The sequence below is a fragment of the Triticum dicoccoides genome, chromosome 2A, assembly GCF_002162155.2.
Source record: "Triticum dicoccoides isolate Atlit2015 ecotype Zavitan chromosome 2A, WEW_v2.0, whole genome shotgun sequence".
In the NCBI taxonomy this organism is placed as follows: Eukaryota; Viridiplantae; Streptophyta; class Magnoliopsida; order Poales; family Poaceae; genus Triticum; species Triticum dicoccoides.
The window spans coordinates 136,189,682-136,259,317 of record NC_041382.1 but is presented as its reverse complement, the minus strand read 5'-3'; the positions used below and the strand labels follow the sequence as shown (position 1 = coordinate 136,259,317).

At 47.7% G+C, this 69,636-nt stretch overlaps 1 protein-coding gene across 6 annotated transcripts; it reads right to left on the bottom strand.

Annotated features, from left to right (window-relative positions):
- Positions 1-25,464: 25,464 nt before the first annotated feature.
- LOC119353821 lies at positions 25,465-51,352 on the bottom strand. 6 transcript variants are annotated; one of them, XM_037620507.1, is made up of 9 exons: positions 51,090-51,352; positions 50,889-51,014; positions 50,558-50,618; positions 50,380-50,476; positions 50,030-50,298; positions 49,820-49,941; positions 26,941-27,233; positions 25,948-26,864; positions 25,465-25,788 (listed from the first exon to the last, which is right to left on the bottom strand). In XM_037620507.1, exons 7-9 carry the CDS (start codon positions 27,215-27,217, stop codon positions 25,729-25,731), a joined length of 1,254 nt encoding a protein of 417 aa, XP_037476404.1. In that variant the 5' UTR covers positions 27,218-27,233; positions 49,820-49,941; positions 50,030-50,298; positions 50,380-50,476; positions 50,558-50,618; positions 50,889-51,014; positions 51,090-51,352; the 3' UTR covers positions 25,465-25,728. The 6 variants fall into 6 exon arrangements, 4 of the variants coding, with proteins under 4 accessions (XP_037476404.1, XP_037476405.1, XP_037476403.1 ...); XM_037620508.1 differs by having other exon boundaries at positions 50,380-50,444; XM_037620506.1 differs by having other exon boundaries at positions 49,820-49,944; positions 50,380-50,618.
- Between the last annotated feature and the right edge of the window lie 18,284 nt (positions 51,353-69,636).

Here is a 69,636-nt window from a genome sequence, read left to right as displayed (position 1 = left end):
CGCACGCCGTTCTGATAGGAGCGAAGGCCCCGTCCCGACGGAGGTTTTTTTGACATCCTTCAAATGGACACAATTTTTTTCATACATTTGTACACTCATGGCAAGCAAGCATGTTAAGTTTCGGGACATTTCAAACCTCTAAGAATTTTCTACGATTCTCCCCGCTCTGAAACTGAAACACACTCTTCGGACGTGACACGACATGAGTGTGTGCTCGGAACATGATGAAATTTTGCATGGGGTCCTACGGTGGGCATGCCTACCCTGTCGCAAAACTTGGGGTCATTCTGAAGATGGCCAAAAAATGACCTTCCTCTATGCACGTCGTTCTGGTAGGAGCGAAGGCCCCATCCCAACGAAGGCTTTTTTCTGACATCCTTCAAATGGACCCAATTTTTCTCCATACGTTTGTACACTCATGGAAAGCAAGCATGCCAAGTTTCGGGGCATTTCGAACCTCCGAGAATTTTCTATGATTTTACTTGCTCTGAAACCGAAACACACTCCCCAGACATGACTTGACATGAGTAAACTTGCGTAGAGTGGCAAACGGTCAAAAAATAATATAGGTACTAATGATGTGATTTAAATGAGGTGTGGCAAATGTTAAAAAATAATATAGGTACTAATGATGCAATTTAAGTGAGGTGAGACAAACTTGCGTAGAGTAGCAAACAGTCAAAAATAAGATAGATACTAATGATATGATTTGAGTTTACACTGCCCCTGGCACCACTGCTGCGTTGCCCGCGCAGTCTAAAGTCCGTTTGAGATTTTACCTGCCCAGGCAGCAACGGCAGTGCCGCCCGGACAGTGTAAAGTCAAATCAAATTATTACTAACTATCTTATATGGCAGGGTGCACGAACGCTGCTATTTAAGCCGGTCGGGGCGTCCTTCAGCGGGCGAGGTGGGACTAAACAAGTGTGTCTCCCCTGTACCGTCCCACCGCCCCGCGTCATCTGGGCCGGCATGCGCCTTCGACCGCTTGCACGCGTGCCCTCCAGGTGGCCCACGCGGCCCACAGACTTCAACCCATGTCGGAGTAATGGGCCACGGGTAGGCCAATTCGAGCCCCAGAACTTTCAAGACATCAGGGCAGGCTGCGCCCCTCAAGGCCCCAGGACGAAGAGCCGCCTTCAAGAAGTCAATGGCAAGACGGCCGACTGACCACTCGCGGCCGAGTCCCAGGGACGACCGCAGGGTAAGCCGACTCCTGACTGGCGACTTCCGGAGAAGCCGGCTTTGGGGAGTCGGCCTGCGACTCCAACAAACCCCGTGACCTCATCAAGGGGGACGGGGCAGGAGAGTGGCTACAGTGAAGCCCACTCCCGCCCCTTACCAAGGGCGGGCATGGCCACAGCACGCCGTACCCCGGAAGATCTCCGTGCGGCGTGGCACTGTTGCCATGCCGGCCCTGACATCAGCACCGCCGGACCGAATCCTGCACCCACGACGGCTTGTCTGTATGGCTCAGAGGCAGCGGGTCCCACCAGTCGGCGAGACCCCCGGAGACGGCAAGAGGACCACCAGTCGGACCCGTCGGGAGTCGGCTCGGGGGAGTCGGCCGAGCCCTCCCCCGGGGCCCACGCACCATTAATCAAGATGTGATGGAGAGTGGCAATAGTGATCGCCCGCCAGGCGGCGGGGCTGTTGCCACGACCCCATGATCAAGCCCGTGTCATCAGAAGCACGTCACAGTAATCAGCAGCCGACAAGACCTGCCTGCGGCGGACGCGGCCTGTCGGCTCCGTACCAGGCCAGTAGGCAGGGCCCGCCAGTCGGCGGGCCCCAGTGGTCGGCGGGGAAGACGGAGGCCAGAGGCGCTGACGGCTGGGCCCGCGTCCCGCCGGATTACCATTGTACCCCTGGGGGTTAGGCCTATATAAACCCCCCAGGGTACCCTGCAAAGGGTTGGAACCCATTAGCTCTAGGCCAGATCATATAGAAGGGAGAGAGCTAGCCTTGCCCTCTCCTACCTCCAAGAAACAGCTCAAGGAGCAACCGTGTAAACACTTTGCCATAGTGATCATGCGGAGACCCCGCAGAGCAGCAGTAGGGGTATTATCTCCCCGGAGAGCCCTGAAGCTGGGTAAGATTCGCCGGCGTGCATGCCTTCGCCTCATGCCATTTCCAGGCACCGGCGACGTTCTACTCGCCCCCACCATGATAAGCCATCCTTTGGCATATGTCGCACCAAACCCCCGACATTTGGCGCCCACCGTGGGGCCTGGTGCACCACCGTCCGGAGACCTGTTCTGGACGGGAACCCTTGTTCTCCCTGGCGAGCGCAGCCAGCCAGACACGCCAGACGGAGTTTGCACCGACGCGCTAAGCGGCGTTGAGATCGCCTGCGCAACCAGCTGCCTGGCCGAACTTGTCGGCAAGGTTCGCCTCTCCGATGAACCTGCATCCAACGCAGGCACGGGCCGCCCCGAGAGCCTCCTCGCGGGCCTCCTCGACCAGCTCCACGTTTCCGGCGAGCCTGCCGTAGACTTAGAGTCCGTAGGCTCCACCGACCCGATGCTGGTCGACTCCGACACCGCGTCGCTCGACGCGTTCCCCACCAATGTGGTGGTCTACGACGAACCTCTCCCTCGCGCGGAGAGCAACGAAAGCACCGTCACCGAGGTGCTCATCATCAGCCATGACGAGCTCCCCGGTGGAGGAGCGCACGACTCACTCAGCGTGGCGCTACAAGACCTAACTGCGCCCATTCCGGAAGACGCTGACGCAGAGACGTTGGAGGCGCACCGCCTTCAGCTCGTTGAAGGTGCGAAGAAGCTGGCCAGCATGAGGCGCTTGTCAGAAGCCTACCAGCGGGAGATGGATCGCGCCGTTGGCTGGTCGCCGGCCTCGGCGGGGCCCAACCACCTTGGCGTGGTCCAGCAGCGCGGCATAGCCATCGCCAACCTGTTTGGGGCAAGCCGCCCTGTGTACGCTACACCAGCGGAGAACATCCGAGCCACCCAGGCAGCGGCGGATGAGCTGGACAATTTCGAGGGCGAAGAACGCCGCCTCATGATGGAGCGAGTCCAGCGGCTCCTCGACGCGGCCGCCGCGCAGAACGAGGCCAGCTGCCGCACGGAGGCGCCGCAGCGGCCAAACGATGACCTTCACCGATATCAAGGCGCGACGTCTCGGACGCCGACTGGCGGCGCCCGAGGAAGAAGAGATAAGGAGCTGGTTGTCATCCACAGTCGGACTCGCATTACCATAGAGCGAGACCGAGACGGCCGCCCGAGAGCAGTGGAACGATGGGACAACTGTCCGCCTCCCCCTCCCCGCAAGGAGAGGCGAGTCTCCCCACCGCCTATTGACCATCCGACTCTCGGCGACCGCCTTGGCCGCCGAGAGGGAGTTGGAGAGAATGACATCCGCCACCGGATCGACCGACTTCACCGATCCTTAGCGCTGGAATAAGAAGATGAGCTGGGTCCGCCTTGTTTCGAGCCCCACATTCGGGACGAGCCCTTTCCCAGAGGGTTCACGCTCCCGAGAGACACGGCCAAGTATACCGGCTCCGTGAAGCCGGAAGACTGGCTAGTCGACTACTCCACGGCTGTCAGCAGAGCAAACGGCAACAAGCGTGTCGCCGTAAAGTACGTTCTGCTCATGCTCCAGGGCACGGCCCAGACATGGCTAAACAGCCTGAAGCCCCGCAACATCAACAGCTGGGTCGACTTCACCGAAGCATTCGTCCGCAACTTCACCAACACGTACAAGCGTCCTCCCAAGCCTCGTCAGCTCTCCTTGTGCGTGCAAGGCCCCGACGAGTCGACTCGCGATTACCTCACGCGTTGGGCCAAGCTTCGGAACTCCTGTGAGGGCGTGCACGAGGTGCATGCCATCGAGTACTTCATAGTCGGGTGCAGAGAAGGCACCGTCCTCAAGCACAAGCTCCTCTGCGACGAGCCAGAAACCCTCGACGAGCTGCTGATCATAGCGGACAAGTACGCCACGGCCGACTCCTCCATGAAGGCGGAGATTCAAATCAGCACAACTGGCAAAGTGGCCCCTCAAGCTCCAAGAACTCCGGCGGCAGACACCAACCGGCGACAACAGCAGGGCGACCACAAGCGCAAGGCCCCGCAGCCGGCTTCCGGCAGCCGGCAGGTCACGACCGTTAAAGCCCAGCAGCCAGATGAGCAGCCTCCGCCCAAGCGACAGAATGGTGGCAAGCCAAACTGGTTGCCGGCCTTCTCCTATGAGCAGACCCTGGATGGACCTTGCAAGTTCCATAGCAGCGCGAAGCCGGCGAATCACACCACCCCGGAAGTGCCACTGGCTCACCAGGATCGCTAAGGGAGACGGCCTCCTGCCTCCCCCGCCTGCTGGGCAGCCGCCTCCGCCTCCGCCCCAGCAGCCGGCTGTCAGGCCAGTCGGCGCAGTACAAGACGAATACCCTGAAGAGCACGGAGCCTACGTTGTGTTTACCAGTATGGCTGATGATCGACGTAGCAGGCGGCTGCAGCGACAAGAGGTGAATGCAGTAGCGTCGGAGACGCCAGAGTTCATGCACTGGTCCGAGAAGCCCATCAGCTGGAGCAGGGCTGACCACCCAGAAGTGATGCCGAGTCCGGGCTCCTATGCCTTGGTCCTGGACGCCACCTTTGCTACGGACAGACAAGCCACGCGTTTCTCGCGAGTTTTGATAGATGAAGGCAACAACATCAATATCCTGTACAAGGACACCATAGAGAAGTTAGGAATCAAGCAAAGACAGCTTCAGAACAGCCGAACTGTGTTCCATGGCATTGTTCCTAGGCTTTCCTGCTCACCAATCGGCAAGATCCTGATGGACGTCCTCTTTGAAGACAAAGATCACTTCCGCCGAGAGTCTGTTTGGTTTGAGGTGGTGGACCTCGAGAGCCCATACCATGCGCTACTCGGCCGACCCGCCTTGGCCAAGTTCATGGCGGTCCCCCACTATGCCTACCTCAAGATGAAGATGCCCAGTTCCAGAGGAATTCTGACTGTGGCTGGCGACTACCGGAAGTCGTCTACTTGCGCGGCTGAGAGCAGTCGGCTGGCCGAGTCCCTGATAATCGCGGCCGAGAAGCGGCTCCTTGAGCGAGTTGTGGCGATGGCCGGCAAGCAGCCTGAGGTATCGCCCAACCCAAAAGAGTCGGAGGCTGAGGGTTCATTCAAACTGGCCAAAGAGACAAAGAAGATACCCTTGGATCCGGAGCACCCAGAGAGGTACGCCGTCGTAGGTGCAAACCTCGACAGCAAATAGGAAGGCGAGCTCGTCGATTTCCTCCGTGAGAATCGGGACATCTTCGCATGGTCCCCCAAAGACATGCCAGGTGTACCGACGGAATTCGCCGAGCACAAGTTACATGTCCGATCTGATGCAAAGCCGGTCAGGCAGCCCCTGCGCCGCCTATCAGAAGAGAAGAGAAGAGTTGTCGGAGAAGAGATAGCCCGACTCCTAGCAGTCGGCTTCATTATGGAAGTGTTCTTTCCAGAATGGCTAGCAAATCCGGTCCTGGTACTGAAGAAGAACAAGCAGTGGCGAATGTGTATTGACTACACGAGCCTCAACAAGGCCTGCCCCAAGGACCCATTTGCTCTACCAAGAATCGATCAGGTGATAGACTCCACAGCCGGATGCGAGTTGTTGAGTTTTTTGGATGCATACTCAGGATATCACCAGATCAAGCTTAACCCGTCTGACAGACTAAAGACCGCCTTCATCACACTGTTTGGAGCCTTCTACTACCTCACCATGACGTTCGGCTTAAGGAATGCCGGCGCCACCTTTCAACGTTGCATGCAGAAGTGCCTCCTCAAGCAGCTCGGCAGAAACGCCCACGTCTACATAGACGACGTGGTGGTGAAGACAGAAAAGCACGGAACGCTGCTGGAAGACCTCAAGGAGACCTTTGAGAACCTACGCCGATTCCAGATCAAGCTCAATCCCGAGAAGTGTGTCTTCGAAGTACCAGCCGGCCAGCTCCTTGGCTTCCTGGTCTCTAAATGCGGCATAGAATGCAACCCAGTAAAGATCAAGGCCATTGAGAGAATGGAGGTACCCAGCCGACTGCTGGATGTGCAAAGGTTCACCGGCTGCTTGGCGTCCATCAGCCAATTCATCAGTCGCCTGGGCGAGAAAGCTCTCCCCTTATACCAACTCATGAAGAAGACCACTTTTTTCGAGTGGAACCATAAGGCGGACGAAGCTTTTCTCCAGTTGAAGAAGATGCTGACTACTCCACCCGTCCTGGTGGCTCCGACCCCCAAGGAACCTATGCTCCTGTCCATCGCCGCCACCAGCCGGGTGGTCAGCACGGTCATTGTAGTAGAACGCAAGGAGGAAGGCAAGGCACTACCTATCCAGAGACCAGTATATTACCTGAGCGAAGTACTGTCGACCTCCAAGCAGAACTACCCCCACTACCAGAAGATGTGCTATGGTGTACACTTTACTGCCAAGAAATTGAAGCCTTACTTTCAAGAGCATCCAATCACGATGGTCTGCACGGCCCCGCTTGCCGAGATCATTGGTAGCTGAGATGCTTCTGGCCAAGTGGCCAAGTGGGCCATAGAGCTGGCTCCCTACACCATCCACTACCAGCCCCGCACCGCTATCAAGTCATAAGCATTGGCCGACTTTCTCGTCGACTGGGCCGAGACCCAGTACCTACCTCCAGCGCCTGATTCCACCCATTGGCGGATGCATTTTGACGGCTCCAAGATGCGCACCGGCTTGGGAGTCGGCGTCATCCTCACCTCTCCCAAAGGCAACAAGCTCAAATACGCACTGCAAATCCACTTTGCCGCCTCCAACAACGTCGCCGAGTACGAGGCGCTCATTCACGGGCTCCGGCTTGCCAAAGAACTTGGCATCCGCCGGATCTTGTGTTATGGCGACTCGGACTTAGTGGTCCAGCAGTCATCTGGCGACTGGGACGCGAAAGATGCAAACATGGCGAGTTACCGTTTCCTCATGCAGCAACTCAGCGGGTATTTCGAAGGGTGCGAGTTCCTCCATGTGCCAAGAAACGACAACGCCCAAGCAGACGCCTTGGCACGAATCGGCTCTACCCGCCAAGCAATACCATCCGGCGTCGCCCTTCAACGCCTCCTCAAGCCGTGTGTCAAGCCTTCATCAGAATCAGACTCCATTTTTGTGCCGACTCCTCCTGAAGACGTCGGAACCGACACCAGAGCCCCGGCAGTCGGTACGGGGATTTCGGCAAATGGCTCCAAAGCTACCACAGTCGAACCCGGCCCGGGGACTGCGGCAGCGGACTCAAAGACTCCAGAACTCGACCCAAGGGCTGCGCCAGCCGGCCTGGGGACTTCATTAACCCAGCAAGCGGTTGTTGACTCCAACCCGCCGCCTCCCAGCCCAACCGCCCTCGTCCAAGTCGCAGTTCTGGCAGTCAAAGAAGTAGCAGCACCCTCATGGGCCCAGCCCATCCTCAAATTCCTGGTGAGCAAAGAGCTGCCAACTGATGAGACCTCAGCTCGGCAAGTACAACGCCGGGAAGCAACCTACACCATAGTCAACAAAGAGCTGGTCAGGCGCAGCGTCACTGGTGTCTACCAACGCTGCGTAGAGCCAGAGCAAGGCCAAGCAATTCTCAAAGACATCCATCAAGGCGAGTGCGGCCCCCATGCGGCTTCAAGAGCGCTCGTCGCAAAAGCCTTTCGACACGGTTTCTTCTGGCCGACTGCCCTAGAAGAGGCCAAGCAGTTGGTCCAAAAATGCAAAGGGTGTCAGAAGTTCAGCTCCAAGCCGCACCAGCCTGCTTCTGCACTCAAGACCATCCCCATTGCCTGGCCTTTCGCAGTTTGGGGTCTAGACATGGTGGGACCATTCAAGACAGCACGAGGTGGCTTAACTCACTTACTTGTCGCAGTGGACAAGTTCACCAAGTGGATAGAAGCGAAGCCAATCAAGAAGCTGAACGGCCCGATTGCCGTGACTTTCATCGCCGATATCACAATTCGGTACGGCATACCACACAGCATCATCACCGACAACGGCACAAATTTCGCCAAGGCGCCTTGGCCCGTTTTTGCGCAACACAGGGCATCCGACTGGACCTAGCATCCGTCGCCCATCCATAGTCAAACGGCCAGGTGGAGCGAGCAAACGGCCTCATCCTGTCCGGCATCAAACCCCGGCTGATCGAGCCTCTAGAGCGCTCGGCTGGCTGCTGGCTCAACGAGCTACCAGCCGTCCTCTGGAGTCTGCGCACGACTCCAAACAAGTCAACTGGCTTCATGCCTTTCTTCCTCATCTACGGTGCCGAAGCCGTCATCCCAACGGACATAGAGTTCGACTCCCCACGAGTCACCATGTACACCGAGGAGGAAGCAGAAGAAGCACGACAAGACGGTGTCGATCTGCTGGAAGAGGGCCGGCTGTTGGCACTCAGTCGGTCCAGCATCTACCAGCAGAGCCTGCGCCGATACCACAACAGGAAGGTCAGGCCAAGATCTTTCCAAGAAGGCGACCTTGTGCTCCGGCTGATCCAGCGAACAGCTGGCCAGCACAAGCTGTCGGCGCCTTGGGAAGGCCCTTTCATCATCAGCAAAGTACTGGGCAACGACTCCTACTACCTGATTGACGCTCAAAAGCCCCGAGCACGCAAGAGGGACGACTCCGGCAAGGAGACAGAGCGGCCATGGAATGCAAATCTCCTCCGAAGATTTTACAGTTGATGTAGTATGTACCACACTACCTTTTGTATTAAAGTACCAAGACTTCGGGGCCCCCGAGACAAGCTCGAGGACTGCCCTCTTTTGTCTGTATGATAAAAATTATGCCTGCAAGTATGTTACTCCTTTTTATGCCGTCTAGCACCGGGCTCGACAAGTCGGCCCGGGGACTTGACGCCTTGCACTATGAAATGCTTCCTGCAGTTGGACAAGTAGTGTGTAAACGCCTAAACCGTCTCCTGTCAGAAGCCGCAGCTCGCAGAGCGACTGTACGGTGGGCAGAAGTAAGGTAGAATGGGCATTCGCATGAAAAATGGCTAAGGACTCAAAGCATAAAACATAGCTCAAGATGGCTTCCAGCCTTTTGCAAACCGACTCTCGAGTAGTTGGATTGCCGCCTCCTATTCAACTTGCTCAATAACTCTTAAAAACGGCTAAGTACTTGCCTTCCCAAAGTAGCCAAGCATTTGATCCAGCGGCAGTCCGCAGAGCGGCTGTCCGATTGGCAAGGCAGGCAACTAAGAGAAAGCAGCAAAGGAAAAAAGCTAAAAGAGCAATGAGCAAGAAAAGATAGAACTCGGATAAATATATTTACATAGCATAGGCCCTTGGCCGAATCTTCGAGCAGAAGTTCAAAATATACCCCGTGGGTGGAATTGTGCGAATTAACAAGTTCTTCAAAGACTGCTGAAGTAGATAAAATAAAGGTAAAGCGGCAGCTTAGGAAGCAGCTGACGCATTTGGAGGGTCGGACGATGCGGCAGCGTCAGGCGTCGGGGCGGCCGGCTGGCTAGTCTCGGTTTGATCGCCTCCGGCGGCAATCGGGTCGGTCGCACACGGCTCGTTGCTGAGGCGCGGTCGAGCTGAGGCTGGCCGTCTACTCCGTCTTCTGGTGCCTCCGTCTCGCCTCCGTCCTCCGCCTCGCCCTCCTCCTCGACGCTGGAGCCAATCACCTCCGCCGAGTCCTCGCCGTAGTCCAGGTTCATCCCAAACCACTCCGGCGGTACCTCCTCGCCGTCTTCAGATCGCTCGGGGACGAAGATGCTGGTGTCGGTGTACTCGGTGATCGCCGCAGCACGCTTGACGAGGGCGTCTTCCGTAGCTGCCATCTCCGGCTGGGCCTCCGACCGAAGCGTGGCCAGCCGGTCTAGATCCAGCCCCGGATACCACGCCTTGACGAACTCCAAGGCCCGGCGCGCTCCAGCTCGGGACGAAGAACCCTTCCAGGCCTCAAGACGACCAGCCACGACCTCTAGCCAGTCGGCCGTCAGGCTGGGGGTGCGCGGAGCCTGCATGTCCGGCCACAGGGCGGCAATCGCCTGGGCACCGTGTAACACCCCGCGACCGATGTGCCAGGTGTCCTCCAGTTTTTCGCTGTTGTTGCCTTGTCATTGCTTGCGTGTCTTGCATTCATATCATGTCATCATGTGCATTTCATTTTCATACATGTTCGTCTCATGCATCCGAGCATTTTCCTCGTTGTCTGTTTTGCTTTCCGGCGCTCCGTTCTTCTCCGGTGGTCATTTCTACCTTTCTTTCATGTGTGGGGATTAAACATTTCCGGATTGGACCGAGACTTGTCATGCGGCCTTGGTTTACTACCGGTAGACCGCCTGTCAAGTTTCGTACCGTTTGGACTTCGTTTGATGCTCCAACGGTTAACCGAGGGACCGAGAAGGCCTCGTGTGTGTTGCAGCTCAACACCCTTCCAAAATGGCCCAAAACCCACCTAAACCTGCTCCATCGTCTCGGTCGTTCGATCACAATCGCGTGGCCGAAAACCACACCTAATTTGGACTCTCCTAGCTCCCTCTACCTATAAAAGAGCACCCCTCCCCGAAATTTTGGATCATTTCGCGGATGAACCCTAGATCCACTCCTCCCCGCGCCGCCGGACATGTCCGCCCGGCGGCCGGACACGTCCAACCGCCCGCCGCAGCGAATCACGTCGCACCACCTATCCTCCGCCGCCGGCCCGCGGAGCCCAGATTGGGCCCGCGCGAGCCCACACCGCCGCCGTCGCCCGCCCGTTTCGACCCGCCGCCTCCTCGCCGGACTTGCGCCGCCTGCTCGCCAGGGCGCCTCGCCACCGCGCCCCTTCATGCTCGCCGCCGCCGGCAGCCGCCCACCGGAGCCGCGGCCCGCCGCCACCGCCTCCCACGGAGGATCCTGCAACCACCGCCGCCCGGCTCCCATGCCTGCGCCGCCTCCCGCTCACGGGCGAGCCCCTTCACCGCCTCGGGCGCCATCACCGGCGCGGCCATCCGCCGCCCCGACCGCGCTACTCCGGCGCCGCTCGGCCTCGCCACGGCCGCCTGCAACCTCCTCGTCACCGGCGTCCTCTCCGGCCACCGGATCCGGCCCTCCTCCGGCCTCCTCCTCGTCTCCGGCCTCCTTCTTCGTCTTCGGCGCAACTCCGGCCAACTCCCGCGAGATTTCGTCGGGATGAATCAGATCCACCCATCCCTCCAACCAAACGGCTCCTTCCCCATGTCCCGGATATCTCCGTCCCGCGTTGACTTTCGCGGAGGTATAATTTCACTAAGTCCCCGAAATTCCCAGATTCATATGCCCATGTTCATCATGTCGTAACTTTGCATCCGTAGCTCCGATTCATGCATATAGCATATCAAAATGTTTGTGTCAGAGAGCTCATCATTTCATCTCATTGCATCATTTTCATTTGAGTTCATCTGGATGCCTGAAATGCTGTTAGAAGAGTGCTATTTGAGATAATTGTCAGATCTGCTGCTCCAATTAGATATTTGTCATTTTTGCCATGATTATTGTGTGCATGATATGCCCATGAGCTCTACATGAGTTTTGTTATATGCTTTGTCATCTTTCCAGAGGTGCTATCCATGTATTTTTGTGATATGTGTGGTGACTAGCAAAAGCTTGCAAAGTGGTGCATTCGTTAATGCTGATTTCAGGGACTTAGAGATTCCACTAAGCCCTTGATCTGTTTATTTCAATATGCCATATGTTCATGTTGTTTCCTAGTGATCCGTGCCTCTTTTGAGGATGATCAGTAAGGATGTTTTGTTAATCTTGTAGTGATCTATTCATCCATGTTTTTGTTTGCAATTATGGAGCACCCTAGATTGAGTCAATCGAGCTCTACTTTTGTTATTTTGTGAATCTGGGCAGATTGTCTACTTGTTAGCGATTTTGCCGAGGATGTTGTAGTTGATCCGTGCATTCTATGTTGTTGTTCTTGCCATGTCTAACTTGTATAATGTGTATTCTTGATGGGTGTATGCTTAGATTGTCATGACTTGCTCTGTAGTGTGTGCATCGATCTCGTAAACATGTCTACTTGATATCTGATTTGCATGCTCCAGTTTTTCACTAAGTCTGAGAGTCTGATTATGTTTTTGCCATGTTCACATGCTTGCAATTGTATTTTCTGATCCCTTTTGGCTCAAGGTCACTAAGGGACTTTTGTTAAGCTCTTTGAGTAGCTCCATGCCATGCTTTACTTTGCCATGTTCAGGTCCTGTAGCATATAGTTTTCATGCTCCAAAGAGTGCCATCTGATCTGAAATTCCAGGCTTGTGTTAATTTCACTAAGTCTGAAACCTGTTTACCAATTGCACTTTTGTCATGCTTGTTTGAACCTGTTAATGGATAAATTAGCCGTAGCTCAGTGTTCATCTTTTGTTAAGCATCATGAGTGGATCCCTGCCATGTATTTTGTTGCCATGTTTGGGTGCTGTAGCATGTTTAACTTGTTGCATTTAGATGACCACGTGCTGTTTATCGCAGACCATTGTCATATTCGAATAGCTTGCCATTTCCAAACCGTAACTCCGATTCCGGTGATCTTTATATCGTTTTCAAGCGGAATCACCTCACCTTTCCAGTGGCACACTTGGATTTCCAAGTTGAGGCCAGGTTCATTGATTCCTTGTCAAATCATGCATATGCATCGCATACCGCATCCCGCATATCATACCATGTTCTTGTGTTGGTTGTTTACTATGTTGTGTGCTTCCTTTCCGGTGTTTGCTTCTTCGGGTTGGTTCTGGTAACGTCGCGTTTGTGAGGACCCGTTCGACTACGTCTGTTTGTCTTCTTCATGGACTCGTTCTTCTTCCTTGCGGGATTTCAGGCAAGATGATCATACCCTCGAAATCACTTCTATATTTGCTTGCTAGTTGCTCGCTCTTTTGCTATGCCTATGCTGCGATACCTACCACTTGCTTCTCATGCCTCCTATGTTGTTGAACCAAGCCTCTAACCCACCTTGTCCTAGCAAACCGTTGATTGGCTATGTTACCGCTTTGCTCAGCCCCTCTTATAGCGTTGTTAGTTGCAGGTGAAGATTGAAGTTTGTTCCTTGTTGGAACATGGAGATGTTGTTCCTTGTTGGAACATGTTTACTTGTTGGGATATCACCATATCTCTTATTTAATAAATGCACCTATATACTTGGTAAAGGGTGGGAGGCTCGGCCTTATGCCTGGTGTTTTGTTCCACTCTTGCCGCCCTAGTTTCCATCATATCGGTGTTATGTTCCTGGATTTTGCGTTCCTTACGCGGTTGGGTTATAATGGGAACCCCTTGACAGTTCGCTTTGAATAAAACTCCTCCAGCAAGGCCCAACCTTGGTTTTACCATTCGCCACCTAGCCTCTTTTTCCCTTGGGTTAGGCCAGCCCAAGGGTCATCTTTATTTTAACCCCCCCGGGCCAGTGCTTGTCTAAGTGTTGGTCCGAAATGGGCAGCCTGCGGGGCCACCTCGGGGAAACTTGAGGGCTGGTTTTACTCGTAGCTTGACCTATCCGGTGTTGCCCTGAGAACGAGATATGTGCAGCTCCCATCAGGATGTCGGCACATCGGGCGGCTTTGCTGGATTTGTTTTACCATTGGCGAGGATGTCTTGAAGAACCGGGATACCGAGTCTGATCGGAATGTCTCGGGAGGAGGTCTATTCCTTCGTTGACCATGAGAGCTTGTCATGGGCTAAGTTGGGACACCCCTGCAGGGATTTGAACTTTCGAAAGCCGTGCCCGTGGTTATGGGCAGATGGGAATTTATTAATGTCCGGTTGTAGATAACTTGAACCTTAACTCAATTAAAATGCATCAACCACGTGTGTAACCGTGATGGTCTCTTTTCGGCGGAGTCCGGGAAGTGAACAGGGTGTTGGAGTTATGCTTGATGTAGGTTGTTCTAGGATCACTTCTTGATCATACTTTTATCGACCGTGCTTTGCCTTCTCTTCTCGCTCTCTTTTGCGTATGTTTAGTCACCATATATGCTAGTCGCTTGCTGCAGCTCCACCTCATACCTTTACCCTACCCATAAGCTTAAATAGTCTTGATCGCGAGGGTGCGAGATTGCTGAGTCCCTGTGGCTCACAGATACTTCCAAAACCAGCTTGCAGGTGCCGAGGAGTCCGTGCAGATGACGCAACCAAGCTCAGGAGGAGCTCGATGAAGATCTTGTCCTTTATGTTGTTTCGTTCTAGTTGATCAGTAGTGGAGCCCAGTTGGGGACGATCGGGGACCGTGTCGCATTTGGGGTTCTTCTTTTATTTTAGTTCCGTAGTCGGACCTTGATTGTATCTGGATGATGTAATGCTTTAGTCATGTAATTGTGTGAAGTGGCGATTGTAAGCCAACTATGTATCTCTTTTCCCTTATTGTATTACATGGGTTGTTTGCGAAGATTACCTCACTTGCGACATTGCTTTCAATGCGGTTATGCCTCTAAGTCGTGCTTCGACACGTGGGAGATATAGCCGCATCGAGGGCATTATACACCGACATGCTGAAGCCGGCGCAGCATCCGGTGAGTCGGCCGAAGGCGAGCCTCGATGCTCAGGATGTGCTCGTCAAGGGTTCGGGGGGCGTCGGCGGCGATCTCTGCGCCCTCCGCCCTCCGACCTTCACGATCAGCCTTGATGGCTTGGATGGCGGCCTGCGAGTGCCCAGGAAAGAAGTCTGCCAAGATGGAAGAAACGAAGAAGCAAGTCAAAAACCAGGAGTCGGCACGACTTATAATCGGCAGCTCGAAGAAAGAAAGTAAAGAAACTCACCATCAACGATGTCTTCAATCTCATGGAAGCCGGAGGCCAGCATCGCCTAATTGTCAGACCAGGAGGAGCGCTCGCTCGCGAACTCGGCCAGAAGGGCGGTCTCCGTCTCTTCCGCCTCCCTCTGCGTCTTCACAAGCAGCTCCTTCTGCTCTGCCAATTGAGTGGCCAGCAGATCGCGCTCCGTGGCGAGCTTGCTGCACTCCTCCCCTTTGGCGCGCGATGCGGAGTTGGCTTCGCTCAGCTGCTGTTGAAGAGCAGCATTGGGTCCTGAAAAGAAGAAAGAAAGAAGGCGTTAAGTCATCAATAAAGAAGATCGCCGGGGAGATCCGGCCCGACTGCTCAGCAGTCGGCCTGAATCTCAGGGACTACAGCCCGCGGGTGCGCCAGCGCACCCCCGCAAAGAAGGAAAAGGACTTACTCCGGCTCTCCGACAAATCGGCGGTCCGCTTGCCCAGCTCTTCAACGTTACAGTTGAAGGCAGTGGCACGGAGGTTGTGGTAATCCTGCGTCAAGCATTTCAGACAAAAAATTAATACCCAGAGTTCATCAATTGGAGTTCCGGGCCGCCTGCTCAGCAGCCAGCCCGAAACTTGGGGACTACACCCAGTGGGTGCGCTGGCGCGCCCCCACAGAGAGGAACAAGGAAACAAGGACCAAAGGAAAAAACATACCCGGACGGCTGCCCGCGACGCCAGGTACGCCTTGGTGCAATTCTGGAGAGCGTCACCCTCGACACGAAGCTTCGCCTAGACGTCCAGAAGCGCCTGGTTTAGCGTCCCTGTGCCGCCTCCTCGCACCCACCCAATGGGCACGGCGCTCGTCGCTTCGGCGTCTGGGATCGCCGAGCTGGCGGTGCCGGCCTCCAGGGGGCGGGGTGCCAAAGTCGCCTTCTCCATACGGCCGACTTGGAGGAGCAACCTCACCACGGCCTCGTCTTCGGTCGGCGGTATCGGAGGGTCCGCTGGCTGCTTGCCTTGCGCTTCCTCAGACGGCGGCGGAACGATCACGTCCGGCGTAGAAGGGTCGCCGCCTTCCCTCTCCATGGCGGGGTTCTCGCCGCCGGCTTGCCCAGTCTGCCCCATGAACTCCGGAGGCGGCGGCGCAGAGTTCAACGGGGTGACGAACACCGCCGATTGGCGGCGTGCGGCCTCCTTAGCCTGCCGCTTCATCGCGGCGGCGGCTTCCGCCTCCGCCAGTTTTTTCTTGGCGGAGGCCTCCGCCCTATCGGCCTCCGCCTTCTCCAGGTGAACGGCCTCTTCTTCATTGCGCTTCTCCTGCACATTCCGCTCTGTCGCCTCCCGGAGGTCAGCAGCGGGGTCAATCCGCCGAGTGGTGGCGGACGTCTCCGCCGACCCCATGATGGAGGCGGCGGTGACCCTCTCAAGAGTGAGGGGAGCCCTGAAGCAAGGGGAGCAAGCAAAGACTCAGACAAAGCCACAAAGAAGAATAAAGCATTAAGACAGAATACTCACGCGGAGACCAATGGCGGCTTCTTCACTTCCTTACGGAAGTGGATGGCCTTCGCAGCTGCCTCGTCCCGCCGGGTCGCCGCAGCCAAACCCTTGGGCTTCTTTGGCCGACTTCCGAACAAGGTCAGCACGGCCCTGCGCTTCTTCCCGCCGCCTAGAGCACATGGCGCGGCAGAAGAGCCCGCGCTAGGCTGGCTGGCTCCTGGCCAATGGCGGGGGGCGACTTCTCCCTCGGCGTCGTCGTCAGGCCAGTCGGCGAAAGTGGCCGAAGGCCTGAAGTCGCCTGCTGCTCCTCTTCCTCCCTCGGCGTCATCCTCCAGAGCCGCCGCCCCCAGATCGGGGTCGTCGACGTCGCTCTCCACCCGGTCGGCGAGGAACTCGCGGGCCGGCCCCGAGGTGCCGGCTGGCGGGTGGAGGAGGGGATCTGACCAAAGCCGACTGGTCAAAACAAACTCGGCAAGAAAAAAGACAATCCAAAGAAAGAAAGGAAAGGTAAATCACCACAGGCGGGGGGTTGGCGCGGGAGTACGGCTCCTTGCCGAACCGCCAATCCTCCAGGAGCTTGCTGTCCGAGAGGTAGTTCACCATGAAGGCCACTTCCTCGTGAGGCATGTCCTTGGTGCACATCCGACTCGGGTCGCGGTGCCCACTCATTTGGCATATCATATGGGGGCGGCCTTAGAGCGGGAGAACTCGGCACGCCACGAAGGCGGCCAGCATGTCTGGACCAGTCAAGCCCTCCGACTGCGTCAGCACTCAGAGTCGCGCGATGGCGCCGGATCTCGTGGGCGTCAGCGACTTGGCCCGGTACGACCAGTTGGGCAGTCTCCCAGCCGGCGGGCCTGCTTTGAAAGCCGACAGGTTGACCTAGTCGCCCCTCATGGAGACGCTCTTGACATAGAAGTACGATCTCTGCCACATCTTCACCGACTTTATCAACGAGATGGAGGGGAAGGGGTTGTCGGCCCCCGACCTTCGCATGGCGATGAAAGCGCCGCATTGAGCCGACACGCCTGCAGCCTGGGTGCCGAGCTTGGAGAAGAAGAACCCCCCCCCCCCAAGCTCGAGGGTGGGGAGGACTCCGAGGAAGCCTTCGCACAAGGCCACGAAGGCGGACAGCAGCACCACTGTGTTGGGGGTGAGGTGGTGCGGCTGGAGGCCGTAGAACTCTAGGAAGGATCGGAAGAAACTGCTCGCCGGCAGCCCCAACCCGCGCAAGCAGTGCGAGCGGAAGATGACCCGCTCGCCCTCCTGCGGCGCGGGGAAAATCTCCCCCTTCGGTGCAAGACGCACCCGCACGTGATCCTCGCCGGGGAGCCAACGAGTCCGGCAGAGGAACTCGACGTGGTCGTCGTGAACTTCGGAGCCGTCCCAGGTGCCGGAGCGCACCGGGGGAGGCGCGGCGGCAGAGGAAGAGCTCATCGCGAGCTGATCGACCGCGGCATTCGTCGGAGCTTGGGCGCGCGGCGGAGCGAAGAAGAAGAAGGAGGAGGAGAGCGAGGAGCAGTGAGAAGGAAGAGAGCGAGGAGTGGTGGGAAGGAGGAGCGCGCGTGCCCCCCTCTTTCCCCTACTTATAGCCTCGTGGGCTGCGAAGCCGAGGGGGCGGTCGTGGGATTTACTGCGCCCACGGCCCCACGACCCCCACGTTCCACGACAAAGTTACTGCACGCAGTAACTCCACGAGAATTCCAACCGTCTGCCGATGCCGCGGCGGATCCGCTCTGGCGCCGAGGCGCGGTAGTGGCGGGCCCCGCCTATGGGCCTGTCCCGTCGCACGCGTAGGTTGGCAGAATGGCCCGGCCACGTGTCATCGCATGACAGGACTAGAACGGGCGGCGGCCTGGAGGCTTAGCTAGCACGCTACTTGGATCCCGCCGTGACGTTCGAAATATTGTGCGAGTCGGAATTGAGCGAGTCCGAGTTGAGCGAGTCCGACTCCTTCTAGTCGGCCCGGCAGAAGTCCATCCAAGACCATGTGTTGAGCACCCGGAAGGAGAAACTGCTGAGGCTTCTCGGCCGATTGTCCGCGGCGCCTCATCAGCTGCGGGGACTACTGTCGGAGTAATGGGCCACGGGTAGGCCAACCCGAGCCCCAGAACCATTCAAGACATCGGGGCAGGCTGCGCCCCTCAAGGCCCCAGGACGAAGAGCCGCCTTCAAGAAGTCAATGGCAAGACGGTCGACTGACCACTCGCGGCCGAGTCCCAGGGACGACCGCAGGGTAAGCCGACTCCTAACTGGCGACTTCCGGAGAAGCCGACTTTGGGGAGTCGGCTGCGACTCCAACAAACCCCGTGACCTCATCAAGGGGGACGGGGCGGGAGAGTGGCTACAGTGAAGCCCACTCCCGCCCCTTACCAAGGACGGGCATGGCCACATCACGCCGTACCCCGAAAGATCTCCGTGCGGTGTGGCACTGTTGCCATGCCGACCCTGACATCAGCACCGCCGGACTGAATCCTGCACCCACGACGGCTTGTCTGTACGGCTCAGAGGCAGCGGGTCCCACCAGTCGGTGAGACCCTCGGAGACGGCAAGAGGACCACCAGTCGGATCCGTCGGGAGTCGGCCCGGGGAAGTCGGCCGAGCCCTCCCCCAGGCCCACGCACCATTAATCAAGATGTGATGGAGAGTGGCAATAGTGATCGCTCGCCAGGCGGCGGGGCTGTTGCCACAACCCCATGATCAAGCCCGCGTCATCAGAAGCACGACACAGTAATCAGCAGCCGGCAAGACCCGCCCGCGGCGGATGCGGCCTGTCGGCTCCGTACTAGGCCAGTCGGCGGGGCCTGCCAGTCGGCGGGCCCCAGCGGTCGGCGGGGAAGACGGAGGCCAGAGGCGCTGACGGCTGGGCCCGCGTCCCGTCAGATTACCATTGTACCCCTGGGGGGTAGGCCTATATAAACCCCCCAGGGCACCCATGCAAAGGGTTGGAACCCATTAGCTCTAGGCCAAATCATATAGAAGGGAGAGAGCTAGCCTTGCCCTCTCCTACCTCCAAGAAACAACTCAAGGAGCAACCGTGTAAACACTTTGCCATAGTGATCATGCGGAGACCCCGTAGAGCAGCAGTAGGAGTATTATCTCCCCGGAGAGCCCTGAAGCTGGGTAAGATTTGCCGGCGTGCATGCCTTCGCCTCATCCCGTTTCCAGGCACCGGCGATGTTCTACTCGCCCCCACCATGATAAGCCATCCTTTGGCATATATCGCACCAAACCCCCGACAGTCCATCTCGGCGATACACGCAGCGTCGCCCGAGGCGAGCTCTAATTTTAGTCCCACCTCGCCTACCGAAGCTCGCCCGCACTGGCTTAAATAGCACGCACCGCCCTACCCGTCGTACTCCTTCTAAAAACACTGCCTCGCCTACTCTCTCTTCACCGCCTAGTTGGGCATGTGGGCCTTGCGGGGCCGAAAAGCGTTCGCTTTTGCCGTCGCTTGATCGGGATCGGGATCGGCCTAGTACGCCCTGCCCGGCTCCGGGCCGATGATCTTCTTTTTAATTTCTTTTGATTCTCTTTTGCTAATATTATATTTTTATTTTTTATTTTTTATTTGCTTTTCTAATTTTCAAATTTTATTTCTTATATAATCAATCTTTTATGTTTTTAACTTTTTTTGCATTTCAACTTTACAATTATTATTTAAAATAATACATTTTTAAATAACGGTCAAACAATTTGAACAATTTTTTAACAACATTCATTCAAGCACTCGATATTTCATTCTATTTTTGGAAATATTTTACATAACCAGAAATTAAACTTAACAAAACGACATTACAAAAATAATTAAACATAACTAAACGACATTTCGAAACTAAACTAAACTACTCGTCTTCGACGCCGCCGAAGTCTGCCTCGTCGTAGAGCCCGTCGCCATCGTCGTTGTCGTTGTTGCTGCTGCTGTCGTCGAGGGGCACCACGGGCGCCACGGGCGCAGCCGGCGCAGCCATCGAGTCCGCCACCGCGGCGTGGTAGCCGTGGAAGTCCGGCGGGTCCTCCGGGTGGACGGCGACCGGGGCGAGCTGCATGTACTCTGGACCTGAGGGGGCGGCTGCGGCACGCTCTCCGACTCCCAGACCGCCGTCAGGTAACCCGGCATGTCGTCCGGGTCGTCGGCCTCCGCCGCCAGCCGCCTGTACTCCGCTAGCAACACCGACTTTGGCTGCTACTCTGGCTCGGGCGGAGGGGCGCGGCTGGACCCGGCGCCGTTCCTCGCCATGGTGCGGCGATCGCGGTCGCCGAAGTCGACGCAGGCGCGGGTGGAGCGCTCCTCGCCGCGGCGGAAGAGAGTGTAGTCATAGCTCGTCGAGGCGAGCACGGCACCGGCGGCCGCCTGCGTGCGGTATGGTGCGATGACCTCCTCGAACATGCGCCCGTTCCAGAGATGGTGCCGCCGCGCGCGGTTGTGCTTCACAGGCTGGCGCGGGCCGGTGTAGGCGTGGAGGCGCCGCTCGTGGTCGTCGGCGAGCCGGTCCGCCCACCCGGGGTGGTTGGGGGCGTACTGCGGGTCCTTGAGCTTCTCCAGCGACATGCGCGTCCGATAGAGGCCGACGGCGCGGGCGAAGAGGTGGTTGCCGACCTCGGGCACCGGCGCCACCGGCACGCCATCGACGCTCAGCCGCCACCTCGCCGGCAGGTGCACGTCGGGCGCGGCAGGGATGGCGAAGTGGGTGAGCTCCTCCGCCTCCTCCAGCGTCAGGTTGGGGCGAGCCATCGCCGGCGAGAGGGAGAGGAAGGCGCGAGAGGCGACGCCGGCGACATAAGGAGAAGGCGAGGGGAGGCAAGAGTGATGCGAGCGACGACGGGCGTGGGCGGCTTTTTATAGGGCGTCTGGAGGGCACGGGGGTGGGTGCCGGCGATTAATGTCGGCAGGCGAGGGGGCGGCGTGCGCAGGCGGTCAAAGCGGTGGCGTGTGCACGCGAGCCGTCGGCGAGCGCTAGGCGGTCAGGCGGTGGTGTGTGAATCGACGCTGCACGCGGACCGATGCCGGCGATTGGACTTCTCACTGCGCCGTCGATGGGACTTGCCACTACGCCGGTGTAAATGGCCTTAGTGTAATCCGCACCGGATTAATGCGGGTGGGCGGCAATGGTTAGGGTTAAGTACACGTGGGCCCGCCCCTCCTTCTCACGCGGCGTACACTGCCACGTAAGGGCGTACAATGAACCGTACGGCCGCGCGCCGCGCTATGCCATGGCCACCGCACCCACCTGGATTTCCCATCCTACCCTTCTTTACGAAGGGGTATCTTTTAATCTAGGTCGTTGATGTGTCCAGAGGGTTGTACCGAAGACGAAGTGCTTATGTGTAGCAGGGCTCACCCATCCTTCGGTCCAAAAACGTCCTACCAAAAACTAAGATCTTCCGTCCCTAGTCGTATCGCCACCTTCGAAATAGTTTTTGGTAGGACGTTTAGCGGCCGCCGTCGATGTCAGTCCCAACTCCCAAATACTTAGGTCCATGACGATGACTACATCCAGGTCGGTCAGGTGGTGGAGAGCGCGATGGCGCCCACGCTGCTTAGGCGAGGTGGTGGCCTGCAAGAAGAAAGAGGCCAAGAGATAAACAACTCCGCTCCGCTTCTTATTTCCTCGGTAATGACCCAGGCATCAAAAGGGGTGCTGAGAGGTGCAAAAACATTGGTGGTTTTTCTCCAACCGAGCATCCCCTTTCCGTTAGTTGCTTAACGAAAATACAAAAGTTCACGAACATCACAAGCAAGATAAGGAGGAGGGAAAGAGAGGGAGGTGAGTTAGTGCATTGCCAGAAATCCCACTACGAGTGCTCGACCTCCAAACACCCCTTACTGGGCAAGAACCTGACAACACATCTAGTTTTGTAACCAAACAACTAAAACCAAGACTAACCAACACAACTACAAGACAAAGCACACATAGTTCACTCCCGAGGAAACATTTCCACCAAAACGCAACCACAAAGGAGCCCTTCAAACAGCCGATCACACCCCATAAGAATGTCCCAAGCCCACACAACAACTGGTGGATTCATCTACCAAGCGAGCATCGTAACTTTCTTTATCAACACCCTAAATCCAACTTGGAACACATCCTTGTTCGCGCTTTTGGGAAGACCTGCCCATTACATCATAAAAGAGCAAACAGTGAAGATAACCTCCACGGGAGATCGCATAACATGCTGCTCAAAGGTTATCTTGTCCCTAAGGGTCCAAATCCCCCAGCAAACAGCAGCCACACACATCATATTTTATTTGTGCCCCTAAAGTAGAAAAGCATAGAACCAAGTAAAAACTTTGCCACAAGTTCCTTGGGCAGCTATCAGTACCTGTAACTCTATCAATAATGCCCCAAATAGATACAGACCCCACAACCAAAAAACAGGTGTTGAGCATCTTCAAGAACATTACAAAAAGAGCACATAGGGTCACCCAACCATTTTCTCTTCTTTAGACTAGCACAACATTTCCAAACAACTTCCACATATGCATTTCAATTTAAGAGGGATGGGGTCTTTCCAGATCCAACCGTTATGAGAATCAGCCAAAGGTTTTTCCAGCAACTTCTAAGCCAAAGCCTGATAAAATTACCACTGTTAAGAAGTTTTCTACCTTCCATATAGATATGTTTAACTTTCAAAATAAATTTCCAGCACGAGAATCTGAAAAGCGAGCTTTGATCGTGGCAACCGTCTGATTACGGAAGTACTTAGCTCGAACAATTTGTTGCCACAATCCTTCCCGATTATCCAATTTCCACCACCATTTAGTAAGGAAGTTGATATTTTGTTTTTTAAGATCCAAAACACCCAGCCCACCTTTATTTTTCGAGCAACAAATCACATTCCATCTGACCATATGAATTTTCTTCTTAAGTCTCCCAGCTTGCTAAAAGAAGCTTCATGTGGGTTTGTTAAGCTTATTTAGGGTAGTCTTATTTAACAAAAACATAGACATGATCAAAGAAAGGATACCAGACAAACAAGAATTGACCAAAATAAGCCTGCCCCCAAATGAAGATGCCCCTTCGAGGCATCCACTCCCCTAATCATCTTACCCACAAGGAATTCACAGTCGATAGTTTTAAGTGCATCAAAACTAACTAGCACCCCAAGATATTTCATAGATAAAGTTGAAACAACACAACCAAAAAGCTCCGAGTAAAATCTAGCAACTCCATTATCAACACCTACCACAAAAATTTCGCTTTTCAAATAGTTGATCTTAAGCCCCGACATCGATGCTAAAAGGTAGAGTAACAGCTTAAGGTTGACAGCTTTAGCACAATCACGAGACAAAAAAAATCACCGTATCATCTGCATATTGTAGTACAACAACCCCCTTATCAATCAAACACGGCGCCATACCAACAAACAAGTCATATTTTTGAGCTCGCAATATCATTTTGGTAAAAACATTGCGCTGCCATATTAAAAAGAAAAGGAGACATAGGGGCCCCTTGACGGACCACTTTTGCACTTTGGTAGTATGGACCAATCTGATAATTAATCTTGATTGAAACAATGCCATTATTGAGAATGTGTTTAACCCACAAACACCATTTATCATTAAAACCACGAACTCTATGGACAGCAAGTAAGAAATCCCAATTGATCTTATCATGGGCCTTTTCAAAGTCTAATTTGAGCATGACCCCCTCCCATTTCTTAACATGTGCATGATGCATAATTTCATGTAAGGAAAGAGTCTCATCAACAATATTATGATTCTTAATAAAAGAATTTTTTTGTGGACTAAACAACTTATGAGCAAAAGGATCACTCCTAATATCAGGGTTTTTGGTAATCCACTTATACATGCATCTAAATAGGCAAATAGGTCTAAATTGTTGTATGGAATTTACCTCAGTCAGCTTAGGAATAAGAGTTATGACTCCATAGTTAAGCCTTTGAACATCCAGCCTCCCCTAAAAAAATCATCAAAGATATGCATAATATGACCCTTAATAAACTCCCGATAACATTGAAAAATTCAATGGGGGATGTTATCAGGTCGAGGAGCTCTATTACTATCCATTGAAAAAATAGCATGTTTTACCTCTTCCTCAGAAAAAAGGTCTAGTAAGAGTAGCATTATCACTAGTAGACATTTTTCCAGAATCATCCAGGGGCAGAACCTAACAAGTACTTATAGTACTCAGTGGCAAGCTTTAGGATATTACCACCCCATTATTATCAAGAGAGTAAATGCTTTTTTCCCCTCCTCTTCCCATTAACAACTCTAGGATAAAAAGTAGTGTCATTGTCTCCTTTTAAGAGCCATCTATCATTGAAATATTGCAACCACTGTACCTCTTCATCAGCATATAGTTCATATAATTCTGAAGGAATTTCAACTTTGCAGTTATAAGCCTCCACATCTACAGGAGTTAATTTCTCGGTCCGACCACTTTGGGTCTATTGTACGCAACATTTCTTTACATTTGTACAAGAGGCTGTTTTCAGGACTCGAACCCGTGACCTCACAAGGCAAAAATTTAGCACTGCCCCAAGGCTCCCCTTCATCCCCACCCTTTAAAACATTTTTAAAATCTCTTGAGCTTAATATTCAAAATATCTATAGTATCAGAGCTAGTAACATTTTGTCTCTATTTTTTTAATAATAGGAAGAAAATATGCATGCTTTAACCAAGAGACATCAAATCATTCTCTGGTCTTCTTCTCACTAAGCTGAGACACCCCACTCTCCAGGATCAAAGGATTCTGATCAGATAAATCTCTAGCCAATTTAGTAACATGGACCGTAGGGAAAAGGTCTTCCCAGGAAGACATAAGAACCCTTTCCATTTTTTCTAAAGTGGTACTTTGATGTTTATTGGATCAAGTGTACATTCCCCCCACCATATATCACGAAAACATTGGTGTTGCAAGAGCAAAACTGTAATGCCGGTTATGCATCTTCAGTTCTGTACTACTCTTCGATATTCTACTACCATTTTGAGTTGCACTACAGAGTGTCATTATTCTCTCTCACCATAGAACTTACATTTGTGCATCGAACAAGTGTTAGTCAGTAAATTAAGTAACTAAAAAACATTATACAAATTCATAAACATAAAACTAGATAATGTTACCACCAAACTAGCCAACTTGATAAATTATACAGTGAGCCGAGCGTGATTAGAGAGTAACATGTAGTAATTCAAGTAAGAAGTATATATCTTTTCGCAAAAAAAGGAGTATATATCATCAAAACAACAAAAAATGAATATAACCATAAATGGTTGTAAGCAGTAATAGCCATGAATTAACAAAATATCAGGTGGAATATAGAGTCTTGGAAGGATGAAAAAACATCAATTCACAGGTGTACAAATTACACTTATTCAACGACCCACGTTTGGTACCCGACTCCGAGACATTACATGTCAAAACACTATAGAGTACAAGACAACCAACTCATACTATGGTAATAATCCAACTCCTTCCACACAACTTGACAAGACAACCAAAAACATGTATGCGCTTTCAAACAAAAAAGATTATGCACTTGACACGTTAAGGCACATGCAAGGTTACATGCCTTCACCATGTAACTTTCAACTCCTTCCACGAGTTGCAGCATTTGTGGCCACACCAGAGAGAGACAGAGCCTGAGCCTGCACATGCGACTTAAAATTAAGAACTGTTCACTTGCAGGGTGGTAGTATTTTGACCTCAAGTCATAAAGTGTATTACTACCAAAGAATTACTTATTTTAGCAGCAAAACTAGAAAAACGAGCTCTATGGTAAAATTAGTTGAATTTACATTACTTACACATATATCCTGTTGTGCAGATTTGTCCGAAGAATATACCATTTTGCTTTTGCCTTTGCTTGAATGTGAATTCTCCCTCTCCGGCAGAAGTTTTGGTATTCCAACAGAGTTGACATGACCCAAATGTTGGGGGTTGTACGTTGCCCGGAATTTTTGTGAGCTTGATGCCGAGTTTTCCCCTCTGTACATCTGGCAAGGCATTTCCTCCTCAGACATGCCTAGTCGGTAGCCAGACTGTGTTCCGCAGCTCTCTGAATATGTTGTGACTTCTTTCTGCAACATGGGACTGAGCACACCAATCCTAGGAACAGGGCGAAATGGTTTACTGGGACAATGTGGATGTTGATACTTTGCAGAAATATCCATGGTCGGTGCACAACTTTCATTGATGATGTTGCTGTCTCTGTACCATATGAAATTTTCTACATCATACTGATCATGCAAATGGTATGAATTAGGAAGTAGACAACGGCTTGGCATGTTCCCTGTAGACGCTTCACATTGTGTGAAGCATGTGTGCTTCCACAAGTCTACTGATCCATGAAGATGTCTTCCCTGCATATGGTCACTTGTATAGTAACCCGTCGAAGGTCCTGACATTCTTGGATCAAACATATTTCCTGCCTTTGTTTCTAATATGGATCGGGAACCATTTACCTGGATCAGATTTAATGCACTCTGGTTCCGGGGTTCAATACTTATTTGTGCTGCCTTTTCCGACTTATAACTGCTCGAAGACGGTAATGCATGGGCAAAAGTTGAAGCCATGCCAGAGGTATCTTGATATTCCACAAAAGAACTATTATTTATAACTTCGTGCACTTTGGTGTTCTTCCTTCTCTTGTAGGTTTTGAACACTGGTGAATGACATTTTGCAGCACCGTTCTTCTGATTAATCGGTGTTGACTCATATGAATCTGAGAAGAAAGAGCAGATAAATTAGGTCGTTTATACAATAAAAGAACATGGGAATTCACCAAGGCTTACACGTACCATTTACAACTCGATCTACTTTCATGGATTCTATATTGTAGGAAGGTGAACGACATTCCTCAGAACCCTTCTCTTGCGATAATTCCTTGGGGACGTCATGTTGTCCTCGTGCAAATCCATTCAACATTCTAGCTGGTGTGCTGGTATTATTATATAATGGTTCCAATTTATCCCTGCAGCTTTCGCAATACCATCGTCGAAATGTTTTTGTAGTAACTAGCAATGAATTGATGTGGTCATCAAATAGTGAACGGAAATTTGAGTCATTCATCTGCATCTCACGAACATACCCACTGTGGCCACAAGAATATTAACTATCAGTGAGGCAATGAGTACATGTAGCTTTGATCAATACATGCAAAAGGAAGTGCTAAAGAGAACATATAGGATGGATCAGATGCCAAAATTAGTAATAAATGATTCTGTAAAATGAACCACAAGATCACGTTTTACTTCAATCCATCCACCTGACTAACTATAATAAAAGTGATATCTATTGGGCCACAACAACAACATTCAAAAGTAATCCATCCACCAGATTAACTAAAAAAAAATTTGACATTATTTTACCAAGCAAACAAGGGGAAAAAAGCCAAATCATTTTACAGCCATAACTTTGGGTTTATTGGTCTTTTACCCCTCTTACCCCCATGAAACCTGAACAAAATAGAAGCACCTCCCAGCAAACAAATGGATTATGCTAAGCCTGATAATTATGACTCCGTGTGCATGGGCACCGAGGCAATATGATTCTTTTTTATCTAAAGCATAGCACGGGAATTCAACCAGTATTAGAAGCTATGGGGACTAATGCGTTAGTGGTTAGTAAAGAAGCAAAATATGTGATCCCAAATATCACATATCCCACAAAGGGAATAACTTGTAGGTCATGTTATGATTTTAATGTTCCAAATAGATCAGCATATCCAGAAACATAAACTATTTGGGATAATAAATTGTTTGGAATTGCAAGCTTCTTGCCTATGGTGTGCAAGATAATCACTTCATAGATTTGGTTATCTGCCTGAAGACAGTTATTTTTTTGTTTGTAACCTGAGGACAGTTATTTGCCTGATATATTGATCTAAACCATTCATGAATTGTATACACGCTTAAAACCTGGACCCCAAAATCAAAAGTATGATATGCTAACATCTGTTACAAATTATTAAGGCATAGCATACCCCTAACACACATCAAAACTACTATAACATGGCATAGATAGAAGCGAAACGAGATTACCATATGGAGAAATGGTGGCATTGCCCGTTATCTATGTTATCATCATTTACATCAAGAACAATGTGATTAGAGGACCTCTGCTCCATTTGAGAAATGCTAGATCCAGGTGTAATCATGAAATTCTTCATAACTAGTTTATCTCCCGCAGCATAATTATGTTCTTTAAAAGTAGAAGAATGGTACTGTCAGTTGTGAATCTATAAAAATAATATATCTATTCTAGCATTAGACACATGAAACAGGCACACACATACAATTCTTGGACCATAAAAACCATAAACCCTATATAAAATCTATGAAAATTTAGAGAAGATGTATGAAAATCAATGAAAACTAAAAAGCCAAGCACATAGTATGACAATTCGCTATGGGGCGACCCTAGAAATTTCCACCTAACCTGCCAGCAAAAGGATAGAGTAACCAAAAAAGAAAGACTTTGAAAACACAAATTGCGAGCCTAAAAAAGTAACACACGATTTGCCATGGGGATGCATCTTAAGTTGTCGTTATGCATCACATGAGTTTGGAACATACCCTGGATCATGGCAAATTGTGTCATTTAAAAAAAGGTTATGGTAACAATTAGATTGTGTGTCATTTCCAAAAACTAGTGTTGTGATCATGGCAAAACTGCCATGGTGACGCATCTTAAGATGACGCTATGCCATCACTTATGCACGGCCACTTTGCATAAGATCATGGCCACTTTATCTATAGTAGATCATGGTAAATTTGTGTGTAATTTTCTACATTGGCAACTTGTGTGTTTATCCTGGTTCATAATAAAAAAATAATTGTGCATCGCCAATGTACATATGGTAGTTTTTATGCATAGATCACGACAACTTTGTGTGTTGAAGATATACAAGATTATGGCAAAAATATGTGTCATTTGCACAAAAAAAAGAGGTTAGATTGCTTTAATAACCAATTTGTCCGCAAAAAATATACCAGGTTGCCATGTTTAAAGAAAGAGGTTTTTCATGTGGTAAAATTAAATAAAAAACTAGTTGCCATGCTCCAGAAAAAAAAGGTTTGCCATGTGATAAGAAGAAATATTTGGAAGTATTTGTTGTGTTATGTTTGCTTACCATACTTAATTTGATGCCATTTTTAAATTTACCAGACTACCAAGATGGTTCAGAAAAACTTGCCACGCGGCAAAACATGAGAAGAAAAATAATTGCCACCCTAATTGTATGGGTTGCGATGATGATTCAAAAAGACTTGCCATGTGTTATTTAGAAAAGTTGTCATCTAGTGCTATGATGAGTTGCCATCCTAGAAAAAGACATCCAAAGTTGCCATGTCTAGATGATAAACACTGTCATGGGCTAATGTAGGAGTTACCGTCTAAACCCAATAGACAAACAAAACATATCTGAAAAATTGCCATCCTTGGAACACACAATTAACCATGGCAAATTTTGGATGTTGGCAACAACAAAAAATTCCGCTCACATATGCTAATCACAATAGAGCAAAATGCTAACCGCAGAGCAAAGTTGTCAAGCATCCACCTCCTGCAAATTTGAGCATCCCACCAAACTCCCCAGCCTACGCCCTACCACTCCCTCTGTTCCATTCAGCAAATGCAAACAATGTGTACAGCGGCTTCAGAAATCAACATGAGCACCGTGCCCCACGCCCCACCTCTTCTATTCAGCAAAGCAAACAACCGCGCCGGTAGCTAGAGAAAAATCCTACCCTGCCGCTAATTTTAGGTCGGCCTTCGCCGTTCACTCTCCTTCTGGTGGATAATCGAACAAACACCCCAGAAAAACTGGATCCTTAAAATTCCCGAGCCCGAAATCCGACGTGAACGTATAAACAAGTGAGGAGGAATAACGACCATACCTCGGCCGAAGGAGTGCACAATGAGTTTTCTAGATTCACATAGGTGCGTTTGCGGTAGCGAGATGCAGCGATGGGTTCACACGCGACTGGATGCGGCGGTGGGGGATACAGCGCATGATGAGTTTTCTAGATTCGTGTAGGGGCGTTGGCGAACGAGGTTGGATACGCAGCGGGATGCGGAGATGGGGATACACGCGGCTGGATGCGGCGGTGGGGATATGGCGGCGGGATGCGCCGATGGGGATACTTGCAGCTGGATGCGGCGGTGGGGATATGGCGGCGGGATGCGGCGATGGGGATACACGCGGCTGGATGCGACGATGGGGATATGGCGGCGGGATGCGGCTACAACGGCGGGATGTGGCGGTGGGGAAATGGTGATGGGGATATGGTGGTGGGATGTAGCGGTGGGGATGCGGCAGCAAGACGACCTAGTTCAGGGAAGAAGCAGAATGTGAGCGAGGGAGGAAAAAGTCAGTGGGTGAGAAATAAATGAGAGTGCAAACTCTCTGACCCACGACGCGATTCGTGCTACCGATCCGATGATGATCATTGTGTCACGTCGACACCTGATGGAGCGAATGTTGAATCATCATGCCACGCTGAGACGTGCCACATTGGCAATGTGCGAAGATTCGCACACGTGGTCCGAGAGTATGTCTTGCATCGCGCCAGGAATCGAACGAGCGATCCTCCGCTATAACATTTTCATATTTTGTTTACCAATAAAATCAGATCCTTATATCGCTGACTACAAGTAGGTTCCAGAAAATGGGCCATCCATATTGGATGGTGCTGTAGAGAAATTACCATAAAAATAGGATGACAGCTAAAAAAATCAGGAATCGGCACGTAATCAGCACCATCGAATGTACAGATTAATTCCTTTGGTGTAATTAATATTATACTTCAACTAAAATATACTCAAAATGATAGTTTAACTGAATATTCTAGGAAGGACAATACCTCTCGTGGTTGTTGAAACCGCTTCAGATTTGTTTATAACGGCATGGGAGGCCCATTTGTAGCAAAATAAGTTGAATTTGAAGGACTACCATTCCAGGTTAAAAGTTAACTAAATAGTTTCATCATGGTATAATAGGGGCTTGTCTCAATATGTTATGTCCACCGCCGCATCCAGCCGCGTGTGAACCCATCGCCGCATCTCGCTACCGCAAACGCCCCTATGTGAATCTAGAAAACTCATCGTGCGCTCCTTCGGGCGAGGTATGGTCGTTGTTCCTCCTGACCTGTTTATACGTTCACGTCGGATTTCGGGCTCAGGAATTTTCAGGATCCAGTTTTTCTGGGGTGTTTGTTCGATTATCCACCAGAAGGAGAGTGAACGGCGACGGCCGACCTAAAATTAGCAGCAAGGCAGGATTTTTCTCTGGCTACCGACCTAAAAGTTAACTAAATAGTTTCATTCAAGCCTGACATTCTGAGACAAGCCCCTATTCTCATAATGTGGCTTGAAGTTGGACATAACAAAATATTCCCTTGTATCATGTAAATAGCACTAGCCATTTCAATTCAACTATTTGAATTTGCGAAAGAACGTGAGGACAAGAAGGCTTGATGCAAATGTGAATGGTGTTGAATTAGAAGCTAAAAAAATGGTTTACACTGAATGGTTTATTGTACCAGTGAGCTTATTTGTATCTTCTTTCTCAGGTTTAGATGAGGCATCACCCACTAATACTAATGGAACTATGCATATCCCAAGCAATGTTAATTTCATGGATGACACAAATCCACAAGATATTTGCGAGAAGATTGCAGAGAAAAAGGAAATGAACAACAAAGTAAAATTAGGATTTCTGCATGGGGAGTCGATGCTTAAAAGAAGAAACACAGATAATAGCATGAAGACGTTACTGGTGAAAAGGCATAGTATAGAAAAAAAAGGTGTTCAGAACATACAAGAGAAGGAAGAATGCCAAAGTGCAAGACATTATAAATAACAGTTATTTTGTGGACTATCAAGATAGGTCTGAAAAACAATAGAGATTGCAATAACAAGGAAAAATATGCTATAAGCACCATGCAACCACATGTAGGCACGCTATGCCAAGGTGCTAGCCCAAGTGGCGGAAACAATACATATGCCAACAATAGCACGGATGGTGATGAAAATATTCAAAACAATGGTGCCTAACAAACTCCATGTAGTTGTGAAGATGAATTGAAATACTCTATGTGCTTTTGAAAGGTGATAACTATCAACCATGTGTTACTGAAGGTCATAATTCTTTATTATTTTTCCATACCATGCCATGAGAATCTTGTATCATTGAAAAACCTCGTTATACTCACATCCGCATATGTGGCACTGCCAAATTTATGGTAATTAGGACCAAGACCCATTTGCTAGGTATGGATGCTTAGTCATTAGGCTTATTTCAATAGTAAACCAATAGACAATAATACAATTATTTTGATGGTCACTTCTTGCGAGTTTGTCATTAGTTGAATCAATGAACTAGGTGCAGTTCCAAGTGTTGAAGTATGTGTGTATTGCCCAACCTTCTCTACCAGTTGACTTTTGGTTCTAATGGTTGGTGCATGAAACTTAATATCAAGTTGGTATATTCTAGCGACATTAAAATCCATAAATCATACGTATTTCATCCTTGTACTTTCAGTATGGCAGAGGTTATGAAGGACATTCTAACTGATCTTCTTTAGTTTCGTGATTTGGCAATTTTTCCTATTTCACATATCGGGCAAGCATACATGTAACTATAGGATTTTGCTCTGTTTTGTTGTTGCCTTGTTTATTTCTTCTTCCTTTTTACTTAGTTCTTAGGTATTGGCTAACCTAGGTTTTCGTCTCGTTTTGTCTCCTAAGGCCTTGTACAATGCAAAGCGCTTAGGTGAGGTGCTTAAAGAAATAAATCAGTGTTTTCTTAAGCACTGGTGCTTACTTGTAGAGACTAGACGCTTAATTAGGCGTCTCTCCTGTAGAAATAGGCATCGATGCTTCAGCAAAACCCGGTTTATTTTTTTAAACACCTTCCTAAGCACCTAACATTGTACAAGGCCTAAGATCATCAAGTGAGAACACAGAAGCACGAAACTAAAGGGTAAACCCAATCCAAGTTCGACAAAAGAAAAGTAACTTTGATGATCAATCCGCTCCAAGGTGTGCAAGAGTTGGTGACATTGGAGGCAAATCTTTGCAAGGAGGTTGTGGAATAATTTGGTGGGTTTGGTATGGTGGGATGGCCGGGGTAATTTGTAGGAGTTTGTTTGGTAGAAATGTGAAAATAACCTTGGTTAAAAAAATAGCCTTGGTGATCAATCTGCTCCAAGGCGTGCAAAGTAGGTGACATTGGAGGCAAACCTCTCTTTTTTCACAGCACATTGGAGGCAAATATTTGCAAGGAGGTTGTGGAGCTAATTGTTGCGTCTGGGTAATTTGTAGGAGTTTCTTTCCAAAAATGTGAAATGGCGGTGCTCTAGAGTTTTTGGATGGAAAAGGGGGAGGGTGTGAACGAGTTGCAACGTCTGGACGATAAGAAGGAAGAAAATATTTGCTAGGGATATTGTGTGGGCGAATTGGCACATTTACACGTAAACATTTCTACGAAATTGTTGGGAGTTACAAATTGTAATAAAGTGTGCCTACATAAACTGCAATTTGTTTTGTTTTTGTTATTATACATTGGTTGGAGAAAGGTAGTATTTAATTTTGAAAAAATATGAATTATTCTTTTGTATCCTTACATAATGTTGTGGTACAAATTAGGAAACAAGACTCTAGGACAAAATTTTGCAATCAAAAAATTTCTCTGTTAAGAAAATGCAAGTGTCTTGATGCCTTGGTAGGAAGAGTTTGTACAAGCCAACGGGAAGGGCAACATGATGTGGTTCCTTGGTTACAAGACGAGCTCCAAGGCGTACAAGATGTATGACCTCATCTCGAAGCATGTGCACATCTCCCACGATGTTGTCTTCGACGAGGAGGCAAGTTGGAGCTGGGAGGCATCGGGAGAGGCGCTAGCGAGCAGCTCCTTCATCGTGGAATACTCAGACAGCCCACACAGGCAAGCTACTTGAGAAAGCTGCCATGGCGGACTGCAACACCATGCACACGCAGGCGGCCTACGCAACCAAGCTACTCGAGAAAGCTGGCATGGCGGACTGTAACCACGTACACGCCAATGGAGGCACGGTGCAAGCTTAGTAAGGAACACAATGAGACGCCAGTGGACGCTACCTTCTATCGGAGCATCATCGGCAGCCGAGGTACCTCATGCCACCCGGCCAGACATCTCATTCGCTGTTGGGTTCCTGAGTAGGTTCATGGAGGCGCCGGCCAGCAATCACCTCGCGGCCGTCAAGCATCTATTACGCTACATCACAGGCACACTCACGCACGGATGCATGAGCCGCCTTGGCGACAACGGGACATTGGCCGGCTAAAGTGATTCAGACCATGTGGGTGACGTGGATTCCAAGAAAAGCACCTCAAATGTGATGTTATTTCTCAAAAACAGCCGAGTGAGCTGGCAATCATAGAAGCAGAAGGTCGTCGCCACTTCATGTGAGGCGGAGTAAATTGCGGCGGCAACAGCGGCATGCCAAGGAATCTATAAAAGGGCATGTATCCATCTCCTGTAAATTGCGGCGGCAACAACGGCATGCCAAAGAGTAAATTGCGGCGGCAACAGCGGCATGCCAAGGAATCTATAAAAGGGCATGTATCCATCTCCTGTAAATTGAAGTATTCAAGCTTCCCCCAATCAAGTGTCTCTCTCGTGCTAGACCACACACCGCTCATCTTAAGACAGATTCTTGTGTCGTTTGGGGTCCTTTGCTAAAGTTGTTTCTTTTTTTTTGTCCGCGCCTCCAAATGTATGGATTTATGTTAGCTGTGTTGGATTTGCTCTTGCCCACTTGTGGTTTTCCGGAGAGACCTGATCTTTTAGATGTAGGATGATGGTCTGTTACTTTATCATAATATCAATATGTTTATGATCCACCATGTCTTCATAGATTTCAGATCTGGATTTATGGTTTTGTCATGGATTAGGTGAAGGGATGTTGAAGTTGTAGTGTTTCATGGATCGGAGAATTGTATCTATGTTACTCTACCCTTCACACAATTTTCCTTGTTTGGTCTAACATAATTTGCCATTATTATCTAACTTTATGTATTACTAGTGCATGGTCACAGTAAACACAATACTTTATAATTGACGTTGTAAAGGTGGATGCATCTTCTGATGCACATGATGTTGTGCCTATTTTGGGGAATTTTTAGTGTTCCATGGATCAAAGAATTGTATATATGTTCTACCCTTCATACAGTTTTCCTTGTTTCGTCTAACAGAATTGCCAATATTATCTGACTTTATGTATTACTACTTACTGTGTGGTAACAGTAAACACAATACTTTTCAATTGATGTTGTAAATGTGATGCATGTCACGGCCGGGTTTTTTCGGGTAATAAATTTCCAGAAAAGACCGTCGTGCTCATCAGCCCTAGGATTACTGTTAGCTGATGAGGCTCCAACTTGATACAGAAATTCCAAGCAAAATACAAAATATGTAGTACAAGACCATTCTGGCCTGTGAGTACAACAAATGGTTTCTAGTGGTTGATGGCGGAAGCGGGTTGTGAAACATCAATGTCTATGGGACTCCATTTCCCACGGGAACAGCTGACCAGGTTAATTCCTATCTTCACGAGGCTGCTATCTCCATTGTGTGGGTTCCGGGGCTGGCATCGCGTCGCTCATCTCCGTGCAAGAAAATCTGGCCAAGACAATAGCCAGGGACAAGCCAGTGAGTACTTTGAATGTACTCGCAAACATTATGAACACAGGTATAATATAACAATGATGTGCTGAAAATATTTTATGCTCATGACGTCAGTCACAATAGATAAATGAAACTCTGATGCGTGCAAGCAAGTTATTTATAAAATTGCAATAATATGGTAGTATAAAAACTTATGAAACAAATAACAAGTAATGCCACAGTCGGGCGCCTGAGCGACGCCACATAAAGGGCTTTAAAATAAATGCCACAGTCGGGCGTCTGAGCGACGCCACATAAAGGGCTTTAAAAGAAATGCCACAGTCGGGCGTCTGAGCGACACCACAAAAAGGGCTTTAAAAGAATGCCACAGTCGGGCGTCTGAGCGACACCACATAAAGGGCTTTAAAAGAAACGATCATAATGAATATCCCGGAGGTAGAACCATCCCAGAGATATTCGGTAATAACAATAATATCACGGGTTAGTCAACAATAATAATAATCATCTTAGATACCACAAGTCACGAGTAGTAATTCCATTCCTGGATAACCGTTTCACCTCCGAAGACCGACACTAAGACCGACACCTGACCCATCCCAGACTGAAATCCTTAACCACGGACACGGCTATTCGAATAGGTTTATTCCCTGCAGAGGGTGTACTCTTTACCCACGAGTAACGGATTTCTTTAGTCCATCGGGACTAATTCCGTCTACGGTCTTTTTGTTGAAAACACACCTAACTTGCACACACCAGCTTAACTCACACGTGTCTGGAATCACCCACGACACCTGTTAAGCAACTCTAAGTGGGGAGGCTACAACCTCGCGTAGCATGGGATCAAACTTATATCGCGCGCTCTAAGGGGTGGCCTCCCCTCTCGGTCCCAACCGGAAACACCCATGCCCCCGGACCAGGTGGCCTGCCTACCAGCTACAACCGGTATCATCCACCATGGCCTCTCCGTACGGTGTGTGCTAGAAAGAGGTTGACAACTTACTGAACCGTACAATACTTGCTGTAGAGACGAGTGGTAGTATGAGACAAGTATGGGGGTTACTGGAACAAGACTCGATCTACGGTCGACTCAGGAGGTTTAGGTATTCCCTGCATGATTAGTATAACGAATATATTTCAACCAATACAATCAACACTCATTTTATCTTACCATACCATACCGGACATAACCGTCCCGACGGTGACCGGCGACAGACTCATGCCTACCCAAGGCAGAGGTTTTCCCGGTTCCTACCGGTATGCATGCAAGGCAAATGAGGATGATTATCATCACAAGTGTGTTCATTTCCAACAGCATGGAAATCAATAACATGCACCCATGCATATGATCATATCACATGAAATAACAAGTCCTTCGAAATGCGGTGGTGTTATAAATGCATCAATGATCACACCAAAAATATTATGCCGGGATTCAGAATGCTTGCCTTCAATGTGTGGAAAGGCAGGGTGCTCTCCAAACTTTTGAAAGTTTTCTTCTCTTTCCCCAAAATCCTATTTGAAAATATATTTGAATTAACACATATTTCAAAAACAGAACCAAAAAGTTGTTTGAAAATTTTTCAAATAAATCTTAAAATAAACTAGACCAAATTTAAGGAAGGTAGGAAAAAAAATCAACTCATTTGGAGTTATATTTAAAAAGTTATAGCCAATCAAAGTTCTGGTCAAAATCTGTTTTTAAATTAAAACAGAAAAGAAAACGTTTTGAAGAGATTACGCTTTCGAAGCGGGGAAAACGTACTGCAATGGATTACGCCTTCACTTAAACACGTGGACGGCGCGGGGTGTCACTGACAGTGGGCCCGCCTGGCCCACTGGTCATGTTTGACCAGTCGCCGCGCGTCGTCTCCCTCCTCTGCCCGAGCGGAGCGGGGCTCCGGCGATCGTCGCCGGCGGTTGGCGGCTCCTCGCGGGGCCCCGAGGGCGGGGATGGATCCGTACGGCTGGGGCGGTTCTCCCGGTGGTCGCAGGGTAGCTGGAGGTGGAGGGAGCTGCCGGCGGCGAGCTCCGCGGCGGAGGAATGCTTCGGTGGCGAAGTGATTTGTTGGCGGCGACGGCTCCCGATCAAAATTAAGTAGGGGGTTGGGTTCACAGGGGAATGAGGAAGTTTCTGGTGGAGAGAACGGAGAGGGGGAGGTACTGGAGGTGCCGGATTGGCCGGGGCGGTGGCGGCGGCAGGAGTTGCCGGAGACGAGGAAGGAGGCCTCCCCGGGTCGAATGCGAGGCAGGGGAGCGCCATGGGGGTAGCATAAGGTCGCCTGCGTGCTCAGAGAGGCTCGGGGTGTCCATTTATAAGCGAGGCAAGGCGGTTCCGCGGCGGCCGTGGATAAACTTCCGGCGAACCGACGTTCTGTAGCTAGGGCGACGTGGCGGTGACGAGGGCTAGCAGACACGCTTGCGGATGAGCTCGCACTGCTCCAGGGGCCAGATGGCGAGCGGGGAAGGCTTGGGCGGCGCTGAACGGCGCAGGGCTGTCGGGCGGCGGCGGCGGCTAGCGCTTGGCCTGCCGGGCGCGGCGGGGGCTGCTTGGCTCGTTGCTGCGTGGAGGGGAGCGTGTGGCGTGGTGCTGCAGAGCGGGCCAAAGCCGTGGGGCCAGCGTGTCGGCTCGGGCGCGGCATCGTGCAATATGCGCGCTCTGGGCGCGCCCAGCGCACGCACACCAGATGTTCGACACAATGCCGCGGCATGCTACAGGTCGCAGGTGAGGATGGGGTTTACCAGATCGATGTTAGGAGCAACGGGGAGTCTAGTGGACATGCTAGTTTGTTCAACGGTGCAAGCTCACAGTGCAATGCCACAATTCATGTCAAAACAGAACATGTCCGCAGGGTGTTTGACAAAATGCCAATGGCACTTAGGCAAGTCTTGGAGTGGCCAAAATCTCCAGATCAGTGTCTCTGTGGATGAATGAGAGAGTGGTGATGTTAGTTGGACAAAAGAAGAAACTTGTTAGTGCAAGTTTTACAAAACTACAATTCTGGACAGGAAATAAATGACATTATTTCATGAACCAAAAATGATCCAAAAGGTGCATGCTCCTGGACTTAAGGGTTTAACATGGGGGACTACAAGTAGGAGAAATAATCAAGGGTTAAAGAGCAAGTAAAAACATGGTTGCTGTGCAAATCATCAAGTTGGTCCAGAATGGAAATGAGGTTGATTCACTCAAATTTTTCAAAGAACATAAATAGGTTTTTGCACAAAGTGAAACAATAGGCTCCTACTGACCTCCCTTAATCTTGGTAGAAGTTTTAAAGAAATATTTAAATAGGTTGTAGTGCAAAATGCACTCTGGACCAGAGAAGAAAAATTGAGTGCAGGGCTCAAAATATTTCATGAATGAAATATTTTTTTTGGCAATAAAGTGATTTAAAAACATCACATGACATCTCCAAATTTTTGCGGAAATTTTAAGTGAATCTATCAAATGGTTGTAGTTCAAATATGGCCATTTAACCTTGAAAAACTATTTTCAAGGAAGTAAAGATCAAGCAATTATTTTAGTCAATTAGTTATACTGATAAAAGGAAAGTTTTTCTTGAGAGGTTAAACAAGTCCAATAACATATTTGAAAAGTTTTCTCTTTGGGAAAAACTCATCATAACAGGGAAGGAAATGACTTAAAAATCAAAATGGAGCTCAGAAATCCAAAGTTTTAATTCCTGGCAAAATTTTAACTTAATAAAACAAGGCCAAATTTTTGGGGTGTCACAATACTATCCCCCTTAAGAAAAATCTCGTCCTTGAGATTTGCTAAAAGCGGTGTTAAGAAAATATTTACGCAATCATGATGTGGCTACAGTGAGAGGGCAATAAGTGGTAAAAAAACCACAGTGTGAAAACTGGTGCCGCGTGGAAAAGTCTACGGTCCGGGACAAAAACGGGCGATTTCTACGCTGGATATAAATTTAGGATAACTCCTAAATTTAGATATACGCTGATCGTACCCGAGAGCACAGTGCTCTCTCTGGCCGACAGGTGGACCCGGGTCCACTGTCAGTCTCCTCTTCTTCTCCCTCTGACCCTTTCTTCTTCCTCTCTCCCGCGCGCTTTCTCCACCGGCGACGCCTAGTGTGTAGGGCATCTAGGCCGTACCGTGGTAGTGCGCGGCGTGCTAGCTGCCGGTGCAGCGTGCACTCACCTCGCGGGCCAGCGCGCTGTCGGCACTGCTCGCGGATTCGACTCCGAACACCGGCGATCGGCGACGAGCGGCGTTGGTGGACTTCGCCCACCGTACACCGAGCTCGAGCTATAAAAACGGCCGGGGTGCCTCTCTCTTCCTCCTTACACCTGGCCTCACTTCTCCTCCTCCTTTCTCCATTACTGCTTACAGAAGCTTGGGTGAGGCTCTAATGGCGGAGGCGATGCCGGACTGGTTTGTGATCCTGATATGCGGAGGGCTGGCGACGCTGCTGGGGCTCTCTGTGCTCCTGTGCACGATGATCTTCGACGAGTATCGCGATGCTGCGGCTCGGGTGTTGGCTCTCCGCGGTGGTGGTGATCATGAGGAGTAGATGGAGTGTGTCGGGTGCTAACTGTAGTTAAGGGGGTGAGGGATTAGCTGGATGTAACACCGTTGCAAGGTTTTGCAAACAGTGTATGTGTCTGAATGATTACGGTTGTGAGTCTGCTGCGTAGTGCTGTGTGAAATTAATCCGCGTCGTGAGAAGGGGCAGGTGTAGCAACTCAGGGAAAAGAAATCTCACTCCGGGATTTTGCGAGGGGACAACAGTTAATTTAAAGGAGCATAAACCACAACAAAAACTACACACATTAGCAGAAGCCAAATGATTGACTCGTCGTACAAACTCAGGGTATTACACATAAGTCACACACATAAATATATGTTGCATAGAACAAATACAGTAGTAACGTCTAAAATGAAAATGGTAACTGGGCGGGGTCCTGATAAAATGTCTCTGGTAAAGGAATACATTCTTCTTCAATTGGAGGCAGTGGATTGACCAGCCGATGTATGCGTCTCTCCGTGTCGGGTCTCAGCGGTCTGCCGATGGCAACCTGAGGATTTAAATCTGCGAGGCTCTGGAGATAATCCATCACTCGCTGGTTTAAATGCTCTTGAGCAATGATGTACTGGATAAGGTTGGCCAGAACTGGGTCTCTCTCAATACGCCCACCGGGAAAAGACGTTACTTCTCCGGGTGCTGCACGACTCGGAAAGTAATAATATCCTCGTTCGCGGGCATAGGGTACTGCGGATCGAAGACGAGCAATCGCTTCTTTCGCAGCAGCTTCTATGGCCAAGTGTGGGGTTGGCATAGATTTCCCTACGAAGGAAACTTCTATTGGATCTTGGTTGGGGTCTACAGGAGGAATGTGTACTGCTGCCCAATATTCCGAGGTGGATGGGGTGATCCTCGATTTGAACAGCTCGTACTGGGGTGGCTGGGTAGAACCCATGGTACTGCAGGTAAAATCCCACAATATTTTGATAAAGCTACCTGGGGTTGCATCTGGGGTTCTCAGATGAATGCTGGGGTTCGGCATGACAGGAAAAAGTGCGAGTGTGGTGCACAAGGTGGGGGTTGCTGGGTAAGGTCACAAGGTGGCCTTTATATAGCAATGCAGCTGGATCATTTTTACCGTGGTGAAAGGTAATAAATTTGCCAGCTTGGCTCCAAAGGTCAGGTCAGTGTCAGAGATACACATATCTCATAAAGAGATGTGTTACTGTGGTTGTCGTCGGGCTGGTTTTGGTAGTTGTGCCCGGAAAATATGCAGCTATGCGCTGACCAAACATGCAAGGCTACTATTAACACAGAGGCACAAAGACAGGCTGCGTTAATATACGCGGTCTCATGATTACAAAGCGAGGATACATTGAAACTTGGTACTACTCATACGGCTCAGTCTACCTCGTTTATGTCTAAACGGGCGTGCCTGGTGGATGTCGAGGCTTCTCCACGTGTCTCTCTGCCGGGATTAGTCGGAGATGGCGGAGGAACTGCAGGGTCGGGGTAGTGAGAATGACCATTGCGGGGATTGTTGGCCACAACCCCGTTGGAGTGTGCTCCCAAAATGCGACGAAGCACTTCTGGGGTTACCGCAGCACCTTGGCCGATGGCTGGGGCAGATCTCGGGGTCTCGATTGGTTGTCCAAACAGCACGACTGGGTTGTCGGTGTTGGGCTCGTTTTCTTCTCTCGCTGGGGCTCGACGAACCAGCTCTCCACGAGCTGCTATTAGATCAATAGTGATCTGGTCGAACAGTGCCTCCAGTGCACTTACATAGCGCACTAGGTGCAACAATGCGGGGTCCGTCTCATGATCTCCGTTGGCAACTTGGGGTGGTCTACCATATCCTTCACGTCTGGGGTAGTAGTGAAACGAGCGACAGTTAACTCTGGACGACAAGTGCCTGAGATGAACTATAGCCTCTCGAGCGGCTAGCTGGATGGCTTGTGGCTCAAAGGAAGTTGTTCTTCCGGTGAACCGGTAGGGGCGTTCGGGTGCTAGACTCCTACCGTAAATGTGCACAGTGGCCCAGAATTGACGGTCTTCACCGCTCATGGGTCCTTGATACACAACATATTCTGGTGGCTCCTCTAACGCATAGGCACGACGGGTGAGGTTTGCGAGGATTGTCACAAAACCTCCAAGGTTGGTTGCTGTGGTTTCGTTGTGCACGATAGGTCCAGGCATTGTGGCTCGGTTTGGGGTAGCGGTTGTGCGGTGCTGGTTGGGTGCTAGCGCGCCCTTTTTATAAGAAAAAGGGGACGGAGTCTTCCTTCGCACGCTTGCGAGAAAGGACTATTTAGGGGCCGGTCACTGGCGCATGAGCGACAGGTTAGGTTGATAGGTTGGGCACCGACTGCCAAAAGGTGTTGGGTCACTGTGTGGCTATCTTGCACGAGAAGCTTGGCTGGTGTTTGGCTATGGTCTAGTGGGTTGGTTTGCCTAAGTTTATTGACCTGGCTAAGATAGGATTAGCCAATGGTCAGCCTGGCTCTGATACCAAGCCTGTCACGACCGGGTTTTTCCGGGTAATAAATTTCCAGAAAAGACCGTCGTGCTCATCAGCCCCAGGATTACTGTTAGCTGATGAGGCTCCAACTTGATACAGAAATTCCAAGCAAAATACAAAATATGTAGTACAAGACCATTCTGGCCTGTGAGTACAACAAATGGTTTCTAGTGGTTGATGGCGGAAGCGGGTTGTGAAACATCAGTGTCTATGGGACTCCATTTCCCACGGGAACAGCTGACCAGGTTAATTCCTATCTTCGCGAGGCTGCTATCTCCATTGTGTGGGTTCCGGGGCTGGCATCGTGTCGCTCATCTCCGTGCAAGAAAATCTGGCCAAGACAATAGCCAGGGACAAGCCAGTGAGTACTTTGAATGTACTCGCAAACATTATGAACACAGGTATAATATAACAATGATGTGCTGAAAATATTTTATGCTCATGACGTCAGTCACAATAGATAAATGAAACTCTGATGCGTGCAAGCAAGTTATTTATAAAATTGCAATAACATGGTAGTATAAAAACTTATGAAACAAATAACAAGTAATGCCACAGTCGGGCGTCTGAGCGACGCCACATAAAGGGCTTTAAAATAAATGCCACAGTCGGGCGTCTGAGCGACGCCACATAAAGGGCTTTAAAAGAAATGCCACAGTCGGGCGTCTGAGCGACACCACAAAAAGGGCTTTAAAAGAATGCCACAGTCGGGCGTCTGAGTGACACCACATAAAGGGCTTTAAAAGAAACGATCATAATGAATATCCCGGAGGTAGAACCATCCCAGAGATATTCGATAATAACAATAATATCACGGGTTAGTCAACAATAATAATAATCATCTTAGATACCACAAGTCACGAGTAGTAATTCCATTCCTGGATAACCGTTTCACCTCCGAAGACCGACACTAAGACCGACACCTGACCCATCCCAGACTGAAATCCTTAACCACGGACACGGCTATTCGAATAGGTTTATTCCCTGCAGAGGGTGTACTCTTTACCCACGAGTAACGAATTTCTTTAGTCCATCGGGACTAATTCCGTCTACGGTCTTTTTGTTGAAAACACACCTAACTTGCACACACCAGCTTAACTCACACGTGTCTGGAATCACCCACGACACCTGTTAAGCAACTCTAAGTGGGGAGGCTACAACCTCGCGTAGCATGGGATCAAACTTATATCGCGCGCTCTAAGGGGTGGCCTCCCCTCTCGGTCCCAACCGGAAACACCCATGCCCCCGGACCAGGTGGCCTGCCTACCAGCTACAACCGGTATCATCCACCATGGCCTCTCTGTACGGTGTGTGCTAGAAAGAGGTTGACAACTTACTGAACCGTACTCTACTTGCTGTAGAGACGAGTGGTAGTACGAGACAAGTATGGGGGTTAGTGGAACAAGACTCGATCTACGGTCGACTCAGGAGGTTTAGGTATTCCCTGCATGATTAGTATAACGAATATATTTCAACCAATACAATCAACACTCATTTTATCTTACCATACCATACCGGACATAACCGTCCCGACGGTGACCGGCGACAGACTCATGCCTACCCAAGGCAGAGGTTTTCCCGGTTCCTACCGGTATGCATGCAAGGCACATGAGGATGATTATCATCACAAGTGTGTTCATTTCCAACAGCATGGAAATCAATAACATGCACCCATGCATATGATCATATCACATGAAATAACAAGTCCTTCGAAATGCGGTGGTGTTATAAATGCATCAATGATCACACCAAAAATATTATGCCGGGATTCAGAATGCTTGCCTTCAATGTGTGGAAAGGCAGGGTGCTCTCCAAACTTTTGAAAGTTTTCTTCTCTTTCCCCAAAATCCTATTTGAAAATATATTTGAATTAACACATATTTCAAAAACAGAACCAAAAAGTTGTTTGAAATTTTTTCAAATAAATCTTAAAATAAACTAGACCAAATTTAAGGAAGGTAGGAAAAAAAATCAACTCATTTGGAGTTATATTTAAAAAGTTATAGCCAGTCAAAGTTCTGGTCAAAATCTGTTTTTAAATTAAAACAGAAAAGAAAACGTTTTGAAGAGATTACGCTTTCGAAGCGGGGAAAACGTACTGCAATGGATTACGCCTTCACTTAAACACGTGGACGGCGCGGGGTGTCACTGACAGTGGGCCCGCCTGGCCCACTGGTCATGTTTGACCAGTCGCCGCGCGTCGTCTCCCTCCTCTGCCCGAGCGGAGCGGGGCTCCGGCGATCGTCGCCGGCGGTTGGCGGCTCCTCGCGGGGCCCCGAGGGCGGGGATGGATCCGTACGGCTGGGGCGGTTCTCCCGGTGGTCGCAGGGTAGCTGGAGGTGGAGGGAGCTGCCGGCGGCGAGCTCCGCGGCGGAGGAATGCTTCGGTGGCGAAGTGATTTGTTGGCGGCGACGGCTCCCGATCAAAATTAAGTAGGGGGTTGGGTTCACAGGGGAATGAGGAAGTTTCTGGTGGAGAGAACGGAGAGGGGGAGGTACTGGAGGTGCCGGATTGGCCGGGGCGGTGGCGGCGGCAGGAGTTGCCGGAGACGAGGAAGGAGGCCTCCCCGGGTCGAATGCGAGGCAGGGGAGCGCCATGGGGGTAGCATAAGGTCGCCTGCGTGCTCAGAGAGGCTCGGGGTGTCCATTTATAAGCGAGGCAAGGCGGTTCCGCGGCGGCCGTGGATAAACTTCCGGCGAACCGACGTTCTGTAGCTAGGGCGACGTGGCGGTGACGAGGGCTAGCAGACACGCTTGCGGATGAGCTCGCACTGCTCCAGGGGCCAGATGGCGAGCGGGGAAGGCTTGGGCGGCGCTGAACGGCGCAGGGCTGTCGGGCGGCGGCGGCGGCTAGCGCTTGGCCTGCCGGGCGCGGCGGGGGCTGCTTGGCTCGTTGCTGCGTGGAGGGGAGCGCGTGGCGTGGTGCTGCAGAGCGGGCCAAAGCCGTGGGGCCAGCGTGTCGGCTCGGGCGCGGCATCGTGCAATATGCGCGCTCTGGGCGCGCCCAGCGCACGCACACCAGATGTTCGACACAATGCCGCGGCATGCTACAGGTCGCAGGTGAGGATGGGGTTTACCAGATCGAGGTTAGGAGCAACGGGGAGTCTAGTGGACATGCTAGTTTGTTCAACGGTGCAAGCTCACAGTGCAATGCCACAATTCATGTCAAAACAGAACATGTCCGCAGGGTGTTTGACAAAATGCCAATGGCACTTAGGCAAGTCTTGGAGTGGCCAAAATCTCCAGATCAGTGTCTCTGTGGATGAAAGAGAGAGTGGTGATGTTAGTTGGACAAAAGAAGAAACTTGTTAGTGCAAGTTTTACAAAACTACAATTCTGGATAGGAAATAAATGACATTATTTCATGAACCAAAAATGATCCAAAAGGTGCATGCTCCTGGACTTAAGGGTTTAACATGGGGGACTACAAGTAGGAGAAATAATCAAGGGTTAAAGAGCAAGTAAAAACATGGTTGCTGTGCAAATCATCAAGTTGGTCCAGAATGGAAATGAGGTTGATTCACTCAAATTTTTCAAAGAACATAAATAGGTTTTTGCACAAAGTGAAACAATAGGCTCCTACTGACCTCCCTTAATCTTGGTAGAAGTTTTAAAAAAAATATTTAAATAGGTTGTAGTGCAAAATGCACTCTGGACCAGAGAAGAAAAATTGAGTGCAGGGCTCAAAATATTTCATGAATGAAATATTTTTTTTGCAATAAAGTGGTTTAAAAACATCACATGACATCTCCAAATTTTTGCGGAAATTTTAAGTGAATCTATCAAATGGTTGTAGTTCAAATATGGCCATTTAACCTTGAAAAACTATTTTCAAGGAAGTAAAGATCAAGCAATTATTTTAGTCAATTAGTTATACTGATAAAAGAAAAGTTTTTCTTGAGAGGTTAAACAAGTCCAATAACATATTTGAAAATTTTTCTCTTTGGGAAAAACTCATTATAACAAGGAAGGAAATGACTTAAAAATCAAAATGGAGCTCAGAAATCCAAAGTTTTAATTCCTGGCAAAATTTTAACTTAATAAAACAAGGCCAAATTTTTGGGGTGTCACAATGCATCTTTCGATGCACATAACGTTGTGCTTATTTTGGGGAATGAGTGCCCATAGGGCACAAACTTTCCTTCTTCATGCCAGACAATTGATTAGATTATAACTACTAGCAGTATGAATAATTTGTCATGAAATATGGTTAAATTGATCATTGCTCCATGTATTAATGATTATGAATGTTCACACATGTTTGCCCATATCTATGTTTTCTTTCTTTAGCTGGCATTTATTAGGTATCAGTGCATTTTATGGTTCAAGAACTGTATGCGCGTGCACAATTGACAGTATCACTGTTGTACTTTTAAAGAACACAGTTATGCTAAAGGATAAACTTGTCATGAAGAATTTCATGATTACAACTAGATCTAACACTTCTCAAATGGACCAGAGGTCACTCCTGATATATATGATGACAACATAGATAATGGACCATGCCACCCTTTCTCTACATGGTAATCTCGTTACGCTTTTATGCATGCTATGTTACAATAGTTTTCATGGATCAGTGACTTGTAGGTAAAAAGAATCATATAGCATCTAACTTACTAGTTGCCGCCCAAGTTAGCTGGTAAATTTAAAAATGGCATCAAAATAAGTATGGTAAGCAAACATAACACAACAAATATTTTCAAATATTTCTTCTTATCACATGGCAAACCTTTTTTTTCTGGAGCATGACAACTAGTTTTTTTTATTTAATTTTACCACATGGAAAACCTCTTTCTTTAAACATGGCAACCTGGTTATTAAAGCATCCTAACCTCTTTTTTTTGCAAATGACACATATTTTTGCCATAATCTTGTATATCTTCAACACACAAAGTTGTCGTGATCTATGCATAAAAACTATCACATGTCAAAGATTTGCCATATGTACATTGGCGATGCACAATTATTTTTTTGTTGTGAACCAGGATAAACACACAAATTGCCAATGTAGAAAATTACACACAAATTTACCATGATCTACTATAGATAAAGTGGCCATGATCTTATGCAAAGTGGCCGTGCATAAGTGATAGCATAGCGTCATCTTAAGATGCGTCACCATGGCAGTTTTGCCATGATCACAACATTAGTTTTTGGAAATGACACACAATCTAATTGTTACCATAACCTTTTTTTAAATGACACAATTTGCCATGATCCAGGGTATGTTCCAAACTCATGTGATGCATAACGACAACTTAAGATGCATCCCCATGGCAAATCGTGTGTTACTTTTTTAGGCTTGCAATTTGTGTTTTCAAAGTCTTTCTTTTTTGGTTACTCTATCCTTTTGCTGGCAGGTTAGGTGGAAATTTCTAGGGTCGCCCCATAGCGAATTGTCATACTATGTGCTTGGCTTTTTAGTTTTCATTGATTTTCATACATCTTCTCTAAATTTTCATAGATTTTATATAGGGTTTATGGTTTTTATGGTCCAAGAATTGTATGTGTGTGCCTGTTTCATGTGTCTAATGTTAGAATAGATATATTATTTTTATAGATTCACAACTGACAGTACCATTCTTCTACTTTTAAAGAACATAATTATGCTGCGGGAGATAAACTAGTTATGAAGAATTTCATGATTACACCTGGATCTAGCATTTCTCAAATGGAGCAGAGGTCCTCTAATCACATTGTTCTTGATGTAAATGATGATAACATAGATAACGGGCAATGCCACCATTTCTCCATATGGTAAACTCGTTTCGCTTCTATCTATGCCATGTTATAGTAGTTTTGATGTGTGTTAGGGGTATGCTATGCCTTAATAATTTGTAACAGATGTTAGCATATCATACTTTTGATTTTGGGGTCCAGGTTTTAAGCGTGTATACAATTCATGAATGGTTTAGATCAATATATCAGGCAAATAACTGTCCTCAGGTTACAAACAAAAAAATAACTGTCCTCAGGTTACAAACAAAAAAATAACTGTCTTCAGGCAGATAACCAAATCTATGAAGTGATTATCTTGCACACCATAGGCAAGAAGCTTGCAATTCCAAACAATTTATTATCCCAAATAGTTTATGTTTCTGGATATGCTGATCTATTTGGAACATTAAAATCATAACATGACCTACAAGTTATTCCCTTTGTGGGATATGTGATATTTGGGATCACATATTTTGCTTCTTTACTAACCACTAACGCATTAGTCCCCATAGCTTCTAATACCAGCTGAATTCCCGTGCTATGCTTTAGATAAAAAAGAATCATATTGCCCCAGTGCCCGGGCATGTTGAGTCGTCATTGTCGGGCTCAACATAATCCATTTGTTTGTTGAGAGGTGTTTTTTTATTCCAGAGGTTTCAGGGGGGTAGGAGGGATAAAAGAAGAAACACCAACAAATCCAACTTTATGACAGTAAAATGATTTAGCTTTTTTCTTCTTTGCTTGGTAGAATAATGTTGAATTTTCCTTTTTAATCTGGTGGATAGATTACTTTTGGATGTTGTTGTGGCCCAATAAATATCATTTTTCCTTGTAGTTAGCCAGGTGGATGGATTGAAGTAAAACTTGATTTTGTGGTTCATTTTGCAGAATCATTTATTGCTAGTTTTGGCATCTGGTGCGTCCTATATGTTCTCTTTTGCAGGTCCTATATGTTCTCATAGATGAAGAATGTGGAGGGAAGTAAGGTTCAATATGTCACAAATTAATCAAACACATGACTCCTAAAATTCAAATCATACATAGATATCGAAGGATATCTAGCAATAGAATAACAAAAGAAAAATAATTGAACTGAGCACATCACAAAAGACAAGAGCTGAGCGAAGAAGGTAGCACAACGGTAATAAATATGAAAGGCATATTTCATCACTGGTGTGCGATAAGGATTGGGTGTAAGATTTATTTTCCTTCGGCCATTTCATCGAACATTTCGTATGCATAAGCCAAATCAAAAGATGGTAAAAATGGATCGAGGTAATTGGCCACCTGGTTGCATGTGTCGAGTCATAGCTTCATGGGAGCTAGCTTTGTGGGTGATGAACTATGAAGCATCTGGAAGCAAGCCAGGAGTGTGTGGTCCATGAGCCATCGAGGCTGTACTCAACCCACTGCTTTAATATCAACACAGGTTGCACGTTATTGGAGCAACATTATGGTGCAGCAGAGCAACAACATCAAAGAACATAACTTTTTTACCTAGGGTTGGTGCATGAGGTGTATGGCGGACATGGTAGTAGATGAACAGGGTAGAAGATGAGTGGTGGCTGGAGCATGATGCTGATGACGGCCGGAGGTTGTCGGGGATTGTGGAGACTGATTGAAGACAGCAGCAACTGGTTGGTTGGCGAGCTGATCTAGAGGCAGGGTCGCAACTGCATCGGCTGGAGTCTGAGGCCGTCGATTCAGACAAGCCGACCTAAATGCAACAGCAGCAGCTCCCACTACTCGAGGGGAATTTTCACTATCTGCAGTAACATTGGAAGGCTTCAGATGCACATAGTGTCCAGCAACAATGCAAAATGAGAAGGAAGTTGCACTAAACAAACCTCCTCCAAAGTTGTGTCTTCCTCTGGAAGCAAGTTGTAGAGCACATGAATATGCCGCACATTTCCTAACATATGGCGATGGATCCTTGAGACATTTCTTTACATCAACAGATAGTCTGATACAATCAGAGCAACGAATGCAATCTGAAGCCATGGCGTGTAAGGCCCAAGACGTCACCTTTATGTGTGATAAATCATTCTTGAATATGCTAATGGAAAGGAGAGCTTTATTCTGGCACCTGCGATAATAGCAAGAAAATTTGCAGAATCACTTCCAACAGCACATGGCAATTACTCAAAATTCAACTAGTTGCAGGATTCAGACTTAAAAGGTAGTATGATCTTTGTCAACAACATCAGAAAGAATCTCTGTTTGCATGTCAAATATGTAATTGCAGCAAATTCATGGTTTAATCGAAGCATTTGCCAAAAGAAGATATTGTTTCTCCGATCAAACATGCAATGACCGCATGAATCTAGCTGGACCAACAGTAGTTGAGCTCACGTACGTGATTACTCCGACCTGGCTCTGTTACCAGGAAAAGGTTGGCTCGCTTCTCCGGGTCTCGGAGCAGTTAGAGGTAGACGAGCTTCATCTCGGACGACTGCCCCACCGCCGCCCCATTCTTGACCAGCTGCGCCGCCCGATTGCAAATCAATTAGAATTCCCCCCAGAAAGAGACGAAAGCAGGGGAGTTTCCGAACCAAACCTGCGGGAAGAGCGCGTCGACCTGTCGGCGTCGAATCGGGAGTCTACGGAGGCGTCGTCGGTCGGTCGCGGTCGTCGTAGAACTGCGCGTCGCTCCCCATCCGCCCCATCGCCCACGAAACTGCCGCACCGCGCTGCTCGCCTGCAGATCGAACGTATCTCGATAGCATTACCAACCCTCTCCGGCCGCGGCGGGGAGGCTGGGAGGAGCGGATCTCGACGGCGGCGAAGAGGTCGGCGAGGGGGGAGGGGGGAGGGCGTGTCCGTCCAGATCTCGAAGACGTAACGGTTGTCTACAGTCTCGGCCGACATCGAAAGGGCCTCCTCGGCTGGCCCGGTATTTACATGGGCCGTACCACAGCGTATACATATTTTTCTATTCTCTCCCCAAAATATGACAGACTCGGGAGCCCCTCTTGACAATTTTTAAAATACGGAACAGTTTTAAAAAATGCGATCAAAATTTGAAAATTCAAATATTATAAGAAATCATGATATATTTTCAATTTATTAAAAAAGAACTTTTTTGAACTCCGAGCAAAATTTGGAGAAAAGCAAACGATTAGATATGTGAACAATTTCAGAAATCCTGAATATTTTTGAATTTGTGAACAAATAGTGAAAACATGAACATTTTTCATCTTCCGCGCACTTTTTATAAAATGTAAAACATTTTTATAATTTTTAAATAAAAATTGAAAACATGGAAATAAATTTTGAACTAAAATTTTGAAACACAATTTTATAAAAACCAAACATATTTTGAAATTCACTATTTTTTAATGTATGATTTTTTATATTTTGAAGAAATTTTGAGAAAAATCCAAATATTTTTGAAAAAACGATTTTTTAAAAGAAATTAAAAGAGGAAAGAGAGATGAAAAAAAGAAAAATGAAAAGAAAAAAAGAAAACGAAAAAACAAAAGAAACCGAAAAAACATTAAAAGAAACAAAAAACCGATTCAAGGAACCTTCTTCCCAAAACCGGCTGCCTCGCTCGGGTATAGTGGGCCGACCCAAATTCTCGCACTGGGCATTCGCCTGTGCGTTTGCGCGAAAATTTGACGCAACGAGTCATATAGGTTTTCCCGTTGTTGGGTGTTGTACACTCCCATCCTTGTCTCCTCCCCAAAATCTGACGACGGCATGCTGCTCCCACGACTTACGAGGCAACCTTCTTCTCCCCCTTCGCATCATAGATTCCAATGGCGACATTGCGGGGTGATGGATCGATTCGCTCGAGGTCAGTCAGCGGTAGAAGAGGGGATGTGACGACTGTTGGCGACCAAGGGAGGAGCATGGGGATCACGCATCAGATTGATCCCCTCGCCGGAGATGAGTGCAGTGGGGGTGGCCTCAAGCGGAACTCGTGGTAGAGTGTGATAAAAGTAAAGGAATTCTCACAAATGATGTCTGAAAATTAGAGGTTAAAAGTGATAGATTTGGTCGCTGATGTTTCCTATTTAATGATGAACAACCATGATTATGGTTGCTCCACTTGCATAGTGTTGCTGCCAAGTGATGATAATCTTGAGACTAGAGATAATTATGGCACGCCTCTTTTTTCGGGTAAAAAGGGTTTTATTTCATAATTATAGAATTATTACAATCAAGAGGCAAGATGTCCTCAATATACGGGGCCTCTACGGTGCCATACAGCTGTGCTATGTGCCAAACAATCTGCTACGTTTAGTATGACACATCTCTTTTTATTGGGAGCAGATATGCTTGCTTTTGGATCTTTATTATCTCTATTCAATTATCCCCGTGTGGTTGCAACTTTTTAGGAATGGTTGCATTGTTTCTTTAATAGAATCAAGTGTAATAGAGAGCATATTTTATTTCCCTTCTTTTTGTAAATGATATGACCATTCTATGAGAAACAAAGTCTTTTACCCATAAAAAGTGTAATAGAAGAGAGAAAGATGCCGCTTTTCTCTCAAAAACCAATTGTTTTTTCCTGCTGTGATTGATTTAGTTGTTTAACACAGTACAGATGCAAGCGCTCATATAAACACACATACACTCACCCCTATAAACGCACACACGCACACCATATCCCTATGAGCACCTCCGAGAGACTGAGCCGACATATCATCTTGAGATTTTACGAAGTCAACGTAGGCGCTTCATATAGTTGACTGGAACGTCTCCTCCCACTGAAAGTGTAACGCGAGAAAACCTGAAATAAATCCAGAATAAATTCAAGCACCATGACTTAAACCCTGGTGGGCTGGGGATACCACTGTCCACCTAACCATCCCAACCACAGGTTGGTTCGCATAATTGATTTTGCTGACTATATTGGCAATTCCTCTGTTTTGTTGTACTCCCTTCATCCTAAAATATAAGGTGTATTATTATTTTTAAGTCAAACACATGCTTGTTTGACCAAGTATTTTGAAAAAAAGTATCAACTCTACGGTACCACATTTGTATCATTAGAACCATCATGAAAAGTATTTTTATATTTTATTTATTTTGTATTGTAGATATTGCTATTTTATTTTGTAATCTTGGCCAAACATACATAAATTTGACTTGCACGAAAACCAATAAACCTTATATTCCGGAATGAAAGGAGTATTGATCTTCTTTGCGAAGTTGTTTTTTCTAAGGTATTTAAAACCACTAGCATGCATGATGCATGTGTGTTGCAAGAGAGACATTGGATTAGAAGGTCAAATAACGTTAGTGTCTCTGTGTTTGTTGTATGATTTACGATTAGTAAAGACATCAAAAGTATGGTAAGAGGCATGTGTTGGGGAACGTAGTAATTTCAAAAAAAAAATCCTACGCACACGCAAGATCATGGTGATGCATAGCAACGAGAGGGAAGGGTATCGTCCATGTATCCTTGTAGACCGCAAGCGGAAGCGTTATGAGAACACGGTTGATGTAGTCGAACGTCTTCACGATCCGATCGATTCAAGTACCAAACGCACGGCACCTCCGAGTTCAGCACACGTTCAGCTCGATGATGTCCCACGAACTCCGATCCAGCAGAGCTTCACGGGAGAGTTCCGTCAGCACGACGGCGTGATGACGGTGATGATGTTGCTACCAACGCAGGGCTTCGCCTAAGCACCGCTACGATATGATCGAGGTGGATTATAGTGGACGGGGGCACCGCACACGGCTAAGGGATCAATGATCAACTTGTGTGTTCTAGGGTGCCCCCTGCCCCGTATATAAAGGAGCAAGGGAGGAGGCCGGTCGGCCCCTGTAGGGCGCGCCAGGAGGAGTCCTCCTCCTCCTAGTAGGAGTAGGACTCCCCTTTCCTACTCCTACTAGGAGAAGGAAGGAGAGGGAGGAAAGGAGGAAAGGGGGCCCGGCCCCCTAGTCCAATTCGGTTTGGGCTAGGGGCGCGCGCCCTGCCTCCTCTCTTCCACCACTTGGCCCATGAGGCCCAATACTTCTTCCCCGTATTTCCGTAACTCTCTGGTACTCCGAAAAATACCCGAATCACTCGGAACCTTTTCGATGTCCGAATATAGTCGTCCAATATATCGATCTTTACGTGTCGACCATTTCGAGACTCCTCGTCATGTCCCCGATCGCATCCGGGACTCCGAACTACCTTCGGTACATCAAATCACATAAACTCATAATACTGATCGTCACCGAACGTTAAGCGTGCGGACCCTACGGGTTCGAGAACTATGTATACATGACCGAGACATGTCTCCGGTCAATAACCAATAGCGGAACCTGGATGTTTATATTGGCTCCTACATATTTTATGAAGATCTTTATCGGTCAAACCGCATAACAACATACGTTGTTCCCTTTGTCATCGGTATGTTACTTGCCCGAGATTCGATCATCGGTATCCCAAATACCTAGTTCAATCTCGTTACCGGCAAGTCTATTTACTCGTTCTGTAATGCACTATCCCGCAACTAACTCATTAGTTGCATTGCTTGCAAGGCTTATAGTGATGTGCATTACCGAGAGGGCCCAGAGATACCTCTTCGGCAATCGGATTGACAAATCCTAATCTTGGTCTATGCCAACTCAACAAGTACCATCGGAGACACCTGTAGAGCACCTTTATAATCACCCAATTACACTGTGACGTTTGGTAGCACACAAAGTGTTCCTCCGGTAATCGGGAGTTGCATAATCTCATAGTCATAGGAACATGTATAAGTCATGAAGAAAGCAATAGCAGTAAACTAAAACGATCAAGTGCTAAGCTAACGGAATGGGTCAAGTCAATCACATAATTCTCCTAATGATGTGATCCCGTTTATCAAATGACAACTCATGTCTATGGTTAGGAAACATAACCATCTTTGATCAATGAGCTAGTCAAATAGAGGCATACTAGTGATACTATGTTTGTCTATGTATTCACACATGTATTATGTTTCCGGTTAATACAATTCTAGCATGAATAATAAACATTTATCATGAAATAAGGAAATAAATAATAACTTTATTATTGCCTCTAGGGCATATTTCCTTCAGTCTCCCACTTGCACTAGAGTCAATAATCTAGATTACACAGTAATGATTCTAACACCCATGGAGCCTTGGTGTTGATCATGTTTTGCTCGTGAGAGAGGCTTAGTCAACGGGTCTGCAACATTCAGATCCGTATGTATGTTGCAAATCTCTATGTCTCCCACCTGGACTTGATCGTGGATGGAATTGAAGCATCTCTTGATGTGTTTGGTTCTCTTGTGAAATTTGGATTCCTTTGCGAAGGAAATTGCACCAGTATTGTCACAAAAGATTTTCATTGGACCCGATGCACTAGGTATGACACCTAGATCGGATATGAACTCCTTCATCTAGACTCCTTCATTCGCTGCTTCCGAAGCAGCTATGTACTCCGCTTCACACATAGATCCCGCCATGATGCTTTGTTTAGAACTGCTCCAACTGACAGCTCCACCGTTCAACATAAACACGTATTCGGTTTGCTATTTAGAATCGTCCGGATAGTGTCAAAGCTTGCATCAAAGTAACCATTTACGATGAGCTCTTTGTCACCTCCATAAACAAGAAACACATCCTTAGTCATTTTCAGGTATTTCAGGATGTTCTTGACCGCTGTCCAGTGATCCACTCCTGGATTACTTTGGTACCTCCCTGCTAGACTAATAGCAAGGCACACATCAGGTCTGGTACATAGCATTGCATACATGATAGAGCCTATGGCTGAAGTATAGGGAACACTTTTCATTTTCTCTCTATCTTCTGCAGTGGTCAGGCATTGAGTCTTACTCAACTTCACACCTTGTAACACAGGGAAGAACCCTTTCTTAGCTTGATCCATTTTGAACTTCTTCAAAACTTTATCAAGGTATGTCCTTTGTGAAAGTCCAACTAAGCATCTTGATCTATCTCTATAGATCTTAATGCCCAATATATAAGCAGCTTCACCAAGGTCTTTCATTGAAAGACTCTTCTTCAACTATCCTTTTATGCTACCCAGAAATTCTATATCATTTCCCGTCAATAATATGCCATCCACATATAATATTAGAAATGCTACAGAGATCCCACTCACTTTCTTGTAAATACAGGCTTCTCCAAAAGTCTGTATAAAACCATATGCTTTGATCACATTATCAAAACGTTTATTCCAACTCCGAGAGGCTTGCACCAGTCCATAAATGGATCGCTGGAGCTTGCACACTTTGTTAGTACCCTTTGGATCGATAAAACCTTCAGGTTGTATCATATACAACTCTTCTTCCAGAAATCCATTTAGGAATGCAGTCTTTACTACGGGTGGACTTAAGCATCACTACGGGTGAGAAGGTCTCATTGTAGTCAACTCCTTGAACTTGTCGAAAACCTTTCGCAACAAGTCGAGCTTTGTAGACAATAATGTTACCGTCTGCGTCAGTCTTCTTCTTGAAGATCCATTTATCCTCGATGGCTTGCCGATCATCGGGCAAGTCAAACAAAGTCCACACTTTGTTCTCATACATGGATCCCATCTCAGATTTCATGGCCTCAAGCCATTTTGTGTAATCTGGGCTCATCATTGCTTCCTCATAGTTTGTAGGTTCATCATGGTCAAGTAACATGACCTCCAGAACATGATTACCTTACCACTCTGGTGCGGATCTTACTCTGGTTGACCTACGAGGTTCGGTAGCAACTTGATATAAAGTTTCATGATCATCATCATTGGCTTCCTCACTAATTGATGTAGGTGTCACAGGATCCAGTTTCTGTGATGTAATACTTTCCAATGAGGGAGCAGGTACAGTTACCTCATCAAGTTCTACTTTCCTCCCACTCACTTCTTTCACGAGAAACTCCTTCTCTAGAAAGGATCCATTCTTAGCAACAAATGTCTTTCCTTCGGATCTGTGATAGAAGATGTACTCAACAGTCTCCTTTGGGTATCCTATGAAGACACATTTCTCCGATTTGGGTTCGAGCTTATCAGGTTGAAGCTTTTTCACATAAGCATCATAGCCCCAAACTTTAAGAAACGACAACTTTGGTTTCTTGCCAAACCATAGTTCATAAGGTGTCGTCTCAACGGATTTAGATGGTGCCCTATTTAACGTGAATGCAACTGTCTCTAAAGTGTAACCCCAAAACGATAGGTGTAAATCAGTAAGAGACATCATAGATTGCACCATATCTAGTAAAGTATGATTACGACGTTCGGACACACCATTACGCTGTGGTGTTCCGGGTGGCGTGAGTTGCGAAACTATTCCGCATTGTTTTAAATGAAGACCAAACTCGTAACTCAAATATTCTCCTCCACGATCAGATCGTAGAAACTTTATTTTCTTATTATGATGATTTTCCACTTCACTCTGAAATTCTTTGAAATTTTCAAATGTTTCAGACTTATGTTTCATCAAGTAGATATACCCATATCTGCTTAAATCATCTGTGAAGGTGAGAAAATAACGATACCCGCCGCGAGCCTCAATATTCATCTGACCACATACATCAGTATGTATGATTTCCAACAAATCTGTTGCTCGCTCCATAGTTCCGGAGAACGGCGTTTTAGTCCTCTTGCCCATGAGGCATGGTTCGCAAGTACCAAGTGATTCATAATCAAGTGATTCCAAAAGTCCATTAGAATGGAGTTTCTTCATGCGCTTTACACCAATATGACCTAAACGGCAGTGCCACAAATAAGTTGCACTATCATTATCAACTCTACATCTTTTGGCTTCAACATTATGAATATGTGTATCACTACTATCGAGATTCATTAAAAATAGACCACTCTTCAAGGGTGCATGACCATAAAAGACATTACTCATATAAATAGAACAACCATTATTCTCTGATTTAAATGAATAACCGTCTCGCATCAAACAAGATCTAGATATAGTGTTCATGCTCAACGCTGGCACCAAATAACAATTATTCAGGTCTAAAACTAATCCCGAAGGTAGATGTAGAGGTAGTGTGTCAACGACGATCACATCGACTTTGGAACCATTTCCCATGTGCATCGTCACCTCGTCCTTAGCCAATCTTCGTTTAATCTGTAGTCCCTGTTTCGAGTTGCAAATATTAGCAACAAAACCAGTATCAAATACCCAGGTGCTACTGCGAGCTTTAGTAAGGTACACATCAATAACATGTATATCACATATACCTTTGTTCACCTTGACATCCTTCTTATCCGCCAAATACTTGGGGCAGTTCCGCTTCCAGTGACCAGTCCCTATGCAGTAGAAGCACTCAGTCTCAGGCTTAGGTCCATATTTGGGTTTCTTCTCTTGAGCAAGGACTTGTTTGCCGTTCTTCTTGAAGTTCCCTTTCTTCTTCCATTTACCCTTTTTCTTGAAACTAGTGGTCTTGTTGACCATCAACACTTGATGCTCCTTCTTGATTTCTACCTCTGCAGCTTTTAGCATTACGAAGAGCTCGGGAATCGCCTTATCCATCCCTTGCATATTATAGTTCGTCACAAAGCTCTTGTAGCTTGGTGGCAGTGATTGAAGAACTCTGTCAATGACACTATCAACAGGAAGATTAACTCACAGTTGAGTCAAGTGGTTATGGTACCCAGACATTCTGAGTATATGTTCACTGACAGAACTATTATCCTCCATTTTGCAGTTGTAGAACTTATTGGAGACTTCATATCTCTCAATCCGGGCATTTGCTTGAAATATTAACTTCAACTCCTCGAACATCTCATATGCTCCATGACATTCAAAACATCGTTGAAGTCCTGGTTCTAAGCCGTAAAGCATGGCACACTGAACTATCGAGTAGTCATCAGTTTTGCTTTGCCAGACGTTCATAACATCTGGCGTTGCTCCTGCAGTGGGTTTGGCACATAGCGGTGCTTCCAGGACGTAATTCTTCTGTGCAGCAATGAGGATAATCCTCAAGTTACGGACCCAGTCCGTGTAATTGCTACCATCATCTTTCAACTTTGCTTCCTCAAGGAACGCATTAAAATTTAACGGAACAACTACACGAGCCATCTATCTACAACAACATAGACAAGCAAAATACTATCATGTACTAAGTTCATGATAAATTAAAGTTCAACTAATCATATTTAAGAACTCCCACTTAGATAAACATCCCTCTAATCATCTAAGTGATCATGTGATCCATATCAACTAAACCATGACCGATCATCACGTGAAATGGAGTAGTTTTCAATGGTGAACATCACTATGTTGATCATATCTACTATATGATTCACGCTCGACCTTTCGGTCTCAGTGTTCCGAGGCCATGTCTGCATATGCTAGGCTCGTCACGTTTAACCAGAGTATTTCTGTGTGTGCAAAACTAGCTTGCACCCGTTGTACGTGAACGTAGAGCTTATCACACCCGATCATCACGTGGTGTCTCGGCACGACAAACATTGGCAATGGTGCATACTCAGGGAGAACACTTGTACCTTGAAATTTAGTGAGAGATCATCTTATAATGCTACCATCAATCAAGCAGAATAAGATGCATAAAGGATAAACATCACATGCAATCAATATAAGTGATATGATATGGCCATCATCATCTTGTGCCTGTGATCTCCATCTCTATAGCACCGTCATGATCACCATCGTCACCGGCGTGACACCTTGATCTCCATCATAGCATCATTGTCGTCTCGCCAACTATTGCTTCTACGACTATCTCTACCGCTTAGTGATAAAGTAAAGCAATTACAGGGCAATTGCATTGCATACAATAAAGCGACAACCATATGGCTCCTGCCAGTTGCCGATAACTCCGTTACAAAACATGATCATCTCATACAATAAAATATAGCATTGTGCCTTGACCATATCACATCACAACATGCCCTACAAAAACAAGTTAGACGTCCTCTACTTTGTTGTTGCAAGTTTTACGTGGCTGCTACGGGCTGAGCAAGAACCGTTCTTACCTACGCATCAAAACCACAACGCGGTATAGTGATTGCTTTTTGATCTTCAGAAAGAACCCTGTTCATTGAATCCGATTCAACTAAAGCTGGAGAAACAGACATCCACTAGCCACCTATGTGCGAAGCACGTCGGTAGAACCAGTCTCGCGTAAAGTGTACGCATAATGTCAGTCTGGGCCGCTTCATCCAACAATGACGTTGAATCAAGAATCAACTAGTGACGGCAAGCAATATGTATATACCCACGCCCACAACTCCTTTGTGTTCTACTCGTGCATATAACATCTACGCATAAACCTGGCTCGGATGCTGATGAAGCTATGTACCTAGGGTAGGGTCATAGGCCTGACCTAGACACCCTCCCTAGGACATCACCTTAGAGCCAGAAGCATTCGAGGGATAGGATAATCCACTCGACCACGAAGCATTCCACTCGAAAGACTCAAAGTCACTCGACTGCAACAACTACCACTCGACAAACAGAAGATCTAGAGTCACTCTGCATGGAAATGGTCGGACATTACTTCATAGACTTAATAGACATTTATGTCACTTGATTGTTAGCATTACCAATAATGCCCCCTCTTGATGTACCTTAAAACCCTTGTAACGTGGGCTGGCTGGGGTCTAGGCGCACTCTATATAAGCCACCCCCCTCCACTGGCACAAGGGTTCGCATCCCCTATAAACATACACACATACATAATCCAGTCGACCGCCTCAGGGCACCGAGACGTAGGGCTGTTACTTCCTACGCGAAGGGCCTGAGCTCGTAAAACTCGTGTGTACAACTTCGCCATAGCTAGGATCTTGCCTCCTCATACCTACCCCCATTCTACTATCAGTCTTAGATCCACGACAGTTGGCGCCCACCGTGGGGCAGGTGTCTTAGCGACTTTTTGGTGAAGTTGCGATTTTTCCGATTCCCATCATCATGGTTTTCGGCGGTGGATTGGCTGAGGGCCGCGAGATCCGTCTCGACGTGCTCGTCTTCATCGCTGACGACTCCGCCTGGCTTCAAGAGGCTCCACTCGAGGCCGAGGCGCTCTGAGGGAGTCCTAGATTAGGGGGTCTCCGGATAGCCGGACTATATCCTTTGGCCGGACTATTGGACTATGAAGATACAAGATTGAAGACTTCGTCTCGTGTCCTGATGGGACCCTACTTGGCGTGGAAGGAAAGCTAGGCAGTACGGATATGTACATCTCCTCCTTTGTAACCGACCTTGTGTAACCCTAGCCCTCTCCGGTGTCTATATAAACCGGAGGGTTTTAGTCCGTAGGACAACATACAAACATACCATAGGCTAGCTTCTAGGGTTTAGCCTCTTTGATCTCGTGGTAGATCAACTCTTGTAATACCCATATCATCAAGAACAACCAGGCATGACGTAGGGTATTATCTCCATCAAGAGGGCCCGAACCTGGGTAAACATCGTGTCCCCTGCCTCCTGTTACCATCCGCCTTAGACGCACAGTTCGGGACCCCCTACCCGAGATCCACCGGTTTTGACACCGACATTGGTGCTTTCATTGAGAGTTCCACTGTGCCGTCACCATAAGGCTCGATGGCCCCTTCGATCATCACTAGCGATGCGGTCCAGGGTGATGTTTTTCTCCCTGGAAAGATCTTCGTATTCGGCGGCTTCGCACTACGGGCCAATTCGCTTGGCCATCTAGAGCAGATCGAGAGCTACGCCCCTAGCCATCAGGTCAAATTTGGAAACTTGAACTACACGACCGACATACACGGAGACTTGATCTTCGACGGATTCGAGCCCATGTCGGACGTGCCGCACAGTCGCGACGAGCATGATGTAACTATGCCGTCGGACAATGTTCGGGAGATTGCATCCGCAACTACTCCGGCCATCAATCTGGAGCAAGTCGCGCCATCCAAGAGCGGAGGGATGGACCCCGCCATGGAGGCCGCACTCTCAGTGGTGATAGAGCTGGATACTGACTTCACCCCTTACAAGAGCCATGTCGCCGAACCACTGGATTCATCTCCGGCCACGGACTCCGAGCCGCTCACATCCGTGCCCGTCAAGTCCAACTGGGCGCCGATCATGGAGTTCACCTCCGCGGATATCTTTCAGCACTCACCTTTCGGAGATGTGCTAAACTCATTAAGGCCTCTCTCCCTGTCGGGAGAACCTTGGCCGGACTATGTCCGGCTAGAATGGGATGCGGACGACGAAGAAATTCGCTGCCCACCCACCACCCACTTAGTAGCCACTGTCGACGACCTAACCGACATGCTCGACTTCAGCTCTGAAGACTTCGACGGTATGGACGACGAAGACGGAGACGAACAGGAACCACCGCCCTCTGGGCGCTGGACCGCCACCTCATCATATGATATATACATGGTGGACACCCCCGAAGAAGGCAATGGCGACGAGACAACGGAGGATGACCCCTCCAAGAAGCAGCCCAAGCGCCGACGTCAGCGGCGCCGCTCTAAGTCCTGCCACAGCAAGAGCAGTGATACCGGCAGAGGAGATAATAACACTCCGGATAGCACCAAAGACAACAACAATCCCCTCCAGCACGGTGTAGAGCTAGAGGACGAACAAGTTAGCCCTCCAAAGAAGGCAGCAGATGGAGAACCGGAGGAGGACAATTACATGCCTCTCTCCAAAGACGAGGCGAGCCTCGGCAACAACGAGTTTATTGTGCCTGAGGACCCCGTCGAGCAAGAGCGCTTCAAGCGCCGGCTTATGGCCACAGCAAATAGCCTAAAGAAAAAACAACAACAGATTCAAGCTGATCAGGACTCGCTAGCAGACAGGTGGACCAAAGTCCTTGCGGCCGAGGAGCATGAACTCGAGCGCCCGTCCAAGAGTTACCCAAAATGCGGGTTGCTACCTCACCTCGAGGAGGAAGCATTGAAGCCTCATTCACCAGTGTACGATGCGGCTGACCGGCCACTACGCGGCCGCGCCAGAGAGGCATTTCAGCCTAATGTTCAGACCGCACCCGTCGCCACTCAGTCAAAAATACTAAGGCCCGGGGCAACACAGAGGACCTACGAGACATCTTGGATAGTAAGGCAAAAATCGCAAGGTCAATATACGGGACACGGGCACGTGCGCCCGCACGGGACGATGATCGTCGCGTCGGATACACCAAGAGTAAATCCGGCCGGGCCGAATACAGCAGACAAGACTCATACTGACTACGTCGGGATATAGCCCGGCACAGAGGTGTCGCACACCCCCTATGCTTCACTGATGAAGTTATGAATCATGAATTCCCGGAGGGTTTCAAATCCATAAATATTGAATCATACGATGGCACAACAGATCCTGCTGTATGGATTGAGGATTTCCTCCTTCACATCCACATGGCTCGCGGTGATGATCTACATGCCATCAAGTACCTCCCACTAAAACTCAAAGGACCAGCTCGGCATTGGCTGAATAGCTTGCCAGCAGATTTCGTCGGCAGTTGGGAGTATCTGGAAGACGCATTTCTCGACAACTTCCAAGGCACTTATGTGCAGCCACCGGATGCTGATGACTTGAGCCACATAACCCAGCAGTCAGGGGAATCGGCTAGATAATTCTGGACTCGGTTCCTGACTAAGAAAAATCAAATTGTAGACTGTCCGGATGCAGAGGCCCTAGCGGCATTCAAGCATAACATCCGCGACGAATGGCTTGCCCGCCACCTCGGCTAGGAGAAGCCGAAATCTATGGCAGCCCTCACAACACTCATGACCCGCTTTTGCGCGGGCGAGGATAGCTTGCTGGCTCGCAGCAACAACACATCAAAGAATCCGGATACCTCGGATACCAAAGATGTTAACGGTAGGTGATAACCCACAAGTAGAGGGGATCACAACAGTTTTCGAGGGTAGAGTATTCAACCCAAATTTATTGATTCGACACAAGGGGAGCCAAAGAATATTCTCAAGTATTAGCAGCTGAGTTGTCAATTCAACCACACCTGGAAACTTAGTATCTGCAGCAAAGTATTTAGTAGCAAAGTAATATGATAGTAGTGTCAACGGTAGCAAAAGGTAACATTAGTAAAAGTAATGTTTTTGGTATTTTGTAGTGATGATAGCAATAGCAACGGGAAAGTAAATAAGTGAAGAACAATATATGGAAAGCTCGTAGGCAATGGATCGGTTATGGAGAATTATGCCGGATGCGGTTCATCATGTAACAGTCATAACCTAGGGTGACACAAAACTAGATCCAGTTCATTGATATAATGTAGGCATGTATTCCGAACATAGTCATACGTGCTTATGGAAAAGAACTTGCATGACATCTATTGTCCTACCCTCCCGTGGCAGCGGGGTCCTTAGGGAAACTAAGGGATATTAAGGCCTCCTTTTAATAGAGAACTGGAACAAAGAATTAACACATAGTGAATACATGAACTCCTCAAACTACGGTCATCACCGGTAAGTATCCCGATTATTGTCACTTCGGGGTTAACGGATCATAACACATAATAGGTGACTATAGACTTGCAAGATAGGATCAAGAACACTCATATATTGATGAAAACATAGTAGGTTCAGATCTGAAATCATGGCACTCGGGCCCTAGTGACAAGCATTAAGCATAGCAAAGTCATAGCAACATCAATCTCAGAACATAGTGGACACTAGGGATCAAACCCTAACAAATCTAACTCGAGTACATGATAGATCCCATCCAACCCATCACCGTCCAGCAAGCCTATGATGGAATTACTCATGCACGGCGGTGACCATCATGAAATTGGTGATGGAGGATGGTTGATGATGACGATGGCGACAGATTCCCCTCTCCGGAGCCCCGAACGGACTCCAGATCAGCCCTCCCGAGAGGTTTTAGGGCTTGGCGGCGGCTCCGTATCGTAAAACGCGATGATTTCTTCTCTCCGATTTTTTTCTCCCCGAAACACAATATATGGAGTTGGAGTTGGAGTCGGAGAGGCAACAGGGGGCCCACGAGGTAGGGGGCGCGCCCTAGGAGGGCAGGCGTTCCCCCCACCCTCGTGGAGAGGTGGTGGGCCCCCTGGCCTTCATCTTTTGCAGGTATTTTTCATATTTTCTGAAAAGTTGCTTCATGAAGTTTCAGGTCATTCCGAGAACGTTTGTTTCTGCACATAAATAACACCATGGTAATTCTGCTGAAAACAGCGTCAGTCCGGGTTAGTTCCAGTCAAATCATGCAAGTTAGAGTCCAAAACAAGGGCAAAAGTGTTTGGAAAAGTAGATACGATGGAGACATATCAACTCCCCAAGTTTAAACCTTTGCTTGTCCTCAAGCAATTCAGTTGATAAACTGAAAGTGATAAAGAAAAACTTTTACAAACTCTGTTTGCTCTTGTTGTTGTAAATATGTAAAGCCAACATTCAAGTTTTCAGCAAAGATTATAACTAACCACATTCACAATAACGCATAGGTCTCAAGTTTACTCATATCAATGGCATAATCAACTAGCGAGCAATAATAATAAATCTCGGATGACAACACTTTCTCAAAACAATCATAATATGATATAACAAGGTGGTATCTCGCTAGCCCTTTCTGAGACTGCAAAACATAAATGCAGAGCACCTTTAAAGACCAAGGACCGACTAGACATTGTAATTCATCGTAAAAGAGATCCAGTCAAGTCATACTCAATGTAAACTAACAATAATGAATGCAAATGATAGCGGTGCTCTCCAACTGGTGCTTTTTAATAAGAAGATGATGACTCAGCGTAAAAGTAAATAGATAGGCCCTTCGCAGAGGGAAGCAGGGATTTGTAGAGGTGTCAGAGCTCGGTTTTGAAATAGAGGTGAATAATATTTTGAGCGGTATACTTTCGTTGTCAACATAACAACCAAGAGATGGCGATATCTTCCATGCTACACACATTATAGGCGGTTTCCAAACAGAATGGTAAAGTTTATACTCCCCCATCCACCAACAAGCATCAATCCATGGCTTGCTTGAAACAACGAGTGCCTCCAACTAACAAGAGTCCTAGGGGGAGTTTTGTTTGCAATTATTTTGATTTAGTTTGCATAAAGCATGGGACTGGGCATCCTGGTGACTAGCCATTTATTCGTGAGTGAGGAGCGGAGTCCACTCCTCTTGAGAATAACCCGCCTAACATGGAAGATACAGACATCCCTAGTTGATATATGAGCTATTAGAGCATACAAAACATGATATTTATTTGAAGGTTTAGAGTTTGACACATACAAATTTACTTGGAACGGCAGGTAGATACCGTATATAGGTAGGTATAGTGGACTCATATGGAATAACTTTGGGGTTTATGGAGTTTGGATGCACAAGCAGTATTCCCGCTTAGTACAAGTGAAGGCTAGCAAAAGATTGGGAAGCGACCAGCTAGAGAGCGACAACAGTCATGAACATGCATTAAAATTAATCAACGCCGAATGCAAGCATGAGTAGGATATAATCCACCATGAACATAAATATCGTGAAGGCTATGTTGATTTTGTTTCAACTACATGCGTGAACATGCACCAAGTCAAGTCACTTAAATCATTCAGAGGAGGATACCACCCTATCATACCACATCATAACTATCTCAATAGCATGTTGGCACGCAAGGTAAACCATTATAACGCATAGCTAATCAAGCATGGCACAAGAAACTATGATCTCTAGTTGTCATTGCAAACATGTTTATTCATAATAGGCTGAATCGGGAACGATGAACTAATCATATTTACAAAAACAAAAGTGGTCGAGTTCATACCAGCTTTTCTCATCTCAGTCAGTCCATCATATATCATCATAATTTCCTTTCACTTGCACGATCGAACGATGTGAATAATAATAATAGTGCACATGCATTGGACTAAGCTGGAATCTGTAGGCATTCAATAAACAGGAGAAGACAAGGCAATATGGGCTCTTTTGTCAGATCAACAATAATGCATATAAGAGCCACTTCAACAATTTAATTCTCCTATCGACCCCCAAAGAAAAGAAAAGAAATAAAACTATTTACACGGGAAAGCTCCCAACAAGCAAAAGAAGAACATGAAATCTTTTTGGGTTTTCTTTTTAATTACTACTACAAGCATGGAAATTGAACTGATTAAAAGCTACAACTAATTTTTTTGGTTTTTCTTAAGGTTTATTAAACACACAAGAAGAAAGCATAAAAAGGAAAATAAACTAGCATGGATGATACAATGAAAAAGTATGAGCACTGACGTCTAGCAATGAGTGTGTGAACATAAATGTAATGTCGGTAGGAAATATGTACTCCCCCAAACTTAGTCTTTTGGCCTAAGTTGGTCTATGGCCACGGCTGGCCTGGCGGATACCCATAATAGTAGTTGGGGTCGTACTGAGAAGAAGAAGAGGAAGACCCCGATTGCCACTGACTGACAATCATCTCCGGATCCCACTGATAATTAGACTATCGTGAAGGATCAACTTGTGGTTCCGGCTATGGCTCCACGGCTGGTGCAGGGTTCCGGTAGGCGTGAATAGCCTTCAACGGAACAAGGTACTAGCCTACAGATAAATCAAACAAAGAAGGAGCAGGCAGGGTAATAGTCTCAGGATGATGTTTATTAAAGAACAATCAATATTTAAGCTCTCCTTCCCTATTCTTAACAATAAAATCATGTGCCACCATACTTTTATAATCTAGATAAACACGAGGCAGCACCTTTTCTTCCTTCTCATAATGCCTAATAGGTATGTTAAAATGTGCAGCTAGGCGTGACGCATAGATGCGTCCAAAGATGGGGCCCTTTGTACGGTTCGGACTTAACCGTTTGGCAATAATGCCGCCCATACTAACAGAGTTATCACCATATAAACCGTGGAGCAAAATAATAATACCAGGGATACTAAGGTTTCCACAGTTTCTGCGACCAATTAAGCAACGACTAGCAAATAATGCAAAATAACGTAAAACAAGAAAATGTATGCTAGTGATTCGTGGATCGGAAACCTTCCTTGTTTCCCCTACAGTGATAGTATCATAAACCCCCCCCCCCCCACACACACATCATCACGATGTGGTTCTTCTATCTTGCCCTCAAAAGGGACTAAACAAACCCGACAAAAATCATAAAGTGACATCTCCTTATGCTCATCATATAAATAAAACTCCACTGTAGGTGGTGAGCTCCTAGAATGGAAATGAAAGTTTTGCACAAAGATATTTGTGAGTAAGAGATATTGATTGCATTGGTCTTGGAGGAAAGCGGTAAGGCCTGCATTCTTAGCCAATTCATGAAAATCTTCATAAATCCCGGCTGCTCTCAAGAAATCCTCGGAAGGCCATTCACACGCCCGAACCTCCATGGTGCGCGGCAGATTATACTTAGGCTTCGGTGCCTTTTCCTTCGAGCTTTGGCCTGATGAGCCCCTCAAAAGTCTCCTCATCATTTTCTGAAAAATTCTGAAATTTTTAGTAACTTCAAAATAAAAGTAAACCAAACTCAATAAAATTGATAGCAACTACTCCTACAAGTGCCTAGGGCCTATATCATGCATCAAAACTACTTGGAACCATATAAATTTGACATGCAAGCTCAAGAACAGGGTCACCCAAGCAGCAAAAATTTGCAATGAATAAAGCACTAGAGCAAAAACTAATTGGACCAATGGAGGAGTCACATACCAAGGAACAATGTCCCCAAGCAGTTTTGTGAGAGGTGCTTTGAGAAAGGAGATCGAAAATGGCAGCAAAACAAGCTTGGACTTGGGTTTGAGCTGGTTATTCGTGTTTGTGGGAGGAAGAAGGAGTGTATGGGTGCAGGAATAAGTGGAGGAGGGCCACCGTGGGCCCATGAGGCAGGGGGCGCCCTCCACCCTCGTGGGCAGGTGGTTGACCCCCCTGCTGTGTTCTCAGTGCCAAATATTCTCAAATATTCTAGAAAAAATCATATTTAAATTTCAGGGCATTTGGAGAACTTTTATTTTCGAGGTATTTTTATATTGCACGGATAATCAGATAACAGACAGAAAAATATTTATTTTTATTTTATTTAATATAAATAACAGAAAGTAAAAGTGTGGTACAGAAGGTTGTGCCTTCTAGTTTCATCCATCTCATGATCATCAAAAGGAATCCACTAACAAGGTTGATCAAGTCTTGTTAACGAACTCATTCCGAATAACATGGAACCGGAGAAATTTCGAATAACATTATGTTACCTGATGTCTACTACACAACCTTCTTCTTGTAGACGT

What these genes read in the sequence shown, in the direction of transcription:
- LOC119353821 (XM_037620506.1), bottom strand. Translation starts at nt 27,217, where the DNA reads ATGCAGATGAATGACTCAAATTTCCGTTCACTATTTGATGACCACATC. An exon ending in AGTAGATCGAGTTGTAAATG is followed by an intron (nt 26,865 to 26,940) that starts GTACGTGTAAGC and finishes CTTTCTTCTCAG; the next exon opens with ATTCATATGAGTCAACACCG. An exon ending in CTGCACAACAGGATATATGT is followed by an intron (nt 25,789 to 25,947) that starts GTAAGTAATGTA and finishes TCGCATGTGCAG; the next exon opens with GCTCAGGCTCTGTCTCTCTC.